The sequence below is a fragment of the Electrona antarctica genome (assembly GCF_951216825.1).
Source record: "Electrona antarctica genome assembly, chromosome: 17".
Taxonomy (NCBI): domain Eukaryota; kingdom Metazoa; phylum Chordata; class Actinopteri; order Myctophiformes; family Myctophidae; genus Electrona; species Electrona antarctica.
In genome coordinates this window covers 5,652,918-5,725,006 of record NC_136798.1, presented here as the reverse complement: position 1 = coordinate 5,725,006, position 72,089 = coordinate 5,652,918, and the positions used below count along the sequence as shown (strand labels likewise).

The following is a 72,089-nucleotide window of genomic DNA, read 5'->3' as shown; positions in this document are numbered from 1 at the left end:
TTATAACATTCATATTTTTTTCATATGTTCATTTTTAAAGAAAACCATGGTATGTGTTTGGCAAAAATGTGTTTTCATTATTACTTATATCGATAAATAAATAGCAAATTGGAAATGCACGCGGCCCACCCATCTGACCACTTATCAGTAGCATGGCACCCCTTTTCCTTTTCCTTGCATGCGTGTTGCCTTATAGACATGTCTTAGGGCAATAATGTGCCTTATGCCACAGAGGTGTTGTGGTGTTGAGTGGAGTGCGACATCTAGTGGCCTAATGTTGTCTATACAGTGATTCCCAACCTGTGGGCCCCCCCCATGATTGACAAAACACAACAAGATCTTAATGATAGTATGAAAAAAGTGTAATTGTTTTTCTTTTAAACCTTGAAAAATGAGTTTTGATTGGGATACAGATACATAGGAACTTAAAATATGCTACGTTAGTTCCATCGATCAACACACACACACAAACACAATCGGTTGATTGGTCATTAAAATAAACATCTGGAAATGCATGTGGCCCATCTGAACACATAACCACGTAAGTGACCAGTTAAGTGGTCAGATGGTTGGGTTGCAATTTGCGAACGCTTTCGAGAGGATTAAGTGGGCCCTGATCCCCAAAAGATTGGGAACAGTTGGTCTGTAGCACTTTAATGAAGTTTACCGGTAGATCTCATCTCGTCTTCTTATCTCCAGTCACAGTTAATTGTCTTCCTGTAGAGATGACTGGTCAGCCCATCGGTGAGATGAGATGCCCCATAGTTTTGTTTTCAAAATAGGGTTTTCTTCATTTGCTGAAAAATCTATATTTTTCATTTTCAGGAAAATGCACATTTTGGAGTTAGGTGGTTTCTTCCTGAGAGCAGAGATTCACCATTTGTGACTAAATTTGACTGAGGGACTGCCATTGGATTTTTTTGAATTTTCGTTTTTTCATGTCATTTGAAAGCAGGGAATCTTAGCTTCAAATTGACATATTGGTTGTTCAGTTTGACCCACCAGTTTTGGAGATATGGCTTATAGAGTAATGTCTTGCAGAAAACAGCGAGTTGAGAAAACAGGCTTGAAAGGTTCACTTCTGTGGACTCTAACATTACACCTAGTTACATGTTTAAGCATTTATTTCATATTTACATGTCAAGTTCAGCTCTGACACTTATTTCAGACATGCTCTATTATGTGAAGAGTCTGCCTGTGCTATTAACTAATTTTTTGAAAAAAAAATAAAAAATGTTTTTCTCCTGGTGAAAAGCTGGGTTTTGCGCGATGGCAGTCTCTCAGTCAAATGTGGTCACATTTGTTGTACAAAGAAGTATATAAGTGATTAAGGACCACTTCACCACTTTTCAACCTATCTTCATATAATAGGTCCTCACTAATAATCATGAAAAAATGGCGCAATTGTTTTCTACTCGGTCTGTGTCTCATAGGAGGGCTGTGGGCAGTTCAGAAACCGTCCTCCAGTGACATCATCGATGAGGAATACAAGCTAATAGAAACTGCAGGCTTTCTAGTCCTGAAAAGTTGCAATGCGAAAATGGAAGCCACCGTTCTCACGATAATGAAAAAGAAAATTTTAAAAATAAATCTGCCTAATGATGATGTCACTGGAGAACGGTTTCTAAACTGCTCACAGCCCTCCTATGAGACACAGACTGAGTAGAAAGAAATCGTGCCATTTTATCATGATTATTAGTGAGGACCTATTATATGAAGATAGGTTGAAAAGTGGTGAAGTGGAAATGTACCGTTCTTTTTTTTTACAAATCAGAAGTTAGTTATACATAAAGACATTACTGACCATCTCATCTTCGTAACATGTCTTCCCCTATAGGTGACAATGTTGATCTGTGCTGGATTCCTGATAGCCTGGATTCCTTATGCCGTGGTGTCTGTGGTGTCTGCGTTCGGGGAGCCTGACACGGTCCCCATCGCCGTGTCAGTTATCCCCAATCTGCTGGCCAAGTCGTCAGCCATGTACAACCCCATCATTTACCAGGTCATCGACCTGAAGAACTCCTGCGCAAAATCCAAATCCAACTGTTTGAAGTCCCGGCAATTTAAAAGGTATCAAGGACTATCATTTTTTTACACGTTTATTCTATTGACTTGTGTAATGTTCCAGGAAGGCAGTGCTTTCCATTTATTATTGCATTATGATATGCAAATCTACTTGCCTAGACTTTAAACTTGCTTGAGTTACTGTAGGTCATCTTTATGTTGCCTTAATTTTTGTCTTGTATTGTACAAGAGAGGGCGAAAGAGAGGGCGAAAGAGAGGGCGAAAGAGAGGGCGAAAGCATGATTGGCGTTATGTTTACAGCATCTCAGAAACCGCTGATATCCTGGGTTTTTCCACATACAGATACTACAATACTTTATACTCTACTCTAGTGAGTCTACCCTAATCTAATTTACTCTACTGTGTACACTACTTCATTCCGTCAGAATGAGTCCATATCCCCTCAGCTGAGCTCAATCTTGACCCAGTGACCTGCACATAATTGAAAGCGTTTATGTGAGCCTACCTCTCCAGGACATGTCACAATGAATGGCTTTGGCTTTCACAGAACAGGGAAACGCTAATGTCTGTAGATGTTCTTAAGGTTACATTTCAAACAAGAGCCTCATTATTTATGACTCAATGGGCTCTCTCTAGTAGACCATTGATCCCCAACCTTTTTATACTGAAGTACCAGCTCAGAAAATATTTGGCTCTCCAAGTACCACCGTAATAACTAATGTTAAAATACAGGAGCCCTTTTTGTTCCATTCCATCCTGCTTCTCTGACAAAACTCAGTCTAATCTCTAATCAGCACAACTGATTATATTTCTAATGTGATTAATCTGTTCTCAAATCTTCTATTAACGGCTAGGTGTGCTGTCATGCTCATTTCAGCACGGCTGGATATCCTATTTCAACCATTTGCTTGGTCAGAAGAACTACCTGTAGTAATATAAATATTTCATTCCACCTTTTTTGGACGACTCCTCTGTGTAGTCGCCAGAGGGGGGCTCAAGTACCACCAGTGGTACACGTACCAGTGGTTGGAAACTTGGGAACCCCTGTAGTAGACCAGGGATTCTCAACCCGTGGGTCGCGACCCCTCGGGTGGTCGCCAAATTATTTTGGGGGGTCCCCAAATTATTTATTTTATTTTTTTCCCCAACTGAATGGATGGAAAATTGAAAATTAAGAGTTTACATGGTACACATAGTACATGCATACACCTTCCTAATGATTATATCTGGTTTCAGTATTTATTTATGGTGTATTGTCTCTATTATTAAGGTTATTGTAGCAGTCAATTTATATTGGGGGTCGGGAGGGGGCGGGGCGGGGCGGGGGTCCCGAGACATTGCCAAAGCATTTCCGGGGGTCCCCGGCCAAAAACGTTGAGAACCCCTGTAGTAGGACCATGGAAAGTCAAGTCAAGTCAGCTATGTTTTTTTTAGAGGGATGTAACGGTCGTAGACACACTCGTGGTTTTCAACATGACGCCCCCCCCCCCCCCCCCCCCCCCCTCAAGTTTGTTGTACGTATCTGTATCACAGACAGAAATGTGTTTATATTTCACCTTTAAAAAATACACATGTGTTTAAACCATTAATACCTGAGATCAGATTCTAAAAATGTCTTCTACATCCTGACAGTTTTCTGAAAAAGTCGTTCTTCGATTTTTCAAAAATAGCAGACCTACAGGCTCGTAGCGCGCCACTCGGTGGCGCGCTATGAGCTTGTAGATCTGCTATTTTTCAATAGCTAAAGCATAACATAATGCTAACACCAAAAGGGGTTCCCTGAGGACCCGATTAATTCTACAAATGTCTTCTAAATTCTTCTAAATGTTTTTCTATATCAGTGATTCTCAAACATTTTCATGTCAAGGAAGGACCCTCAAAATGATATGTATTTGGCCGCCGATCCCCATCTCAAAATATTTTGCTCCAGAGACCCCCAAAAGCAAAGATCTGAGTTAAAAATGTTGGTTTTAAAATGTATAGGCTATATTCAAAGATTTTCAAAAAAAGACTGAGCTTGTATATCTGACTATATTTGAATAGCCAATGTATAAAACAATGCTTTAAGTGGTTAAAATCTAAAATTTCACAGATGCTTTCCTAAGACGTGTGACAAACACAATTTGCATGTTTATTGTTTAGTTGCCTGGATGTGAGTTTCATAAGTAGCGATCACTTAAGTACTGAGTACTGATTTATTGTTCTCCTCTTCAGGTTTTCCACCATTTCCGGGTCATTGCAGTTCAAACGGCCTGTCAACGAAGCACCCATTGAGATCTCATTGGACTCTCTCCTCTTGAGAGAGGACATTATTGTGACCCCATCCCCCGACCCCTTTCTGCCTGCCTGCACCTGACCAATCACACGCTGCCTGTCGACTGCTATGACAACAGCTGCTCACCTTTTGTTAGCATTTGTCACCCAGCGTCGCTGTATGTTCACGTCCACATTGGACATCTCTCTCTGTTCCTCACAGTCTTTTTTCCCTTGAAAAAAACAAACTAAATGTACTTTTATTCTGTACGTTGACATTTGCCATTTCTCTGCCCATCACTTGCAGAGTAAGTAATGTGTTGCTGTTGCATAAGTGTTCACAGGTGCACGCACGCACGCACGCACGCACACACGCACGCACGCACGCACGCACGCACGCACGCACGCACGCACGCACGCACACAACGGTAGAATCTGTTCTCCTATATGGCAGTGAATGCTGGACCCTGAAGCCAGCTCTGCAGAAGGCTCTAGACGGGTGCTACACCAGCATGTTACGTGTAGTGCTCAACATCAGCAAGAGTACACATGTTACCAACGAGAATCTGTATGCAGGAATATTCAGGGTGAGCGACAAAATAGCAGCCAGGAGAATGAGACTCGCAGGACACTGCCAAAGACACCAAGAGCTCCCAGCCAGCAAACTAGAGCTGTGGGAACCAACACACGGGCACCGGTCACGAGGACGTCCCACACTAACATAATGTGGATGTACTCAAGAAAGACGCAGGAGCGCAAAGCACCAACGAGCTGGCCGGATGTATGGAGAACCGGGATGACTGGAAGCGACGATGGAAGGCTCGTCTGAGGACGACCTAGAGAGTTTCACCAGCTTAAGTACACTCAGATGTCAAGTTACAGCACTTTTACATGCTGTTACATGGACTTAACGATGTATTCTTTGTGGTGTTTCACCATCTTTTGTATTACACTAACACTCAGATGTCAATATGTGGGACCAATATTTAAAACCTGTCCGACTGTGTCCAAATCCTGGCAGAGAACAGTAGGCCTATATCTTTTTTTGTGTGTAATTAGAAAAACTGAATAACAAGTCGGTTGTTTGAGGGCAGTAATCTGCCATGCTCAGCCAATAAATACAGCGCTGAGTTTCATGTAGGCAGTAATGGAAAGCAGTACGTAACGTTTGTATATCCAGCAAACAAGTAGAACAATTTATTTAGAGAACCACGAAGATTGGATAGGATGCATAGACCAATAATGAAATGGCAGAGTAAAGCCCTATACTCACAACATTACCTGGGGACCTCAGGTATTTCAGATGTTAAGCCTCATGTGTTTTGTGCAACACATTCCCACAAGACATGTGGGACAAGTCTGACATGATCCCACCCGGATATGAAAAAAATAAATACAATAAAATAATTCGTATTGAGCCTTTTGAAAGATTGAAGAGCATGTAATGTCATCACTGCCATGCATGTCATCCATCTCACCAGCTTTTGAGATTGAACTCTTCTGATGGATTTTCAGCTTGTTATTATATGTAAATAGGTCTCAATGCTGTGTAGTGAGATGAGCCAAATTTGGACCCAAAATGCTGTCAAAGCTTTCATTTATTATTATTTCTGATGCAGCCTCCACAATTCTCGCCGGGGAAAGAGGCAGAAAAAGGCCTGGAGAATGCAAAAACCCAATTTATACTTTGACCTTTACTTGGTAATACTTGTCCTGTGGGGGCAATACAAGCCAGCTTGTTCTTTTTTTGAGTTGGCACTTTCCATTAGGCCCACCTTTTAGTCTGTTGGTGCCATCTGTGTGCCGGCTGCCGTGTGTTAAACTTACGAACCCATCAACTGCAGATAGACATCAACGTTACCGCCCCCTAACAATAGAGGCCACCGAATTGCGATCCATATAAAATTGATCATACTGTACCAATATTTTCGACCTTCCACATGCAAACCTGAGCAATTTGGTGAGAAGTTCTGCCTGCCCTGATGACCAGTTCTGTCAATCCCATCAGGTTTGGCCATGATTATCAAATTCTGGTTCAAAGATGTATATTTTTTTTAATAATTGTACAGGTTGTTGTGTCTTTTCGTACTCTACACTTGTGGTTTGTATAGATTTTTTTAAATGCACTGCACCCTAGTAACACATGCACTCATCAACTATAAAGATCAAAGATCAACTATTGTCACACGACATACGAAAATATGCCACAGTTATGCAACGTGGTATAAATGAGCCTTGAAGCGCAGCACACAATGTATGTTACTCTGCACACTAAAGAATTGTGATGCTTTTGGCTTTGATGTGTCATACTGTAGTTAAAGTCATGAAGTCCCTTGCAGTCCTTTTTTGAGCGGTGCCTCCACTCCATTACACAGCTGTGTGTGTGTGTGTGTGTGTGTGTGTGTGTGTGTGTGTGTGTGTGTGTGTGTGTGTGTGTGTGTGTGTGTGTGTGTGTGTGTGCGTGCGTGCGTGCGTGCGTGCGTGCGTGCGTGCGTGCGTGCGTGCGTGCGTGCGTGCGTGCGTGCGTGCGTGCGTGTCCGAGCACGAAAAGCTGCAACACGGTAACTCTGTCATTTCTCGACCGTTTCGGATGCGGGTGGTGCGCCGGAGACCGAGCCGGCCCCGTGGGCGCGTTCCTGGGGGTCTGGATGTTGCAGGGACCCCCACACGGTACAGTTGCACCACTCACTTCACACAGGTTATAGATTTTGTTTTAGTAAATGTACTTACCACTGCTGCAGATGTTTGTCGAAGGTCCACCAGGCCAGCTGCTATTGGGATAATCACCATCAATCAATTATTGTTGTTTTGTTTTCTAAAATCATACAATTTATACAACTATGGCATGATAAGCTACATTTCAATAGGTAAATGTAGGGTCAATTAATTCATGTTTGATTGCTTTAGAGCAGTGCTTCTCACACCTTGTGAAATGAAACCACATTTTAAAAAAAAATCCAATATCCAATTTGGCTTTCTGAGACAGAGCAATATGCAATGAAAACAATCAGCAAGCTTCTTACACAACGAGCCCTTTGTTCAAACCACTGGTCTCTTACACCAGGGGTTCTCAACGTTTTTGGCCAGGGACCCCCGGAAATGCTGTGACAATGTCTCGGGACCCTGCCCTGCCCCCTCCCGAACCCCAATATAAATTGACTGCTACAATAACCTTAATAATAGAGACAATACACCATAAATACATACTGAAACCAGATATAATAATCATTAGGGAAGGTGTATGCATGTACTATATGTAAACTCTTAATTTCCATTTTCCAGCCATTCAGTTGCAAAAAAAAAGAAAACTTTTTTTTAAAAATAATTTGGGGACCCCCCAAAATAATTTGGCGACCCTCCAAGGGGTCGCGACCCACGGGTTGAGAACCCCAGTCTTACACAGTAAAGAGATTAAGTCAATTGACTGGTTAAATTAACATTGAGGATTTAACTTAATGTGCTAGACTCTGTCCTTTGGGTATTTTGCGTTTATCCAATACAGTGCATCATGTGCTTCTCTTATTATTGCTGTACATTTTTACTAACTTTACTTTTGCTCCATCACATTTTTGTTGCTGATTTGTTGTTGTTTGTAAGTTTGCAAACTTAAAGCACAGCATTCTTTAAAGATGGGGTGCCGTGACCCCCCCCCCCCCTAAACATGATCATCAGGTGTTATAATGAGACTAGGAGGAAGATGTTTAGTGTTAAAATGTTTTTAATGTGGCCCCACCTACCAGTTCATTAAGTACAGCCTACCTGGTTTTCACCTGAAGCCGCGCCCACAGCTAACAAAAGCTGTGGGCTGTTGGCTGTATTTCAGTGTATTTTTGGGCCTTTTGACTCAAAGGCTTTCAGGAAGAAACCAAAATGGGAAGACATATTTGAATATTTTAACCACACTTAGAGTATTAGAGTAATGTTAATTCCATAGACACATACAAAACAGCACACCATCTTTAAGTCTTCGAATGCTGTGCTTTTCCTGTTTCTGTGAGTTGAAAGATGTCAAAGACAAACGTCACGTGTTATCTCAACTGTGTACTCTGATAGCTACTAACTATACTACTAACTTTGCTACTACAAGGAAAACATGCACATGTACATACAGTCTCTTTTTCTACTCTTTGTTTGTTCTTTTTTGCACTCTATATTCTATTCTTTTGTTTGCTGTGTTTTTACTGTGTTTGCTGTTTGATGTTATATTATATATTTGCTGCTGCATTGTCTGAAGGAAGCCAAACAAAAATACGTTTTATATGTACCTGTACACAAGATGTAACAATAAAGCACAACTTTCAACCTTGAATACAGAGGAAAACGGAGGACAAATAAGTAGCAAACATTATATATATATTTTTTAAAGAATACTATAGTTTAACTTGAATCATGAGTGATGCCACTGGCATGTTTATGCACTCGCAGGTACAGTAGCACATGGCCCACATGTACTCTCATATCCAAATTACGTTTTAGTTTTAAAATAAATCCTGCTAACTGTAATAATTATTCTTAATCATTTCTAGCGAGAATATCATACTTGTGTTGAGATTTTATACACACACACACACACACACACACACACACACACACACACACACACACACACACACACACACACACACACAAATTAAAGTTTTGTCCCTGTGATGACAACAAAGTGAATCTCCGGTATAGACAAATCCATGGAGCTTGGCACTGTAGGCAAGGTTTGGGGAATCAATGCTGAGGTGTCAATCCATCCCCTCGGTGGAATATGAGAGAGAGAGAGAGAGAGAGAGAGGAGAGGAGAGGAGAGGAGAGAGAGAGAGAGAGAGAGAGAGAGAGAGAGAGAGAGAGAGAGAGAGAGAGAGAGAGAGAGAGAGAGAGAGAGAGAGAGAGAGAGAGAGAGAGAGAGAGAGAGAGAGAGAGAGAGAGAGAGAGAGAGAGAGAGAGAGAGAGAGAGAGAGAGAGAGAGAGAGAGAGAGAGAGAGAGAGAGAGAGAGAGAGAGAGAGAGAGAGAGAGAGAGAGAGAGAGAGAGAGAGAGATAGATAGATAGATAGATAGATAGATAGATAGATAGATAGATAGATAGATAGATAGATAGATAGATAGATAGATGTGGGGTGGGTGTATGTGCGGAGATTTGTGTCTAAGGAAATATACTGTATTCATAAGATCAACAAATATATATCCGTTGGTATGACTTTTGAATGGGTATAAGAATCACATGAAAGTGGCTCACCTTCTTGGACCCTATATAGTTCCCATATCCAGATGATATCCACCTACTGATAGGTCTGCATGGTGACGTCTGAAATCAGTATGGGGGCTAAAACTTTTCGTAGATAGAAAACAAAACAAAAAAGCTATTGGAGTACCAATACCAAGACTTTCATGTTGGGATGGTGATGATATGATTTGTTTCCAAAGCAGTATGTGCGCATATGGTATGTCAGCTGAGGATTTCTCTGCTGAGGAGATCTCTGATCGTCTGGCTAAATGAGATGGATGCCAGCTAGGATTAATAAAAAACAAACACAATAAATGTTAAGTTAAAGTAATTGCTTTACATCACACTGCGTTGTCTGTCCAGTGTATTCACTGTTACCACAATACAACACACTATCGATCACTGCATGTCATGTTGATGGATGGTTGGACCAGACAGATTCTATCTTCATCAAACATTTGTCATGTAACTGGACAAAATGTCTCGCAAGAAGCACAATCATACAATCAAGATGATAATAAGTAATCTCACACCTTTTGTCCAGCAGTACTGGTAGGGTTAAATTCACATGAAATACTGTACTGTAGGTGTTGACTGTACTATTCCAGTGAGGTAATTGCATTGTTCTATACTCCCACGTGTCACATTTACTGAATAAACCTCCACATGATGCTACTGAGGGATTTTTGTCCAGTTGTTTTGTATTGGGGAAGTAATTCAGCACCCCCTCACCACTGCGAATGTGTTGTGTTCTGTAATGTCTTGGATGAAAGTGCAAATAAAGGTGCAATTATGCACAGTATGATATTTAGATGAAATATGGTATTTATTCTGTTTAGCAGTTCTGCTTTCAATGGTTTCTTATTCTCTTTAAGTCAAACAATTGTGAATTTAAAGCAGGAGTGGCAGTGGCTTAATGTACGTGTCAAAGTGTCCTTGAGAAAGGCACTGCACCCCTAATCACTCCGCATGAGCAGGAAGGAGCCTCCGCTGTGAATTTGTGTAACTCATACATTTTAGGGATGCTCCGATCAGGTTTTTTGGGACCGATACCGATCACCGATTGTTTTTCTCATGATCGGCCGATACCGCAAATTTTTATATTTCCCAAATTATTATGTCAAAACCTACGTCAAAACTGTTCCTGTGTGTGTGGGGGGGATGGGGAGGTAGGCCTGTCACAAAAATGCAAAATGATGACTCTATATCTGATTTATTTATAATATACCATTTATACCACTTAAATGGTGTAAAAGATCAGTTTCTCCAGGTAAATTGCCGATCACAGATCACAGAATGCCGATTACCGATCAGAGTGAATATCGGTCGATTTGGCCGATCACCGATCGCTAGCCGATTATCGGAGCATCTCTAATACATTTGCGGTGAATATGGAGTACAATCAGTACATTGTAAAACGCAGTTGAGTGGGTGAAAAGACTACACAAAGTGGTGTATAAATGCTGTCCATTTACTGTCAGTAGCCAATCCTTACAGCTAACAAGCTATAATGAGACCTGTGACATTTAATCTTTAAAATCTTTAAACTTAATTTTGTTCCCATATTGACCCTTTATCCTGGAACAACAAAAAACTAATGTGCTGTTACTGCTAAAGTGAACCCTAAAGCGGAAGTAACTTATCTCAATTATCTTAGAACAAGTGTTTAGTGTATCATGAATACAGTAAGACGTCTCAGAGCAAGAAACAGCGTAACCCTCTGTGGGGTTGGCAAAAGGGCCTTTGCATGTTGTCTCTGTGTCCCCTAGCCTAGGGTAGGTACCCTCACAAAGAGATAGGATCCGACAGGAAGCACGCACATCTCAAGACATTCTGCAGGTGCTGGTCAAAAATATACTTACAATGAAAAAGGAATGGATGTCCGCACACTGAGTTGTAGCTCCCAGGAAGATTTATTTATATTGTTACAACGTTTCGACCTCTGTGGGTCTTCGTCAGGTATGACGGTACCCTCACAAAAACATGCAGTAATCCTGGTCTATTTACTGCCTCGCCCTGGTCATCCAATTTATTTTCCCCTCCATCAGGCCAAAAAGAAAAAAGGAAAAAAATAAGAACTGGAAGCGGCCTGCTCACTCCTCATGCATTGAAGAAAGCATGAGCTCAGTTCGGGTCTCCAGGTTGGCAGAATGAGAGTATATAGCGCCCAGGATTACAGTTTAGGCAATTGGCACCGGCCACCGGGTGAAAAATGGGTTACAAAATCATGGGATAAAAGAATATATATATTTATACACACACACACACACACACACACATGGCACTTTAGTAAACAGTCATTCAAGTCAGAATACCACTTTCATCGAACCAGGGGAGAGAAGTGATGGAAAAAAAGAGTAGAGTACTCTCCTGGTTGAGTGACATTTGTGACTCACATGAACATTTGTTTATTAAAGACCCCTCAATATTCCATAGCAATGATTACTATCAGAATATTAGATATTTTTACTAAATTAAATAAATGTATACAAATAAAAAGGTGTAAAGATGATTTACCCAAATATGCTGTCCATTTGGATCCCTTTTTGTGAGGCTGTGACGTAAGAAGCAGTGATTCGAGCAAGTCACTCTTGATAGCCCTATACACCACAGCAATAGAGCACCGAAGTCTGACGTCACTTTCAGTAGAGGGCACCAACACACAGGTTTATAGGTTTTTTATTTGTATTGAAATCTCCATAGGGCGATTTTATGTCGCTTCATATAAGAACTGTGTTTGAAAAATAAACCGACCACCCCGGCGTTTCTGTCAGGGGAGTGGCTGTGCGTCGTTAATGATGTCCATTCATATTTGATACAGCCAGTTTCTAGAGAAAATGGCATTAATGTGACCGCAAAAGCCTTGAAACTACATATGAATGCAATGTCGCTGAGCATATACGTCACGCCCAGCTGTCAACATATTGCGTTCCTGAGATTCCTCGTTGACGTAAGCTCAGCTGGTGGTGACTCGACTCGTACTAACCACGATACATTATATATATATCAATAAAATAAAAATAAAAATAAACGTAATTAACGTTCAGTTTCTGTTGTGCGACGGGCTGCGGGCAGAAGCAGCCTACCCGGAAATGTAGTCTCTGGGTTGTTTGGCTCGTTTCTAACGCTTATTTTGTTACTCTTTGGGTATATTTGTACATTTCCACCTTCAGTCGATGCTTCATATCCATATGAGTGAAAAGGCCGGGGTGATCGGTTTATTTTTCAAACACAGTTCTTATATGAAGCGACGTAAAATCGCCCTATGGAGATTTCAATACAAATAAAAAACCTATAAACCTGTGTGTTGGTGCCCTCTACTGAAAGTGACGTCAGGACTTCGGTGCTCTTGGAGCACCTTGATTCCAGTCAGCCACCCACAGTGCATGAGAGTGAAACAGAGACAGGCTTGTGAGGCTACCCACACAGTATCTATAAATAACAGCTGAGGGAAACAAAGTTATGAGGCCTCCTTAGTGAAGTGAGTATAGGCTTACTAGGCTAGCCTAATTTGATTGAGAACCTTAACCTAACATTTAGTGGCCATCTCACCCAAATAATGATCTTTTTATCTTCAACTTTATTCTTCTTCCAACTGCTTTAGAAAATAATAACATTTCCCCTCTTGGATAAATAAAGTTGTGTCGCCTAATAAGCCTATTAACTAAACATGCCACTTCAAACTGACTGGCAGGCATATGTGCAAAATGTTTTATGGATGACTATCTGATTATATTATTTGTTGCATTACTTGTACTCAACTAGACTTTTCTGTGTTGCGAGCTAAATTGGCCAGACTGCATGCTATTCCTGCCATTCTGACTGAAGGAGAAACGAACATTGAATGAATTAATTAATTAATGAAAGAAAGAAAGACCAAATTTGATTGTAGGTGTATTTCATTTTTATGTTTGCCACCATGGGCAGCTCCTGCAGTTAATAGCCTATATTGGCACACAGAAAAACACACCCAGGTATTTCTCAATAAATGGTTTAGTAAAAATACCAATTAAGAAGTGCTTCCATGCCTTGGACCCCTGGGTTCAAATTGTAAATACAGTCGAACCTGAATTTTGGCCAAATTTCAAATTAGGCTAGAAGGCCTAGGTTAAATTCTAGTAATTTAATGCCACACATTAAATTATTATCATCATTATGTGTGACACAGACACACACACACACACACACACACACACACACACACACACACACACACACACACACACACACACACACACACACACACACACACACACACACACACACACACACACACACACACACACCCTAGCCCCCAAAGGCTTAAATGATGAACTCTTATTAAATGTGATGTTGTTATTTTGACGTCTTCTACCTCTGTTTTTTTTTAAGTGGTGCAACCACTCCAAGGAACAGCTTTGTCCCTATGTCCCAACCTATGTGACTATGTCCCTGTCCCCCGTTTAGAGTACCAATAGGGGGTGCTGTTGCACCACTCGCTTCAGACTGGTCTGATTTTGTGAATGGTGCAACCACTCCAAGGAACAGCAATGTCACTATGGGACTATGTGACTATGTTACTATGTTACTATGTGACTATGTTTAGAGTACCAGTAGGGGCAAAAGTGGTGCTGTTGTGCCAGAAACAGAGAGAGAGAGAGATAGTGCTGCACTGTTGCCTGCTAATGAGAGAGAGAGAGAGAGAGAGAGAGAGAGAGAGAGAGAGAGAGAGAGAGGGGGGGGGGGGCAGGGGGAGAGGGGAGTTGCACCACTCAGTTCACACGTGTGTGGTTTTTGAGTGGTGTAAACCACTCCTACAACTGGCTTTGTTAGTTTACGTGTCTGTCCGTACCAAAAAAATGAGCATGGTTGCTATGGTCACCCAGTTCACACGGGTGTGATTTCATTACGTCAGACATTACGTCAGACCACAGCTGATCAGTCTATATAAGACCTTACACCACTCAGTTCACATGGGTGTGATTTTTTTAATATAGGCCTATTTGATATATTTTTGATACTTTGTTTCTATGTTGTTTTATGTCCCGTTGTTACAGTATTTCAAGCTGTCATATGTGTGATGTCCTTTTGGTGTATTTGGAGTACAGACCCTTACACCTGTAATCTACTAGGTCTGATTATTCCTGATTTATTGGATATTATGCCCTTCAGGGACACGCTTGTTTCTTATTTGTATAATTGTCCAATATTTATGTTGCCTCAGTCAGTACACCCTAAAGGTATTCAATTTGTATTGTTTATATTGCCTTTCTCTACTGATTGATATACTTTGTTCTAGCTGTATGTATTCTGCTTGTTATAAAAATGTTCCTTTTATCATGGAAAGAATATACCACCTGTACTCACCTGTGGGCGGTCCCTCACCATGGTAACGGATTGGCGCGGGGCACCTGATTGGCCCTCACCGATCCCAGAGTTGTACTTACTTGACTGTTTGTCAGTCGCTTCTTTATGCCTGATGAATTAAGGTCTGAATGACTGAAACTTTGCTCAATAAAATACTGTAAGTGAAGACAATGTGAGGGATCCCATTTATATTTTCTACTGACGTCCACCAATTAAATCTTTGTTGAAGACTTGCGCTGATAAAAAATCAATTGTTACAATTTGGGGAAATACGTCATACTGGAACATTCAGCAGCATGATCTGATTATGGAATAGGCCGTAATGTCATATTCTATAGTCTGGGATAAATATTCTAATAGCTGCAGGACATGGACACTTTCATATGTCATAGGGCAGCCTGTGCCATAGACGTTACTCCTTGTCACACAGGCTACACAGCTGCTTCCTATTAATTGAGGACCATCAAGCCGGGTTAGTGTTGAATGTTTTATCATTGGTACATCTATGCACTGTTGAACATTGAAGGACTGCAAATATTTTTAATTGATTCATTGTTTGTGGGTCACCTGTGCCTCCTCAGCATTCAGTACTGGCAATCTTGTTAAAGGGGAATACCACTCATTTTCAACATTTTACTGTCATTAAAGGTGGTATAGGCAAGTTTTCACCCAAAATTTAAAATATATATAAATGTATTTTTTGGGCCTTTTCCCCCTCTATCTTTCCCTATATTGTGATGCTGAGGTGTTCTCCTGCAACAGCACACTCTCCCTTTGCCCCCCTCTGGCTGAATGCACTGTTTATATCCACTACAGTTTACTATACGGGACGTCGCGGGGGATTTAAACTTTTAGCCAATTGCAGCGCGAGGCTGTGACGGTGTGTTCAACCCAGCAGTATTATAATGAAAACGCGATGCGATTTCATTGCAATGTATAATATTATCCCCATATCTTAGTTTCATCAACATTGTTCATGTGAAATAGTATGTTTATGATTTAATATGTAAGCCTATTGAAATTATGAGAATCGCTATGTATAGGCATGGTTGGGTGGTGTGAAAACACCAGCAGCCAGCACCCCTAAGAACTCGGAGGATCCTAGAAGTCACAGAACGTCGGACCCCGACCCCCCCATAAAATCTCCTGGTTACATCAATATGATCGTTCATGTGGAGTGGGTTGTATATATACTCTATGGTTGTATGTGCTTATTTTTTGAAATGGTGGAAGTGAGTATTAGTCATGTCGCGGTTTTTCACCGCCGCGGCGACTGCCTGCCCCGGCCGGCTTGAAGCATGCATTCAACCCGTGCTTGCCAACGGTGACAGCCGTCGCGGATCATCATAGCGATTTTTCTTCATTGCAATGAATAACCGTGGACAGAGTAGTTCACATGAACGATGCTGTAGTGGCTGGGGCATTTGAGGGGCAATATATGTTTTATATGCACGATTACAAATAAAAGAGAATTGCATTGAGAGCCAGTGAGTCCTCCTCCCCTACTTCCTCATTTGCGGGACTCGTCGCGCCAGTCGTGTGATATTGCGATTATGCTACAGTTACCCTTAAAACAACATGTCAACTCAATGTCATTGTTGTAACTAAGATATCGATAGAAATTCATAATTGTTTAATGTCATATTTAGCCATACGAGCGCAATATCCATAGCGTCCCTCCCAGCAGCAACAACAATCCCATAGCCTGAAGTGACCTGGCTCGGCCAATAGAATGACAGGGGGAGGGGGGGTGGAGCTATTTATGTTTGTACACAGAATTCTGTGTACAAACACTGAAAACTTGTCTATATCACCTTTAATATACCTTAGAGATGTTGCCTCTTGTCTGTTGCCTAGAACTGGAGGCATGAAAAAAAATCAGTAACATTATGAAGTACATCTCAGTGACATCACAAAGATGTACTTCATGGGACTTTTTTATTATTATTTCCACACAACAACTCTAAGGTATATTTATGACATAGTAAAATGTTAAAAATGAGTGGTATTCCCCTTTAATGGGAAGGTGCCAAGTGTTGTGGTGGAGGAGGGGTGTTTGGTTTCATAGGTTAATATATATTTTGTTTTTGATTGTCTTGTGATTATAATATGTGGGTGCCCAGAAAGGAATATGACTTTGATTGTAAAAGATCATGTCATTGTGTAGAATAAGTCATGTGCCTTGGTTAGCCGTATTTGAGTTAAATGAGTTGCCAATTACTAATTATCATGGTTTGTCCCGCGACTCCCACCTATTATAAAATGGAGGTTCCAGGTTCAGGGCTCAGGCTTTAGAAAGTTGTGCTTGGCCTATGCTATAGGTTAAGTAACAACACCAAGGGAGAGCTGCCAGCAGGGCTTTTAAATGTGAAGTTGTCTTCTCTGCCTCCTAGGCGCACTGTGGAAATATGACTGACTTTTTATTGGTGTTTGTGAAGGTAAATAAAAACCTGCATTCCTGGACTGGTCTGATTTTTAGAGCCTTGGTCATGCCATTACATAGCCTAATTTATTTTTTGTTTTGTTTTTTACATTCAAAGGCACGTATGAACAACGCAAAATAATGGGAGGCCCTGGCCTGGAGTAAACTTCAGCCATGCAGTTAATTGGCCAACAGACATTGGTGTTTGTGCTCAATCACCGCTAAGTTACTGCAATCAAGGTTTTTGTTGAGGGATGTCAACTCGAGGGAACTTGGATACCAGGATGGATGCAAGAAGCAGCCATGCCAACAGGACTGAGAGGTAACACTAATAGCCTATTGGTTGTCTGCATTTAGTGGTTGGTTGCATCTACAGTAGCTGTAAGTGCATCAGAGAGTAAAAGGCATAGCCTATTGCACATTGTTTGGGTGAATAATCACACTGTTTGAACATTTGACTACAGTGATGCGATCAAGGCCTTTACATATCAGTTTGTATTAGCTGGGTGCCCACCGGCCCTTGTCAGCCATGTGTTAGCCCGTCTCCGGACCCCCCGGGTTGAGCTCCTTTGGACCTACCACGTAGGGTCCGGTCTCACCGGCGTCAAGCGACATGGGATGCCATCTGACTTCCCCTGACTTAGCCCTGTGCTGCGGTGTGGGTGTCGCGCTGACATATTCCAAACGAAGCATATGAACGCTATAGGAGACAACGAACCATCTGACCCCCCCCCGCGAACGGCTCAGAAGCCGTTAAGTATTTTTAATGTTTGTACGACCGTTTTGCCAGCTCTGAAATTCTCTCTTCGGTCCCTCCTTGTTGACATCTCGGTTGGCTAGCTGCGCCTACGAGGCGCGTAGGGAGGCGCTGCTAGCCAACCGAGATGCCGAGAGGCGGTACAATGGGATGTCAACAAGAGAGAATTTCAGAGCTGGCAAAACGGTCGTACAAACATTAAAAATACTTAACGGCTTCTGAGCCGTTCGCGGGGGGGGTCAGATGGTTCGTTGTCTCCTATAGCGTTCATATGCTTCGTTTGGAATATGTCAGCGCGACACCCACACCGCAGCACAGGGCTAAGTCAGGGGAAGTCAGATGGCATCCCATGTCGCTTGAATCCGGTGAGAAGGAACCCTACATAAAGTCATCAAAATGTCAGAAACTTTAACGTAGGGTTCCGAAAGGAGCTAGCCATGTGTATGACTATGAATGACTTGTCCCCTAAACACTATTTTATTTTACATCCATTCAGCAAAAGGTTTAACCTGCAGTAGCCTAAAAAACTACTTTTCTACATAATTTCTGTTCTTCTAAAACCACAGCCCAACAAGCTCATCATTTTCTTTCAGTATTGAGGTCTTTTGTTAAAACCCATTTTGGGCGGGAACCCCTTTTGGTGTTAGCATTATGTTATGCTTTAGTTTAGCTATTGAAAAATAGCAGATCTACAAGCTCATCTACGAACTTGTAGGTCTGCTATTTTTGACAAATCGAAGAACCACTGACATAGAAACAGCTTTTTCAGAAAACTGTCAGGATGTAGAAGACATTTTTAGAATCTGATCTCAGGTCAAAATGGGTTAACACTATAGGCCTATGCCCTTGCTACCTTGTTCCCATGGCCACTCTTCATTTTGACAAACTGTGCCATTGTATCTTTAACAATGTAGCTGTAGGTGGTTCAGTGTCTACATTCTTACAACCTATCCCACAGAGCTATTTGTAGTTTATTGGTGATGACACGGGCACAATGTACACAGTTCTAGCTTGGACAGTGTCAACTGTTCTATTAATATATTACAGTATATGTAGCCTTTAACATCTCTATCATATTTTATGATAATATGGTGTGTTGTGATGTATGTTTTGTATTGTATCATACCATACAATCTAACATTTTTGGTCAGTGGTTCTCAAACCTTTTCATGTCAAGGACCCCCAAATTAATATGTATTTGGTCAAGGACCAAAATATTGAGCCAGGGTGCCCCAGACAAGATTTGTGTTGTTAAAATGTGTTCAATATCTTTTGTAAAATAGCAGATCTATAAGCTCTAGTGTTCTACAAATGTGATGCTATATTAGCTAATTTTGCTGGGGACCCCCTGCTGGAACCCCCTCATAAGGAACCCAGTTCAAGAACCACTGATGCAGTCTTCAGAATCAACTTATCATCGTACCAGCATTCATATGATATCCCAGAATTGAGCCCAGGATCTATTTTGAATCCTACAGTGTACTGCCACTTTGTGGTCAGTGATGTGAACAACAAGTACTGTAGCAGTGCTGCCCTGGTAGTGGCAGCAACATGGGGCTGGCAGTCAGAAAGGACAGGGGGGCCTGCCACTTCACGACAGAAGAGGTCGAATGGGTTTGACGCCCTGCAGGTCAATCAGGTATTATCCAACTCAGAGTGTGACATTAATTAAAGGAGCACTTCACCATTTACATCCCTAACCCTTTACATTTGGTTCCTTATAAGCTGTTGAAAATATTATTCAAGCAATCAAACATATTTTAATCATGCTTATTATTCATTTAATCAAACATATTTTAATATTACTGCATATTATTCATGTGATCAAACATATCATAATCTTACTGTATATTATTCATGTAATGATGCTAACATGATGTCTTGATGAGTCTTCATGGTTTATTATGATGGATTAGTACTCACATGTTAATTAATCATGCAGTTTATTATCTTGCTAATTCATGTAAAGTAATATGTAAAACAATTATACAACTTTTTTTTTCTATTCATTGAATTTGTGAAAATGTTGACTTTTCAATGAATTGGAATAAAAACGTAATTTGAAAAAGTTGTCATAATATTCTATTTCTAGATATTCCATGTTGTTAATATTCACTGAAAGCTTACAGTGTCATCTACTGTATGTACTGTAGGTGGTCTGTATTGAATTTGATCATATGGATCAAATCATGTTGTAAATTAGTGAACATAAGTGAACATATAGCGAGTGAAAACAAGCATAAAAATATAATCTAAATTGTCTCTTCATATTATTTTATTGCTTAATTTACAGAGAATACAATCCATTGAGACAGAGCATGTTGTGTGCGTATAGGCACGCGTGCGTGCGAGCGAGCGCGCGCGAGCGTGCGTTTAGATTTGGTATTTTCACAATATGCTAAATGTAATGCCTCAACTCCTATACAATTCAAAGTGCTCGTCAGGGTGGGCGGTCCCCTGCAGTTCAAATATGACTGTATTTTGGGTGGTTGGAGCCCGAAAAGGTTTGGAACCCTGGCTTTACAAATCTGTCAGATATAATTAAAAACAGTACAGTAACTCGGTTTGTCTGTTTTGAAGTCGGGGCGTTCGAGCAGTTCTCGAGATACGTGGAATACAGACGTACGTACATACGTATACAGAGATACATTTTACTTAGTACCCCTCCCCACCCCTCCCCCTCCCCTCTCCCCCTCCCCCACAACACAAGAGAGAGGCAGAATGTCAAATGTACCAACAACCACTACAGCTCTGCAAGTCACAGCATCACGTAGAAAGGTAGACGCCTCTTCCGGCTCTGAGGCGAATGCTCTCAAGTCAGGGCAAGATTTTAATTTAAGCTTTATAAATATCTTTGGAAAATGAAAATGATTAAGTGAAATGATCAAATTAAATAAATGAAAAAAAAACACAACACCCTCACATGTTAGGAGGACGACCAGAACCAAGAACGGGTGTTTTATCAATAAACCTATCATGGTTAAAATGGAGTTTGACGTTACAATGGGTTTGTATAGGAAGGGGGCGTGTCTGATAAAAAATAATATCAAACGATTCTGAATCGAGCAACTTAAAACCTGTGAAACACAAAAGCCTGAGCATGTGTGTGCAGTGAACTATCCCTTTAAATTACGTAAATTAAAAAAAAAAAAGTAATCTAAAAAAATATATATTCAAAGATTTGTGCTATTTTTCAATAGCTAAAGTACAACATAATGCTTTGTTAAAACACCAACAGGGGTTCCCACCCAGACTGGGTTAAGACACAGAGTGGTGGGAGGAAGAGGCTAGAATAATATGATGAAACATTAAACATTATGTTTAAAAAATAAATAATAATAATAATAAAGAGGATGGAGGGTTGGGTCTGTACTGTACAAAGCTTATATACAGTACAAATACCTACTGTACAGATCCTGTACAGTATACAATAACAATAATACTAATAATACTAATAATAATAATAATAATACATGCACAATACACTTTAATGTCTCTGTATTTAGAGGCCTCGAAGCCATTATTATTATTATTATTGTATATTGTGCATGTGAACGGAAGGTTTTCCCTGGAAACACTCAGCAGAATGTCATGTTACTGATATGAGGAACTGACTTCAACCACAACACTACTGTCCCCATAGACTGGTTTCCAGTCAGCCTCACTGACACACTGAGAGAGAGAGAGAGAGTGACTGCTCAGAGAGACATTTACAGAGACAGACAGAGACACAGCCCAGACAGAGAGACAGACAGACAGACGCCAAAATAGACAAAGTTCAGATCAGAATGTCTGGGATCAAATGGATTCAAGTGGTTTTCCTTCTGCTGAGAGTGGACAACTCTCTACAGGACTATGCTAAGATCTACACAAGCTCTGGAGACACCGTCAACCTGTCATGTAACCTGTTACATGACCCTGGCTGTTTGTCAACTACGTGGATTCACTCAAAACAGTCCGGGAGTGTTGCTGTGGCTGAGCGTGGTGTGATTAAAATGAATGAACTACACAAATCTACAGCAGTCAGACTGAGATTGGAGTCTGACTGCTCTCTGACTGTTAAAGATGTCACGGCTGATGATTTTGGTTTATATACCTGTCGAAAAGAAGAAGATCAACGGAGTGACTTGTTTGTACTGGACGTCACCACAATAAACAGTGGGACAGAACAGAAATGTCATCTGCTTGGCTACAATAATAAATGTGAAGGTCTCACTGTGAGCTTGATAAAGGACAGCACTACCCTGGTAGAAAACACTCAGGATACCCCATGTTCTAGCACTCTGACCATCGACAGACACGACCAGACCAAGAAGTTTACATGTCAGGTTAAGACGACCAACGGACAGCTGAAGACGTCCATCGACTTCGTGAAGACACCGAGCCAACCGACCAGGCCTCCAGCTGATGCCTCCACCTCGTCCTCCACCACCTCCTCCACCACCTCCACCTCCACCTCCACCTCCACCTCCACCTCCTCCTCCTCCCTGCAGCCAGCCTGCTCTGATGGTCTCTACGTGGGGGTGACGGTGGTGCGAGTGGTGGGGACGGTGGCCATCTTCCTCATGCAACTCGCCGTGATTCTCGTCGGCAGGCGAACGGCCACCGAGACCCCGACCATCGATCCCAACGCCGTGATATAGACGACTGAAGCAGCCGTTCCCAGGCTTTTTACCGGCGGTCCCCCCAACCTTTTTACCAGCGGTCCCCCCAACCTTTTTACCAGCGGTCGCCCCAACCTTTTTACCAACGGCCCCCCTACCTTTTTACCAGCGGTCCCCCAACCTTTTTACCAGCGGTCCCCCCAACCTTTTTACCAGCGGTCCCCCCAACCTTTTTACCAGCGGTCGCCCCAACCTTTTTACCAGCGGCCCCCCTACCTTTTTACCAACGGCCCCCCTACCTTTTTACCAACGGCCCCCCTACCTTTTTACCAGTGGTCCCCCCCAACCTTTTTACCAGTGGTCCCCCCCAACCTTTTTACCAGTGGTCCCCCCCAACCTTTTTACCAGTGGTCCCCCCCAACCTTTTTACCAGTGGTCCCCCCAACCTTTTTACCAGTGGTCCCCCCCAACCTTTTTACCAGCGGTCCCCCCTACCTTTTTACCAGCGGTCCCCCCAACCTTTTTACCAACGGCCCCCCTACCTTTTTACCAGCGGTCCCCCCCAACCTTTTTACCAACGGCCCCCCTACCTTTTTACCAGCGGTCCCCCCAACCTTTTTACCAACGGCCCCCCTACCTTTTTACCAGCGGTCCCCCCAACCTTTTTACCAGTGGTCCCCCCAACCTTTTTACCAACGGCCCCCCTACCTTTTTACCAACGGCCCCCCTACCTTTTTACCAACGGCCCCCCTACCTTTTTACCAACGGTCCCCCCAACCTTTTTACCAACGGCCCCCCTACCTTTTTACCAACGGCCCCCCTACCTTTTTACCAACGGTCCCCCCAACCTTTTTACCAACGGCCCCCCCTACCTTTTTACCAGCGGCCCCCCTACCTTTTTACCAACGGCCCCCCTACCTTTTTACCAACGGCCCCCCTACCTTTTTACCAACGGCCCCCCTACCTTTTTACCAACGGTCCCCCCTACCTTTTTACCAACGGCCCCCCTACCTTTTTACCAACGGTCCCCCCAACCTTTTTACCAGCGGCCCCCCTACCTTTTTACCAACGGCCCCCCCTACCTTTTTACCAACGGCCCCCCCTACCTTTTTACCAACGGCCCCCCTACCTTTTTACCAACGGCCCCCCTACCTTTTTACCAACGGCCCCCCTACCTTTTTACCAACGGCCCCCCTACCTTTTTACCAACGGGCCCCCTACCTTTTTACCAGCGGCCCCCCCCAACCTTTTTACCAGCGGTCCCCCCAACCTTTTTACCAGCGGTCCCCCCAACCTTTTTACCAGCGGCCGCCCAACATTATTCCCTCTACACTAGCGGTTCCCAACCTTTTTCCCTCCTCGACACCAGCTGCCCTTGACCTTTTGACCCTGGACACCAGCTGCCCTTGACATTTTGACCCTGGACACCAGCTGCCCTTGACATTTTGACCCTGGACACCAGCTGCCCTTGACCTTTTGACATATTATTCATGTAATGATGCTAACATGATGTCTTGATGAGTCTTCATGGTTTATTATGATGGATTAGTACTCACATGTCAATTAATCATGCAGTTTATTATCTTGCTAATTCATGTAAAGTAATATGTAAAACAATTATACAACTTTTTTCTATTCGTTGAATTTGTGAAAATGTTGACTTTTCAATGAATTGGAATAAAAACGTAATTTGAAAAAGTTGTCATAATATTCTATTTCTAGATATTCCATGTTGTTAATATTCACTGAAAGCTTACACAGTGTAATCTACTGTATGTACTGTAGGTGGTCTGTATGTTGATCATATGGATCAAATCATGTTGTAAATTATTACACAGAAGAATATGAATATTATTATTGACTGGTATGCACAGGACCATACAAGTGAACATATAGCGAGTGAAAACAAGCATACAAATATAATTCAATTGTCTTTTCATATTTTATTGCTTTATTTACAGAGAATTACAATCCATTGAGACAGAGCATGTTGTGTGCGTATAGGCACGCGTGCAAGCGTGTGCGTGCGAGCGTGTGCGTGCGAGCGTGTGCTTGCATGCGTGCGTTTAGATTTGGTATTTTCACAATATGCTAAATGTGATGCCTCAACTCCTACAATTCGTCAGGGTGGGCGGGTCCCCTGCAGTTCAAATATGACTGTATTTCAGCTCTGTAGCAGTGGCCGGCAAACTGTGTTCTTCTGGATCGGACCAGTGAAGAAACACGGGGAAGGTTGCCCTGCTATATTAGAGAAGTCGATGGGTGTCTCTTCCAAGAGAGATTTTGCGCTCTCATTAGAAGGCAGGTGTAAGTGCCATCCAACCGTTTCTCTAGTTTCTTTGAAAGTGTCTGCATGTCTCGGAGCCATAGATTAGAATGGGCACACACACACACACACACACACACACACACACACACACACACACACACACACACACACACACACACACACACACACACACACACACACACACACACACACACACACACACACACACACACACACACACACACACACACACACACACACACACACACTTCCCCTATACGAGCCAGAGAACCACTTTTTAAGTGCTATTTTGCACCGTGTGTATTTACTGTGAGTTATAATGTGGTCGACACACATTTCAACATACTGTATACAGCTGACGATCAAATGGAACCACTTCTGTAACTTACTTCTCCCATAACTTCTCTCTTCTTATGTTATCTTTTTTCTTTCATCTGCTTCCTCCTGACTTGGGGGAACAGAGCAGAGTATAGTGTCAAAATATCTACGCAAGACGTTGCAACGTGTTGTGAGCTTGTAGATCTATTTTAATTTCCTCTTAACCCATTTTGGGTTGAAAAATAGCAGATCTACAAGCTCATAGCGCGGCACCGAGTGGGGGGTGACATGCAGTAAAGGCCGTCGGGATCGGGAGTCGAACCCAGCCATGGGCCAGGCCAATGTCCAGGGTGTTTTAGGGTTTGATTGATTGATTGATTCATTTATTAACAGTTTGCAGAATTACAGTACATTTCAAGTACAACTCGATACAAAAACTGTTAACTGTGAGTGGACGACACCATAAAGCATTACACTTGTTTACAATAGGGCCCACCATTTTCAATTCATCAAAACATTTAGAGACGTACGATTATACACAACTATATAGTCAAAAGGAAATCATCATAGGAGGTAAAAAGGGAAAAGGGAAGGCAGAAGAGTCTAGCACACACCAAATTAATTTGAGATACGATAACTTTTACAGTTTAGATGCCAGTAGTTGCTGGAAGTATACAAAATTGACATTTGTAACGTGTATGTGTGTGTGTGCGTGCGTGCGTGCGTGCGTGCGTGCGTGTTTCAGCTCAGTCAACACATGAAGCTCAAACTGCAGTTCACCGCTTCAGTGTCAAACCCCCCTCCTGATGCAAGACCTCTGTCTGTCTGTCTGTCTGTCTGTCTGTCTGTCTGCCTGCCTGCCTGCCTGCCTGCCTGCCTGCCTGCCTGCCTCTCTGTCTGTCTGTCTGTCTAACCTGTCTCTCCCGTCCTCCATAGGTAAGACCAGTCCGTCCAGTCCAGCGGTCAGGGACTTGTTGGACAGACACCAGTCCAGTCTGGGACGCTCGCAGTCCTTCTCCCATCAGCAGCCCAGTCGCTCTCACATCATGAGGTGAGACACACGGACGGACCGACAGAGACGGTGCATTTTTTTATATAGCGCCTCTATCCAAGGCGCTTTACATAGATTGTGCATTACATTCACCCATTCACACACCGATAGCGACGGAAACCATGCAAGGCACCAACCAGCACATCAGGAGCAATAAGGGGTTCAGTATCTTGCGCAAGGACACTTTGACACTAACTCTGGGGGAGCCCGGGTTGGAACTGGCAACCCGGCCACTCTACCCCTGAGCCACCGCCGACATTCTCCGCTAGCATAACCTTCAGCCCAGTGGTATTAGCAACAATGCTGTTTTCAACAAACCAACATAAAGTACAGGGTCTCCAACAGGGTCAAACCAACATAAAGTACAGGGTCTCTGCACATTTCTATAAAGACCTTTGAGGCTTGATTAATACCAAATTGGCAAATATCCTAAGAAAGAGGAATCTATCTACAAGCTGAAAATAGCCGATCTTCAAGCTCACAACGCCTTGCACTGCGAGGCGTTGTCGGGGCGGTCGAGCAGTTCTCGAGACACGTGGGATACAGACGTACGTACAGTACATATACAGAGATACAAATAATCTATCAATTCATGAGTAAAGAACCTGATTTGATCAGGATCAAGTTCTTTATACATGTTTCTCACTAAACAAATCAGTTTCTAGCATTGTTACGGCCCTTTAAACTTGGCTCAACCAAGGGCTAACATAAAAGGACACAAAGTCAGATCAAAAGTTTACAAAGATATTACACATTTATTTAAAATCCTGCATTGCAAAACAGGGACTGATGGACAAGAATACAGTACTTACGACCAGCCCATCTGAAACTTAACTAATAACAGCAACAAAAAGGGAACACAACTGTTCAGTTTGGGTGTTTGGGAGACAATGAGCTGCTGGCCACAAGTCCTCTTATATAGCCTGCAACTAATCAAGAACAGCTGACTAAGGGTGTGGCTCAGGTGATTGACAGGTGAGGCACTTTAGACCAGCAGAGGTCAGCAAAGCCACAGGCACTACAAGAGAACAACCCTTACGAAAGAAAAATATATTGCAATATATTGGACAATATCATGCAATATATTAGGCAATATATTCCCATATATGAGATTTAGTATTTATATTTTACAATATATCGCAATATATGCATATACCATATATGTGTATATATTGATACATATAAAGATATATATTGCAATCAAGACCAAAAAGGGCAATATATTTTTACATATAGTTTGTCTTTATATGCTCCAATATATTGCAATATATGCATGTGCCATATATTGTGCCATGTATGATTATACATTGTACCATATATGGTTATATATTGACTTTATGTGCTCCAATATATTGCAATATATGCATGTCATATATTGTGCCATGTATGATTATATATTGTACCATATATGATTATATATTGTATCATATATATGTTATATATTGTACCATATATGGATATATATATATATACTTTATATGCTCCAATATATTGCAATAAATGCATATGCCATATATTGTGCCATGTATGAATATATATTGTACCATATATGGTTATATATTGTATCATATATATATATATATATATATATATATATATATATAAGTGTTTTTTTCTCAAATAAACAACCATAGCATATACATGGACCATGCATAGCATAGCTATATAGCCTAAAGAAAATACATTGAAGACAAAATAATCTGCATTACACAAACAAGTTTATTGAAACAAACATTAAATGCCATCGACAATGAAAGGATAATTTAAGTCATGTGTCTGAACAAATCGGCTTTCTTGTGACCCTTTTTTTTCCTAACACAAACATTAAATGCCATTGATAATGCAAGGAGAATTTACATCATGTGTCTGAGCAAATTGGCTTTTTTAATGTTAATTTGATATTTATTTTAGTTTTATTGGATGATCTACGATGATACGAGCACCCCTCACTTCACATAGGTGTGATTTTTTTTCATGACAATTGAAATGTTCTTTGCGTTTATATTTTCAATCCTCCACACTGGATCTTGGAGGTATACATGCATAGAGGCTTGCATATTGTGGCAGATCAATTAGCATACATTTTCTTTTGAACAATGTCACATCAAATATCTGTTTCCTGCCCCGAAATTCCCTTTTCAGACCAACTACATTCTCAACATTAATCAGCGTACTATGTGATCTGTCATACGATCTTCCAAAAGCAAAGCATTTTCTGTCACCATGTTGCACTACTACAATGTAATAGTATACAGTGATGATGTGTCCATTCTGCAACAGCACAGTGAAACTGTTCCTTTTCACTACTCTTGTGAACTCCTGAGAGTAATACAGCTCCCCGTTGACTAGAAGTCGTCTGAATATTTTCACGACTGTATCCGTGGTGACTGAAAGTTGCTCTCTCATGACCAGTGTCTCTTCACTAGAAAGTTTTCGAGAATAATGTAAACCAAGGGTAACAAGTTGATCGCCTACTCTTTCAAACTGCTTCAGTCTTTTTCGTCCAGTTAAGTTATTAAATAGCTGGATGCATTCAGGAACAGCATTTCTCAGTGCATCATTCCTCAAAAGAGGCAATACTTGTCTATACGTGAATTGTTTCATTATCTGTAAAGGAACACACTGAGTGCCATGAAACATTTTCAGTATTTCACCATTATACGATTCAAAAATATACCCAGAATGAGCCCACAAAGGTCCCCAATTCCTGACAGATTCAGGCAAATGAAGACATAAATGTACATTAAATGACACATGGGTCTTTCCATACAGTGTTTCAAATTGTTTGACAAAATCTACAACAAGTTTTTCACATTTTGTTACGTCCTCTGTTGTTATAATGTCCTTGCAAAGAATGAACATAAAGGTGACAAGGACTAACCAGTGCTTGTAAAATACCTGGGGCAGAATTCCTTTTAGCACAAATATACTATAAAACAGTAACCAGTTCTGCCATTCACTAGCCTTCCAAAATCTCCTTTGCTGAAAAGATCGGGGCACTCTTGTTATATTGCAAGGAGGCTTAATTAGCAAGAGCTGTTCATCAAGTTCATTCACTCTATTGCCAATGTAATATGGCTTCTCATGATTCTCACTGTCCAGCCACATGCTTGCCATTTGGCGAACCACACCAAGATGTACATTATGCATATGGTCAGGAGGCAGGCCCGATATGATGTCAAAGTGTGGAATCTTTATCAGACATGTGGGCCCTTTAACACCTCTCACTGATTTTTTGGTATGCAACGCCTCTCTTGCATCACTTATGGTTGAAGCGTGGTCCCTCTTTGGGACGTCTTTGTATGGGTATACCCTGACGGTGCCACGACCCTTTTCAACTTGTTCACCGGGATGTAAACAGAGGCTGCAACCATACTGACCATTAAACTGGGTCATGTTTTGAAGTATGGGCCTAGCTACGGAATCACACATCATAAGAGCTGCCACAACTCTACATTGTTCCAAAATGCTGTTTCTTTTAATCTTAAAGCCCACACTTGACAACTTCTGACACTCTAAAGTGAATGGCTTTAAAAATGAATTAACATTTGGCTTTTTATTACCAAACCACAAGCCAAACATTAGAACATTTTCTTTGCGCAAAGCATAAGGAAGCTCGTTTACAATCCCATATAATGGCCAAATACTATAGAGTGATGATTTGAATACAGGCACTCCATCACAGTTAAGTGTTAAGGAGTATCCATGAGTACAGTCAAGAGGGCCTCCAATTTTGTTCAGATTATGGTACATTTTACCATTTCCAATATCTTCATAAATGTCAGAATTACATGTGCCATCTCTTGACTTGAGACAATGTGCAATATCTTCCCTTTGAAGGAGATGTTCCAACTGTGTTTGGATTGGTAAGTATATGAAGAAGTTTCCATTCTTTAGTGAGCTGTTTTTATCCCATGTTGTGTTGCATACAACACATTGTCCTTCACTATCCTGGTCACCGATGTAGTACTCACAGTTTGGACAATATATGTGACATTGTAGGTGACATTCTACTGGCTTAAGCTCTTTTAAGAACAGATACTTTGAGGTTAACTGTGTGTTTTCTGGACAGTGAATATTGATCAAATCTAGGAGATCAGACAGAGCCATGCCTGTGAGGCTGTGTCTCAAAACAAATGAAAGTATAAGTAAAAAACTCTGAGCTTGGGTTAGTCTTGAACCAGTGTAAAGGGGGTCTTCATTTTCCAGAGTAAACTGTTCATGACTGACTTCTCCAAAATGTGATTCCTCATTTACTGACTGATCAGGGCTATCTTCAAATACAATTGAATCTTCTTCTTCACTTCCAATAATGGATCCAAGACTGTCATCAAAGTCATTAGGAATAAAGTTACTGGTATTTGGTGAAGCTTGACTGAAATTAGGTCCATCATTGAAGTGAAGTTCACTCTCTGTGGAACATTCATCCTCAAACAAGAGTGGGGAAGTAGGACATCTGGGAATAGAATCTCCACGGTCATCATACAGGCTCTAGATATGGAGAAGAAAAAAAATCTGATTGGATATCTATCTCACACACACACACACACACACACACACACACACACACACACACACACACACACACACACACACACACACACACACACACACACACACACACACACACACACACACACACACACACACACACACACACACACACACACACACACACACACACACACACACACACACACACACACACCTTCCAAGGTGTAAACTAAGATAACATACAGCCACAGCTAGTACAGTACATGGTCAATGTGATGTCTAATCTTTCTTATGTCTGAGGACCATCAGTGAGGGATCAAACAGGTGAAGAAAATCAGTGAGGATGAAATGGAATTGGGAAGTGTGGTGAAAGAAAGTGAACTAGGTGAGGAGAGGATGTGGAAAACTAACAATAAAAAACACACAGTTAACTTACATAGACTTCAGCTCCTCCTGATACACTTTGTTGTTGTCCACTGAGAGGAGTCCATGGCTCAGTATCATCATCAGTTACCTAAAGAAACAGATTACAAAATAATAACCGGCGACCGCCGACCACATAGATTAGATTGTTTACTAAAGTGCAACATGGCTAGTTCTTAAGATGATTAACATAAAATAGAACGTGAACTGTATTGTACACTATACTTACAACATCAGGAGTGACATGTACATCTTCAGGGCCAATGTCGGAGTCATAGAGAGAGGTATTGGCATTTAGGTTCTGTAAATAAGAATACAACATCTTGATTAACTTACTATAATTATAATTACTATCACCCCAAACACAGATTTTATCACATGTACTGTATCGGCTTTAGATGTTTTTTCCCTTTCTGTTTTGACCAGGTTTTCCAAGCATTCAATAGACACAGGCTGAAGCATTTGAAATGTGTGAGAGCCAAGTGTCTGTTTAAGAGGCTATAAGCCAGATACTTGCTGAAGTTTAAAGTATTGCTAAAGTATACATTGTTCAACTAAACACCACAGTTGAAACTTACACAGTCTTCAGCTCCTCCTGATACACTTTCCTGTCCACTAAGAGGATTCCATGTTTCAGAATCATCGTCATCAGTTACCTAAAGAAACAGATTACAAAATAAAAATCAATAGATCGTTTACAATCTGCATGTTACCAAAATGTAACATGTCTAGTTCCTAAAATATGTCTAAGAAAAAATGTAAATGTAATGTACACCAGGGTTTTTCAAAGGGGTGCCTCAATACTTTAATATTTGGAATTATCAATATAACTTAAGTTTAACCGCTTATAGCCCCTATACCTGATCTCTCTTCAATGTCTCTTCACCTAAAATAGCAGATCTATAAGCTCTCAACACGTTGCGTTGTGAGCTTGTAGATTGGCTGTTTTTGGTAAGTGTAATGCTTAATTGGGTCGTCCACTCACAGTTAACAGTCTTTGTATTGAGTTTGTGCTTGAAATGTACTGTAATTCTGCAAACTGTGAATACATATTTCAATCAAATGCTCCCCCCAGAATAGAGATGCTGGGGTTTAAGACTAAGTGGTTAAACACCATGTCAATCTGTCCTAAAATAGAAACAGAAGTTTTCCTTGTGACATAAACTGTATCTTAGGGGGGAGATTTACCTATTTTACATAAATGTACTGTTAACTAACAATGGAATTCAGGGGTGCCATGGATGAAGAAGCTAGTATTTACAGGGGTGTCCTGAGAAAAAAATGTCTGAGAATCACTGCTGTACAGTATACTCACCATAATGTGGCTGATATTATCATGTACATCTTCAAAGCCATTGTCAGAGTTGTAGTGAGAGGAATCTTCATTCAGGTTCTGTGTAAGAAAATAATACAAAGTATTGATTGACCTTTGTTACATGCACAGTTGTCATCCACCAACAGTCGCCACCAACGACTGTAGCATGTGGGAGACGCTGATCCAACCAGTTAACTTCCTTCCAAACTTGAATAAAGAGATCACTCAAGATCCCCAAATAAGAAGTATCAGCTCAGTTAATAGGGAGATACAGGTGTAGCTTTTGCAGCCGGGAACACAACAATTGCTTTAGCTTGACTACCACTAACATATTGCTGGCTACTAAAGTGTACAAACAGATATATGAACAGCAGTGTTGTTTTCGTCGACTTACCTTTTTTCACTGACGAAACCTAATGGAAACTAAATGAAAACTAAGCTATGATGACTAGACTAAAATGTTGGGAAGGGACTAGTGGACAAGAGATCCAGTATAAGTAATTTTACACTTTGTTTGCATGCTGAAAATAGACAATCTACTGTAGATCAGGAAGTATAAAATCAGCTATTATGACGGCATCAACGCCCACATTGTAGTCGATTAAATCACCTGTAGATTTAGTTGACTAAAATCTTATGATATTTAGTTGACTAAAACTAGACTTTTAACACTAAACATTCCGGGTGTCTAAAATGTGACTAAAACTAAATGAAAGCCATTCAAGAGACTATGACTAAAACTAAAATAGAACTTTGCTGCCAAAAACAACATTGCTGAACAGTGGCAAACCTTTTTTCACCCAAACATACACACAACCTCGGCTATCTGATGTACTCAACTAAACATCAATACCACAGACGAAAAACAGTCTAAGTCCAGATTTCATTCTGACCCCTCCACGAAAAGGCCTCGTTGTCCTGAACCCTAATCTATCATTTATACATTATGGATCAATAGTGTGGACTTAGACTGTTATTCGTCTGTGGCATTTTATTTGCTGCTACACTAACCTACTAATTATAAACATAGAATTTACACTATGTGCTCAAACCAAAATGCTCAACAAAACTTGAGCTGGCTGGGTCGATACCAGCATAAATCAAATATATTAATATTGCTCTATAATGTTAGTGCTACAGGCCAGATTTTTGCAAAAGTTGAAAGCATTGCTAAATAATACATTCTTCAACTAAACACCTCAAAGTTGAAACTTACAGAGTTTTCTGCTTCTGACAAACTTTGTAGTCCACTGAGAGGAACCCAAGGTTCAAAATCATCAGTTACCTAAAAATTTAATAAAATAAAAGACAACAGAGGGGGGGAAAACAAAATAAACAAAAGTTAACACCCATAAAGTCTACAAACCAAAATAGCAGATCAACAAGATCTGCTATTTAAAGTTTTCCAGCAGCTGAAACTTACATTGCCTGTCTCTTCTGTTGTTCCTGATAGCCTTTCTGAAGATGGTTCACTTAGGGGGGTCCAGGCATCAGAACTGGCATGGGCTCTTGGCTAAAAAAACAAAAGAGGGCAGGTTCAACATAATGTCTGCAACAAATTTGACAAATCTGTATATAATCCGATAAAAGAGCATATTGCAAGATCACTCATAATATAGTCATGGGCAAAATGTACTCGTAAGCTACACATATTTCAATATATTGATGAAGATCTCTGTTCTTGGAGATCCATTTGGCAATACAATAGTATAAGTAAGGTGTAGTTTTACGTATGTTTAAGTTCATGACTTACAAGATCCTGGTTTGGCTGATCAATCTCACTCATTTCTTTCCTGGGTGCAAGTGATAGAAAACATGGATTTATTTATTGATTGAATACTTTATTAGCAGGTTGCATAGGAAAAGCACAGTGCAGAACAGTTCAGATACAAGGTCTACTAATAGGATTTAAACCCAAGAAAGCACAATGGCCTTTTTGTACTTGATTCATATTTGCAGGCCACAAATGTGGGGTTCCTGCATGCCTTTTTGGGCGAGGTTATATGTTAGACAATTTCACACCAGAAATGTTGTACACCGCACTAATGGAGAATTACTATACTGTACTTGCTCAGACTGAGTTAGCAGTCTATCTATAAATATACATGTAAATGTCAAAGCACATGCTATCTATCCCCAATGACAGAATGTACATGTTTTACATTATATAATAATATGATTGATTGTAATTCAATTAGCCTAGTCCAGTGGTTCCCAAACTTTTTCATTTCAAGGACCCCCAGTTTGACATGCATTAGTCTACTGACCCCCATTTAATGCCATTTCTATCTCTGGGAGCCCCAATTTATATTGTAAAATCAATGTTAATTTGACTCTGAAAGGGTCCGTTTGGTTCGAAACTATTATTTAGCTGGGGACCCCCTGGAACTCCCTCAAGGACACCTGGGGGTCCCAGGACCCCACTTTGGGAACCACTGGCCTATAGTAGCCTATTAATTTACATAGGCTACTCATTGTTGATAGATAGAGTGATATATACCATGTTCCCTTCATATGAGTTTTACCTGAAGCAAACAGGCACTAGACAGACTATCTGTCTATAATGTTAGTTTAGAGTCTAAACTAACATTATAGACAGATAGTTTGGTTTAGACAGTGTTACAGCTGACAGCTCACGCAGGCAGCTGCATTCAATCAGGCTATTTAGTTACTTTACAATACTACGTAGATAGACAGTGCATTATCATGTGAATCAAGAAAACAAAGACTAACCTTCTTTTCCATAATAGTCTTGTTCTTTTTGGAATATCCGTTTGATCAGAACCCGGGAGAATATATTTCCTTCTTCGGTCCATTTTCGATGTTTTCTCTACTGCTGACTGCTCTAGTGCTCTGTATTGTTTTTGTTTTTGTATCTATTCAGGCTGACTTCCTTGAGACGCTAAGCATTCTGGTCGATGTAGTCCTACTGTATTTAGCAGTAAGCAGTGCTAATTACATTAGGACTACATCGACCAGAATGCTTAGTGCGCGACTTGCGCATGTGCAGAACCCTTCGCCCTTCAAGCCAGCCAATCATCGCACACGGATGTATTTCGCGCATGCACATGAGCGAGAGGTGATGACGTCAGAGTTTGGCGCGAGTTACACATTAAGAGTGAGCAGACACACGGCTGCGGTACACACAAACTTTTAGCAAACAAACATTTTTAAATTGCACTAACACAAGAAAAGTATGACAGAAAGGTTTGCCCTTGTTAGCTGGGCGATGGGACCAGACAAGAACACAACCAGCATCATTCCAACCAGCTGGATACTTGATTTTGACGGTGATACTGACAGGTGAGTTTGAAACTATATGACCAATGACAAAATACTCCCATACTAATTCATTCTGATGAATTGAAAAAGGTGGACCCTGGTGTAAACAAGTGTAATGCTTTATCAGTGTGTCGTCCACAGTAACAGTCTTTGTATTGAGTTGTGCTTTCATGTGAAATGTACCCATTCATCTGTACCAAAATGGTTGCAAAAAATTGCTATTTGTTTCAAAAAAGCTTTATACCCTATAAGATGTATATAATGATGCAATGTGACATGGCTCTGGTTACACAATGCTGTACCCCCTCCAACTGTATGTACTTTCCCCATTTTCAACTGTTTTTTTTTTATTGTACTTTGGCAATGTAAACGTATGTTTTCTCATGCCAATAAAGCTCATTTGAATTGAAATTGACAGGACCTATCTTGTGGAGTGCCGTACACCAGGCCGCAAGAAACCTCCTAATGGATGGCCGGTCGAGAGGGCTGATATTCTTAAATTAGCAGGCAAGTCAGTCTTTACACACACTCGCACACAAAATATACATTTGAAAACTTTAAATGGGACATTCTGCATAATGAGTACTTTTACTTTTGTTACTGTACATTTTTGATGCCAATACCTTTGTACTTTTACTCAAGTATATTTAGAATTCCAGACTTACAGAGTATTTCTACATATTAATACTTTTATTAAAGTTAAAGGAGTACTTTTTCCACCACTGCATATTTGCACAATGGTGTTGATTTTTTATCTATCCTAATCTATATTTAATGCAGAAAAAGAGGCTACGCTCAAAGCTGCTGAACGGGAACTCTACCCAGTTGACGTTCCAAATCCTGGCAAGAGGGTGAGGAAAGCAAAAAACCTGGACTTTGATGGAGAAGATTCCAATAATGGTGACAAAGAGTCTGGCTCTGGAAATCCCAAACTGGTAATTAAACAGCAGAGATTGATAGCATTATATTAGGCATACTTTGTGTATAGGATTATCATTGATTAAATAATAAAAAATAACATCTTTGCCCTACAGAAAAAGGCCAAAGTTGCTGCGCAAAGACAGGCGGAGGAGGAAATCTTGTCTGAGGACAGTCTGCTCAGCCCCGGTTCAGAAGAACTGTCAGTGTCAAGCCAAGAAAACACCAGAGACCTGCAAGGCCAGATCAAGGCCTTACAGAGAGAGAACGCTAAACTAAGAAGCATGGTAGTTAAAGGCAAGTATCTAGTATTAATTATGTAATCAAATATTACTGTATATGGAATGGTTTTAATCCATTTAGACCTGAGTGATTCTAAAACTCACAACACATGTTGTGAGCTTGTAGATCTGCTATTTAAGACATGTAGCTCAGTGAAAATCAGGCCTGCTAAGATACATTTTAGTCAACTTTAATTAACTGTAGATTTAGTAGACTAAAACTGTATGATATTTAGTCAACTAATACTAGACAAACACGATTTCAGATTACTAAAATGAGACTACAATTAAATGTTTTACTCAAAACATGACAAAAATAAATCAATATTTGCTTTCAAAATGGGGTCAGTGTCTGTCCTATCGCTTAATTGTTCCTGTTCTGATGTGTTGTGATGTTTGCTGTCTGTATAATTTTGTAGCATTTTTTTTCTCAGAAATTCCTGCTTTGTTGGTTGATGTGAGGAAGCTCATATCCATCAACAAAGATGTTGATGGAACAGAGCATCTTTCTGCATCAGACGGAAGAAGAAGATCAACCAAAGAGGACATCCCTGATGCTGAGAGTGATGGCCCAGGTGAACTGATCCACACACCAAGCAGACCTTCACAACCTTCACAAGTAAGTATTAATTGTTTTTTCTTTGTTTTTGGCCTTGTTTGCATTCTATTGCTTGTGGTGATTTTCTTTTCTTTTTTTGCTCATTTATTTTGTTTACATAAGGTGAAAATCGGGAAGGCTGGAACAGTCACCATCTCCGCGCATTGTTGGGAGACGGCAAAATCTTCAACCACCGCCAATGGGATGGCACGAGTCCTACTACTGGGGCTTTTCGAGGTGGATGTCCTCCTCATATCAAATTTGAAAGGAGGGGCCAGCAAGGTGGATCCCTTGGCTGAGCGTCGGCAGCCTCTCGACCCAGTTAAAGTTCAGGCTTTACTCGGTAAATAGTTCTCAGAGCTGGTGCTTTCCAAATTTGATTGCATCCCTGCCAGGTGGGGGGATATTTTTGAGGGAACTAGAGTGTGTGTGTGGGGGTGGGGGGGGGGCAGAGGTGAGGGAGATTTGAGGAGGGGGAGAGTAATCATTGTTCTGTTCTACAGATGCTGTTCTAAACCAGTTTCCGACGGCCAAGGAAGGTGATGTGAAAAAGTCCATCAACTGCAGAATCTGCGAGCTTAGGCACCAGGTGAAGCAAAAGAGTGTGACGTTATAAGATAAGTCACTTGTTTAATTTTTATTTTGTTCCGCACCAAGTTTAAATCGGTGAAGTACCAAGATGGACTGTTAACCTAGAAAAGGGACTGTTCTTTTTGCAATTTATTTCTTTGCTTTGAAAGTTTGTTTTAAAAAAAAAAAGGTCTTGGATGTTTTTAAAAAGAAATTGTTCATTGAAAGTGCCAATTGAAGCTACGTATTTTGTTAATATTAATTTACTTCACCACTTTTCAACCTATCTTCATATGATAGGTTCTCACTAATAATCATGATAAAATGGGACAATTTTTTTCTACTCAGTCTGTGTCTCATAGGAGGGCTGTGGGCAGTTTAGAAACCGTCCTCCAGTGACATCATTAGGCAGATGTTTTTACAAAAATGTTTAGATGGCTTCCATTTTCGCATTGCAACTTTTCAGGACTAGAAAGCCTGCAGTTTATATTAGCTTGTATTCCAATCGATGATGTCACGTGACTGGAGGACGGTTTCTGAACTGCCCACAGCCCTCCTATGAGACACAGACAGAGTAGAAAAGAATTATGCAATTTCTTTCATGATTATTAGTGAGGACCTATTATATGAAAAGTGGTGAAGTGGTCCTTTTAATGGATAAGTTCATCCAACATTGGGGTCAGTCTGGAATCTTGAAATCTTGTGACTTGCTTCGTATATACTTACATTATACTACATAATAATTACTACTAGACAATATTGGACAGTTTGGACTGGGTATAATTTTAAATCTCCCGATATCTGTACTACCGGTAATTCGATACCTTGTTCGAAACAAACAAAACATCTAAGACGATGACTGCCCCCAAAAAGAGAAAGAACTTATCCATTATCAATTCAGGATTTTTTTTTGCATCTCACATCTGCAGTTATTTATTTTTTGTGCATTTTGTTTAAAGATATTTTATTTATATTGTATTTATATTTTATTTATAACTGCACTGCTGAACGTTTGAAATGGACATTGGTCATTGACATTGCTTTAATTTATATTTTGTATTTTTCTTAAAAGAAAATAAAGGTGGCTTTTGATAGATTACCCATTAGTCTGTCTTAGTATGAAGTATAAATGTTTGCATTGTATGTGCATGTTCTCATATATGTATACATATATTTTGCATACATTTTAGAATATATGTATATATATATTTCAAATGTTTACATATTATATATTATACCATATATTGCAGGTATATCTATACGTGTATATTTCCATATAAAACTACATATATGTAATATATATTCTACCATATATGTAATGTGTGTTTCCATATAATATTGCATATATTTAAAATATATTCTACCATATATGTCCATATATATAATGTAGTTTTCCATATAATATTGCATATATTTAAAATATATTCTACCATATATATCCATATATAATGTAGGCTTCCATATAATATTGCATATATTTAAAATATATTCTACCATATATATCCATATATATAATGTAGGTTTCCATATAATATTGCATATATTTAAAATATATTCTACCATATATATCCATATATATATAATGTAGGTTTCCATATAATATTTCATATATTTAAAATATATTCTACCATATATTGAACATACATGTGACACTATATCTTTACATATATTTACCAATACATTTGACCATATAAATCGCAATACATTGTTTTATATTTATCAATATAAATTTGCATATATTTTGGGATATATAATGTAGGTTTTCATATAATATTGCATATATTTAACATATATTCTACCATATATTGAACATGCATGTGACACTATATCTTTACATATATTTACCAATACATTTGACCATATAAATCGCAATACATTGTTTTATATGTATCAATATAAATTTGCATATATTTTGGGATATATAAACTCATATATTATATATTCATGTTCAATATATTGCAATATATGTAAAACGGCAATAATTGGTGTATTTTGCAATATATTGCAATATATTACATGCATATATAATATATTGTATAATATATGTGTCATCAATATATTATTCCATGTATTTGCAATATATAATATATTGGAAAATGTATTGGACAAATAATATATTACAATATATTACAATATATTTCAAATAATATATTGGTACATATATTTTCCTTTCGTAAGGGAAAGTAAAGACAGAATTTCACAAAACGGCAATTTTCATTGGCTCATAAAACCTTAATTTTTTCACTTACAAAAACGTACTATACTTTCCCATGTCCGTATAGGTCCAAAGTTCACGGGTAGAAGTTTCCGTGCATTTTGATCAAAGATCCTGGGAGGAGATGCATTTTAATTGATTTTCATATAATTCAAAATGGCGGGTGATCTTGATGTATATTTAATAACGGTTCTGTGTAGTTTGCAGTGGTGTCGGCGTGTCAAGGAAGTCCAAACGGAGAGTTTTCTTTGTCTTAAAGTTGTATCCAAGTTTTATTGAAAGAGATACGAATGCAGCTTTACAAGGCAATTTCGGGGACAATGGCCCTTGGAGTCACCGCACACGCATATTCAAATCAGCTTAGTACGAGTGAGCACACCATAGGAACGAAAACATGTAGGTCCTCATTCACAACGTCGTTTACGCCAGAGTGTAACGGAAGCGTATACAGATACTAAATATCATCGTATTTCTCTGTCCGATCACGCTGCGATTTGCTCCCGTCTTATTCAGGGAAGCTGGTGTAATCACTTCATTTGTGCGGATCGCAGAGTGTAGCCTTTCCGCATTTTTCCCAAGCGATTCGCCTGGTGTCGCCTGGTTAGAACGCCCATCCCACACCATATAAGGCAACAGGAAATATCGAAATACGTCATCATAGCCTGCACCGGGCTTTAAATTATATACAACAGCCGCGATGAGCTTGTAGAGCAGTTAATTTTTACAGGCGGGTCTCTGCACGGACAGATCTTCAAGCAAACAGCGCGAGTTTTGTATATAATTATAAACGAAACTTGCCAACTTGGCACGCATTGCTTCACTCCTTGTTAAATGTCAGAACGTTAATAAGTTAACTGATGTTACAGTTACTTTCACATAATGAGAAAGAAGTTAATTTGTACTGTTCACCACACAACCAAATGCTATATTAAAACGCAATGATAAAAGGCCCTATTGATTAGTCTACTGCGGTGATTGATTCCCTGCCCTGCACTGTCGGATTTGGAAAGCAAATATATGGACATGCATGGACACAGGACATATTTTCTTTCTTTTTTTTCTTGTGGGATTTGGCTATATTTCATCCGATCCAACTACGTTGTATGTTTCCTCAGCTGCAGGTAAGAGTTGGCTATTCTGTGTGGCGTCCGCATGTGATCAATATACATATTATAAATTAATACCACGACGCAAATGGAGGCAGATAGGTGCTTGCAGCAAATGCATTTAGGCCTACGTGAAACTTCTATTTTGTATATAGGGCTAATCCCCCCCCCCCCACACACACACACACACACACACACACGCACCGACAGTCAGACTGACTCAAAGGAGCTCCATAACGAAACAATTTAAAAAGGCCTATACTGCAGACATTACTACACTAAACAACGTTGGATTCGTACAGTGCAGAATGCAGATAAGTGTATGTTCTTATTGTAATTGTGAGTTTGTTTTTTAACATGCAGCGCGAGTCCGCGAGAGCCGATCTACAAGCTCACAGCGCGTTGCACTGCGAGTAGAAAGCTGTCAAGTGAGCAGCGCAATCGCGCATGCTAGAAATATCCTAATAAATAAATAAAAAAGGTGTCGGGCTTGCAGGGGCAGTTTCTGTATGGCACTCTAGGCTAACCTGCCTCTAGAATGCATGCATTTAGGCATACAAGTGATACTTGGCTTTTATATAGGCTATAATTTTTTTATGTGCGACCAATGTTGGGACACATGCCTACATATTTTATCTGAGATTTGGGGACTTTTAATTGATTCAGCATGAAGACTAAAGCCTTCTTAATAAATCTACGCAAGCCGTACACGACCATGAGAGGTGGCGCAGCTTTCAGCGGAATTTCCGACCAACCCACGTCACCGTCAAGTTCACGTTCAAGTTCATGAATTCCCACGTAATGTGGGAATCCACGTAAAAGCCTGTCCGCTCACGCTCCGCTCACGTAACGTCACTTTATGAGCGTAAACGCCGTTGTGAATGAGGACCTTTATGAGCGTAAACGCCGTTGTGAATGAGGACCGTAGTCTATATACTGATGCAAGTTTAAAACTCCCTCCCTCTCCTGAGGGTGGGACTTAGAAGTGTCCTTACTTACTGGCCAATCAGTGAGCCAGGACTGTCATGCAAGGTTTCCTATGAGAACTTGCAACAGATGTAACTATACCAATAAGAATGAATGTACCATATAAAATATACAGAACATTATTTAACACCTGCAATGAAATAGTTAGACTGTATTCTTGACTCTAGATGCATATTTGACAAAGATACGTTGCATTCATGACAGACAGGACAGACAGATAGAGCAGAGCAGAGCTTGACCTAAGATATGCCATGCAGCTGTTATCTTATGGATGCAGCTAGGGTAAGGAGTTCACGCAGACCCCTGTGGGGTTTAATTACCCCCTAACAAAAGCTCTGTTTCTTCAAGCCTAGTTGTAAATAACTAAGCATAATCTCAAAGGATCTTACCGTGAGCCAGTTACCACAGATTGCATTGTATAGAAAAACAGCTGTCTCAACTTACGCTCTCCTCTTGTGTGCAGTCTATGCACCTAGCTGTTTTATAATATATCAACTGATTGATATATACGTGTCCATATCTATAATATATCCATCACAACCCCCCTCAGAGCGCAAATGCGCTCTGACAAAAAGAAACAAAAATCCGTACAAGAGTTAAAACACATAGACCCATAACATAACCCCACAATAAGTCCCCCCTCAGTACCTAAATTGTATCAAATTAGAACAGAACAAACCCCATCTTGTATGACAGGCCTGAAACTGAAAACAGAAATTAAACTCCTTCTTTAACTGAAATCCTATTTAGACTAAATCAAATTCCTATACTGATTAACTGGTTTATGGCCAGTGACGTAATTGACGTAATGAAATCAATAAATCCCTTATGGCCACTGACGTAATTGACGTAATCGATTGATTCCCAATAATCGGGAGCTTATTGTCGCAAAATTTAGCATTTTTTAGCTAATTTTGCTAACGGCCGATGTAATCTTCCTAAAACCGGCCGAAAATCCGCGCGTGCACGGTCGATCGCGCACGCGCGTGATCGCGCATGCATCGCTGCGTAAAATGCGATGTTTTGGGCTTGATTAGAGCTTAATTTGACTTAGTTATGAAAAATATGATGATAGCTTAGCATTCCGGACATCTTTCATTGTGGCACACTAGCAAAGCTACTGCCGGATATTTTGATCCTAACCGGATGTGGTCATCGTTCACTCGCTCCTTTTGGTCAGAATCGGCAAAATGGTGACGTTACCGCCACCATCAGGACTGATTGTCCCAATACTATGGTCTTGCCCCGTCAGAATGAGATATAGTGTGTATATCGCAGATTTTTCTATTGGCATTAAAATGACAAATTAAACATATGAAAAATGCTGGCTGAAGAATCAATCCACTGTTAATTAGGCTTGGCCATAAGAGGGTTTTAAATTCAAATACCTGTAAATGAAAAGTTAACACTTAAAACATGAAAAAATGGATTAGACAACGAAAATAAACATCTCTAACAACAGTACTAGACCAGTACCTTGTTAAATCTACTTGAGCTGTATCAGCACAGAAAACAACAAACACAAACATGAAACCATAACATCTTTCAACATTAATCAAAAACAACGATTCTTTTTTTTCTTTTTCTTTTCTTCCATGTCACAAACTGTTCAATCGGACGTCCAACGCGCGGTAGGAAATATTCCCACAATTATTTTTTCGCCTATAGAATAACAACGCTTGGAAAATCCTCCTTGATTCTCAGAACTCGGCATAGTTTGCATTGACTGATGATGGGACGTAGATCTCTTAGGTTTGGGGCGGGGGCAAAAGTGGACTGTAGTAGGCAGAAGACAACAGAATCTCCTTTGAGCATCACAAGGCTCTGATTCTGAATGACAGCTTATTGCTTTAGCCATGTCAATCATGACAGCAGAAGCATCAAAACGCTCCCTTCTCCATAGCAGCAGGAGAACAACACTCCTTTCTCCAGTGGGAACATAGGAGATCCTTGTAATCTCGGCTGCAGAATAGTGGTCGGGTTGACACCTCTCCGGCTATCTCAGTGGCCGTGAAGGTCACCTGCTGTGTTGATCTGACGATAGAGGCTAGGCGAGAAGCATTCTGTTGTGATGACAGCTGCCTATTGACACACCCCCCTGGATGCTGTCGGGTTGCCACTCCCCCTTTTTGGTGCTGTCAGATGTCAGTTGTTGACACGCCCCTGGAGCGGGAAATCACTCCGGTGTAGATGACCAGAATGGAACCCTCTCCCATGTCCACCTATTAAAGGGTGACATGCAGCCTTCCTCCAAAGAAAGTTAGAAGTCCCTCTCAAATCATGCGGTTAGAATATTAGTCATCCATGCAAAAATCAAGAAAGTGTGTTATAACATATTAGTCCTCGTTTTGACTTTCATTTATATACCTCCAATGGAATTTAATTCCCCTCAAAGCACCAACAACTCAATTGCAAATCATGGCATGTTCCCTTTGTTATTTTGACAACCCTAAAACAATTTAGTGTGACTTTCTCTGACATTAATCCCACTGTTTTGTATTAATCTCTCTTGTTCTGGCATTTTTTTTAGTCACCAGTTTGTCACCTCACCATGAAAGGGAAGGGGACGGGTTTTCTTTTCTTGTACAAGCGGTAAAAATAACACTTGCCCGAATGTTAATGTCCAAAATAAAAAATCAGCAGCTTTCCCAGAAATGTCAAACAAAAATAGACGATCAATGACTGACACACGTTACCTCAGCCGTCATAGTTGGAGTCCACAGATCTCCGCCCGGTAAACTTGAGCCGCAGGAACACTCACTGAGGGTCAGGTGGTGGCACAGGCCAACCACGACAGTTGCGCAACGGCTGGACGGGCGCCATCATCCCACGCCATCCAAATTATGCTCCCTGCGACGGCTGTCCCTGCCAGGAGCCGGGCGGCAACTGTACACAATACCGCACCACATGTGACAAACTACCACATCTGAAGCAACCTTGGTACCGACGCGGCTTGGGACCACGGTGAAAACGCTGACGAGGCTGGAAGTCTCTAGGAAAAACAGAATGGTTGTCGAGCAGTGGAACGTCATGTGGCACCGCCACCCTGAGAGGTGCCTGAACGACTGGTGGACCGTTCTGAGGCAGCGGGGCTGAGTCCACTGCACGGGCCGCTAATTCCTGTTGAAAACATTGTAACTGTATCTTATGCACGATGTAATCCTGATACATGGCAGATGACATAACAGCCAGTCCTATCACAGACTTCAAGTCGGTCTGCACACCCTCAGGCAGTCCTTGTTCAATTTTCTCTCTCAGTGCGTCCTCCGCAGAGCTCACCTGCCATCCTGCAGGGCCCCTGTAGACGGCGCCGGAATAGTCTTGTTGTGTAAGGGCTCCACTATCCTCCTCCACTTCTGCCCGTGGAGACGATACCACACGCCTCTCTGTGCGTCCAGCAGCTCTGTCACCGCACTGTCTGCGCTCCAGGTCCTTCAGCGCATCTGAATGTTCATTGTATAATTGAATCATGCCTGTTCGTTGAGCCTTCAATTCAGACAAGCGCCCCCCCAGGTGTGCAGTAGTGGCGGAATCCATCCTACCCGCCCACATATTGTCCGTCGTCTCAGTAATCTGCCTCCTCAGAACATTGAGACTATCACCAAGAGAATTCAGTGTCATGATAACCCTCCCCCTCTCTTCCTCCTGTGACTGACCACCGCCGTGGTTACTGCCAGAAACAGAAACGTTGCTCATTGCCGGATCGGGGCTAGAAAAATCTAAGTCACGTGCATCAAAAACGCAGGCTCCCCCATCAGGAGAGCGAACGGATGTGGACAGGGTGTCCTGTACTGGTGACCCATCAACGGATGTGGACAGGGTGTTCTGTACTGGTGACCCATCAACAGATGTGGACAGGGTGTCCTGTACTGGTGACCCATCAACATGACATTGGGCATAAGCCTCACACATTTCCTGTCCTCTTTGGAGAAAGAGATCCATCAACCTTCGTTCTGCCTTAACCCTATGCTCCAGGACCAGTCTATAGTCCTGTATTCGTACGTTCAAGGCATTGATGACAACTGGAGAAAATACGCTACCCTGTGGCCATGGGCCAGAAGGGCCCCATAAGTCCCATTTAGAGTCCCATTCAACCAAAATTGAAGTTAATTCAGCCATCAGTCCATTTGGTTGGGAGGAGCATGCGTGTGTATGTGACCCACTCATACTGGAGCGGTATACGGGCACACCTTAAGGTCAGAGAATATTGAATTACAATTATAGTCACTTCTATCGCTACTATAAGCACCCACAATTGTCCAAAAATAACCCCCCTGTGATGCAAAATTACCCCATATATTAGTTGTCAAAACCCTAAAGGAAACACACTGATTCACAATGGTCAACCTGAAAACCAGTTATTAACGCGGTTATCACAGGAAGCATGTACACCGTGAACTGTATAGCTATATACAATTCACACGAATAGATACAAAAATATGTATCTACAGGCGGAAACAAAAGCAACGAAATTTAGGTGTTCAGAGACAGAAACCAAATTAACCTATTATAAAACTCAAATATCCTCCTATAACATAGTGTAGTGAAAAGGGTGTCATTAACCGGAAAATCACAAATGCAGTGACTTCCCAAAAATCCTACTGTGTATTAGTACCCACAATAGCCCCCCTTTAAACTTAAACTAAGTCAACAATAAACAATACAAACCAAAGAAATTGTTAGAACATGTCACACACTGAATGTTTCAAGACAAGGTTACCCTGTGAGTTGAAACTGGCAGAACAACGTCTAGTCATGTAACAGTCATGCACCATCACCCATGCAGGTTAATAGAACTCGAAAACAAAAGATGGGGCAAACTCCCTACACTAAAACTCACGTATATCCAAATGGACTACCAAATGGTTTTACTTTTAAAAAGAAAATCGTGAGAAGGGGTTTAAAAGACTAACTATAATTACGGGCCAAAAATGTGTTACAAAAAACGTGGTAGGCTATATCATGAATAGAGTATTGACCGGCCTCCTAAAAAATGTACACTATAAATTCAAGTATACACACCAAACACCTGGGAATATTCCTACCAGTTGTTCAAAATTAAGACAAAAACTTTGTCAAAGAGAAGGCCGTTCCAATACTCACCCATGTATTGTCCACCACGCATGCAACTGAAAGAAATAAAAACTGAAAATGTTACTACTTAATCACCTGAAAAAGGAAACAATTAACCTACGATCAATCCATCCTAGCAACAGATCAACTTTATAAAAAATGTAAACTGTCGAGTACAGCCACAGAAATGGTATTTATAATTAATAACAGATTTAATAGACATGTGTATCTGTATCCTGCAAACATTTTGAGCTAAAGGGAGTTGTAGTCATATCCCCTGATTCCGAAATCATCAGTAACAGAAGAGAACAACTACAAGGCCCAAAGATAATATAACCTGGTCGCCAAATGACGACTCACTCTGTTGTTACTATTGTATATTTGCACAGGACGTGCCCACGAACGGATTACAGATTGACGTTTGTCAACATAAGGACAAAGAACCCACTATGTTGTGGAAATGACTGGTACATCCTACACATGAAATACATTGCCCCTCAACCCCCCTCACAGTAACCCTCAAATGAAATTTCAACCACATATCACAGTAAGGTGACATGAAAGATCAGCAAAGCCACAGGCACTACAAGAGAACAAAGTAAAGACAGAATTTCACAAAACGGCAATTTTCATTGGCTCATAAAACCTTAATTTTTTCACTTACAAAAACGTACTATACTTTCCCATGTCCGTATAGGTCCAAAGTTCACGGGTAGAAGTTTCCGTGCATTTTGATCAAAGATCCTGGGAGGAGATGCATTTTAATTGATTTTCATATAATTCAAAATGGCGGGTGATCTTGATGTATATTTAATAACGGTTCTGTGTAGTTTGCAGTGGTGTCGGCGTGTCAAGGAAGTCCAAACGGAGAGTTTTCTTTGTCTTAAAGTTGTATCCAAGTTTTATTGAAAGAGATACGAATGCAGCTTTACAAGGCAATTTCGGGGACAATGGCCCTTGGAGTCACCGCACACGCATATTCAAATCAGCTTAGTACGAGTGAGCACACCATAGGAACGAAAACATGTAGGTCCTCATTCACAACGTCGTTTACGCCAGAGTGTAACGGAAGCGTATACAGATACTAAATATCATCGTATTTCTCTGTCCGATCACGCTGCGATTTGCTCCCGTCTTATTCAGGGAAGCTGGTGTAATCACTTCATTTGTGCGGATCGCAGAGTGTAGCCTTTCCGCATTTTTCCCAAGCGATTCGCCTGGTGTCGCCTGGTTAGAACGCCCATCCCACACCATATAAGGCAACAGGAAATATCGAAATACGTCATCATAGCCTGCACCGGGCTTTAAATTATATACAACAGCCGCGATGAGCTTGTAGAGCAGTTAATTTTTACAGGCGGGTCTCTGCACGGACAGATCTTCAAGCAAACAGCGCGAGTTTTGTATATAATTATAAACGAAACTTGCCAACTTGGCACGCATTGCTTCACTCCTTGTTAAATGTCAGAACGTTAATAAGTTAACTGATGTTACAGTTACTTTCACATAATGAGAAAGAAGTTAATTTGTACTGTTCACCACACAACCAAATGCTATATTAAAACGCAATGATAAAAGGCCCTATTGATTAGTCTACTGCGGTGATTGATTCCCTGCCCTGCACTGTCGGATTTGGAAAGCAAATATATGGACATGCATGGACACAGGACATATTTTCTTTCTTTTTTTTCTTGTGGGATTTGGCTATATTTCATCCGATCCAACTACGTTGTATGTTTCCTCAGCTGCAGGTAAGAGTTGGCTATTCTGTGTGGCGTCCGCATGTGATCAATATACATATTATAAATTAATACCACGACGCAAATGGAGGCAGATAGGTGCTTGCAGCAAATGCATTTAGGCCTACGTGAAACTTCTATTTTGTATATAGGGCTAATCCCCCCCCCCCACACACACACACACACACACACACACGCACCGACAGTCAGACTGACTCAAAGGAGCTCCATAACGAAACAATTTAAAAAGGCCTATACTGCAGACATTACTACACTAAACAACGTTGGATTCGTACAGTGCAGAATGCAGATAAGTGTATGTTCTTATTGTAATTGTGAGTTTGTTTTTTAACATGCAGCGCGAGTCCGCGAGAGCCGATCTACAAGCTCACAGCGCGTTGCACTGCGAGTAGAAAGCTGTCAAGTGAGCAGCGCAATCGCGCATGCTAGAAATATCCTAATAAATAAATAAAAAAGGTGTCGGGCTTGCAGGGGCAGTTTCTGTATGGCACTCTAGGCTAACCTGCCTCTAGAATGCATGCATTTAGGCATACAAGTGATACTTGGCTTTTATATAGGCTATAATTTTTTTATGTGCGACCAATGTTGGGACACATGCCTACATATTTTATCTGAGATTTGGGGACTTTTAATTGATTCAGCATGAAGACTAAAGCCTTCTTAATAAATCTACGCAAGCCGTACACGACCATGAGAGGTGGCGCAGCTTTCAGCGGAATTTCCGACCAACCCACGTCACCGTCAAGTTCACGTTCAAGTTCATGAATTCCCACGTAATGTGGGAATCCACGTAAAAGCCTGTCCGCTCACGCTCCGCTCACGTAACGTCACTTTATGAGCGTAAACGCCGTTGTGAATGAGGACCTTTATGAGCGTAAACGCCGTTGTGAATGAGGACCGTAGTCTATATACTGATGCAAGTTTAAAACTCCCTCCCTCTCCTGAGGGTGGGACTTAGAAGTGTCCTTACTTACTGGCCAATCAGTGAGCCAGGACTGTCATGCAAGGTTTCCTATGAGAACTTGCAACAGATGTAACTATACCAATAAGAATGAATGTACCATATAAAATATACAGAACATTATTTAACACCTGCAATGAAATAGTTAGACTGTATTCTTGACTCTAGATGCATATTTGACAAAGATACGTTGCATTCATGACAGACAGGACAGACAGATAGAGCAGAGCAGAGCTTGACCTAAGATATGCCATGCAGCTGTTATCTTATGGATGCAGCTAGGGTAAGGAGTTCACGCAGACCCCTGTGGGGTTTAATTACCCCCTAACAAAAGCTCTGTTTCTTCAAGCCTAGTTGTAAATAACTAAGCATAATCTCAAAGGATCTTACCGTGAGCCAGTTACCACAGATTGCATTGTATAGAAAAACAGCTGTCTCAACTTACGCTCTCCTCTTGTGTGCAGTCTATGCACCTAGCTGTTTTATAATATATCAACTGATTGATATATACGTGTCCATATCTATAATATATCCATCACAACCCCCCTCAGAGCGCAAATGCGCTCTGACAAAAAGAAACAAAAATCCGTACAAGAGTTAAAACACATAGACCCATAACATAACCCCACAATAAGTCCCCCCTCAGTACCTAAATTGTATCAAATTAGAACAGAACAAACCCCATCTTGTATGACAGGCCTGAAACTGAAAACAGAAATTAAACTCCTTCTTTAACTGAAATCCTATTTAGACTAAATCAAATTCCTATACTGATTAACTGGTTTATGGCCAGTGACGTAATTGACGTAATGAAATCAATAAATCCCTTATGGCCACTGACGTAATTGACGTAATCGATTGATTCCCAATAATCGGGAGCTTATTGTCGCAAAATTTAGCATTTTTTAGCTAATTTTGCTAACGGCCGATGTAATCTTCCTAAAACCGGCCGAAAATCCGCGCGTGCACGGTCGATCGCGCACGCGCGTGATCGCGCATGCATCGCTGCGTAAAATGCGATGTTTTGGGCTTGATTAGAGCTTAATTTGACTTAGTTATGAAAAATATGATGATAGCTTAGCATTCCGGACATCTTTCATTGTGGCACACTAGCAAAGCTACTGCCGGATATTTTGATCCTAACCGGATGTGGTCATCGTTCACTCGCTCCTTTTGGTCAGAATCGGCAAAATGGTGACGTTACCGCCACCATCAGGACTGATTGTCCCAATACTATGGTCTTGCCCCGTCAGAATGAGATATAGTGTGTATATCGCAGATTTTTCTATTGGCATTAAAATGACAAATTAAACATATGAAAAATGCTGGCTGAAGAATCAATCCACTGTTAATTAGGCTTGGCCATAAGAGGGTTTTAAATTCAAATACCTGTAAATGAAAAGTTAACACTTAAAACATGAAAAAATGGATTAGACAACGAAAATAAACATCTCTAACAACAGTACTAGACCAGTACCTTGTTAAATCTACTTGAGCTGTATCAGCACAGAAAACAACAAACACAAACATGAAACCATAACATCTTTCAACATTAATCAAAAACAACGATTCTTTTTTTTCTTTTTCTTTTCTTCCATGTCACAAACTGTTCAATCGGACGTCCAACGCGCGGTAGGAAATATTCCCACAATTATTTTTTCGCCTATAGAATAACAACGCTTGGAAAATCCTCCTTGATTCTCAGAACTCGGCATAGTTTGCATTGACTGATGATGGGACGTAGATCTCTTAGGTTTGGGGCGGGGGCAAAAGTGGACTGTAGTAGGCAGAAGACAACAGAATCTCCTTTGAGCATCACAAGGCTCTGATTCTGAATGACAGCTTATTGCTTTAGCCATGTCAATCATGACAGCAGAAGCATCAAAACGCTCCCTTCTCCATAGCAGCAGGAGAACAACACTCCTTTCTCCAGTGGGAACATAGGAGATCCTTGTAATCTCGGCTGCAGAATAGTGGTCGGGTTGACACCTCTCCGGCTATCTCAGTGGCCGTGAAGGTCACCTGCTGTGTTGATCTGACGATAGAGGCTAGGCGAGAAGCATTCTGTTGTGATGACAGCTGCCTATTGACACACCCCCCTGGATGCTGTCGGGTTGCCACTCCCCCTTTTTGGTGCTGTCAGATGTCAGTTGTTGACACGCCCCTGGAGCGGGAAATCACTCCGGTGTAGATGACCAGAATGGAACCCTCTCCCATGTCCACCTATTAAAGGGTGACATGCAGCCTTCCTCCAAAGAAAGTTAGAAGTCCCTCTCAAATCATGCGGTTAGAATATTAGTCATCCATGCAAAAATCAAGAAAGTGTGTTATAACATATTAGTCCTCGTTTTGACTTTCATTTATATACCTCCAATGGAATTTAATTCCCCTCAAAGCACCAACAACTCAATTGCAAATCATGGCATGTTCCCTTTGTTATTTTGACAACCCTAAAACAATTTAGTGTGACTTTCTCTGACATTAATCCCACTGTTTTGTATTAATCTCTCTTGTTCTGGCATTTTTTTTAGTCACCAGTTTGTCACCTCACCATGAAAGGGAAGGGGACGGGTTTTCTTTTCTTGTACAAGCGGTAAAAATAACACTTGCCCGAATGTTAATGTCCAAAATAAAAAATCAGCAGCTTTCCCAGAAATGTCAAACAAAAATAGACGATCAATGACTGACACACGTTACCTCAGCCGTCATAGTTGTAGTCCACAGATCTCCGCCCGGTAAACTTGAGCCGCAGGAACACTCACTGAGGGTCAGGTGGTGGCACAGGCCAACCACGACAGTTGCGCAACGGCTGGACGGGCGCCATCATCCCACGCCATCCAAATTATGCTCCCTGCGACGGCTGTCCCTGCCAGGAGCCGGGCGGCAACTGTACACAATACCGCACCACATGTGACAAACTACCACATCTGAAGCAACCTTGGTACCGACGCGGCTTGGGACCACGGTGAAAACGCTGACGAGGCTGGAAGTCTCTAGGAAAAACAGAATGGTTGTCGAGCAGTGGAATGTCATGTGGCACCGCCACCCTGAGAGGTGCCTGAACGACTGGTGGACCGTTCTGAGGCAGCGGGGCTGAGTCCACTGCACGGGCCGCTAATTCCTGTTGAAAACATTGTAACTGTATCTTATGCACGATGTAATCCTGATACATGGCAGATGACATAACAGCCAGTCCTATCACAGACTTCAAGTCGGTCTGCACACCCTCAGGCAGTCCTTGTTCAATTTTCTCTCTCAGTGCGTCCTCCGCAGAGCTCACCTGCCATCCTGCAGGGCCCCTGTAGACGGCGCCGGAATAGTCTTGTTGTGTAAGGGCTCCACTATCCTCCTCCACTTCTGCCCGTGGAGACGATACCACACGCCTCTCTGTGCGTCCAGCAGCTCTGTCACCGCACTGTCTGCGCTCCAGGTCCTTCAGCGCATCTGAATGTTCATTGTATAATTGAATCATGCCTGTTCGTTGAGCCTTCAATTCAGACAAGCGCCCCCCCAGGTGTGCAGTAGTGGCGGAATCCATCCTACCCGCCCACATATTGTCCGTCGTCTCAGTAATCTGCCTCCTCAGAACATTGAGACTATCACCAAGAGAATTCAGTGTCATGATAACCCTCCCCCTCTCTTCCTCCTGTGACTGACCACCGCCGTGGTTACTGCCAGAAACAGAAACGTTGCTCATTGCCGGATCGGGGCTAGAAAAATCTAAGTCACGTGCATCAAAAACGCAGGCTCCCCCATCAGGAGAGCGAACGGATGTGGACAGGGTGTCCTGTACTGGTGACCCATCAACGGATGTGGACAGGGTGTTCTGTACTGGTGACCCATCAACAGATGTGGACAGGGTGTCCTGTACTGGTGACCCATCAACATGACATTGGGCATAAGCCTCACACATTTCCTGTCCTCTTTGGAGAAAGAGATCCATCAACCTTCGTTCTGCCTTAACCCTATGCTCCAGGACCAGTCTATAGTCCTGTATTCGTACGTTCAAGGCATTGATGACAACTGGAGAAAATACGCTACCCTGTGGCCATGGGCCAGAAGGGCCCCATAAGTCCCATTTAGAGTCCCATTCAACCAAAATTGAAGTTAATTCAGCCATCAGTCCATTTGGTTGGGAGGAGCATGCGTGTGTATGTGACCCACTCATACTGGAGCGGTATACGGGCACACCTTAAGGTCAGAGAATATTGAATTACAATTATAGTCACTTCTATCGCTACTATAAGCACCCACAATTGTCCAAAAATAACCCCCCTGTGATGCAAAATTACCCCATATATTAGTTGTCAAAACCCTAAAGGAAACACACTGATTCACAATGGTCAACCTGAAAACCAGTTATTAACGCGGTTATCACAGGAAGCATGTACACCGTGAACTGTATAGCTATATACAATTCACACGAATAGATACAAAAATATGTATCTACAGGCGGAAACAAAAGCAACGAAATTTAGGTGTTCAGAGACAGAAACCAAATTAACCTATTATAAAACTCAAATATCCTCCTATAACATAGTGTAGTGAAAAGGGTGTCATTAACCGGAAAATCACAAATGCAGTGACTTCCCAAAAATCCTACTGTGTATTAGTACCCACAATAGCCCCCCTTTAAACTTAAACTAAGTCAACAATAAACAATACAAACCAAAGAAATTGTTAGAACATGTCACACACTGAATGTTTCAAGACAAGGTTACCCTGTGAGTTGAAACTGGCAGAACAACGTCTAGTCATGTAACAGTCATGCACCATCACCCATGCAGGTTAATAGAACTCGAAAACAAAAGATGGGGCAAACTCCCTACACTAAAACTCACGTATATCCAAATGGACTACCAAATGGTTTTACTTTTAAAAAGAAAATCGTGAGAAGGGGTTTAAAAGACTAACTATAATTACGGGCCAAAAATGTGTTACAAAAAACGTGGTAGGCTATATCATGAATAGAGTATTGACCGGCCTCCTAAAAAATGTACACTATAAATTCAAGTATACACACCAAACACCTGGGAATATTCCTACCAGTTGTTCAAAATTAAGACAAAAACTTTGTCAAAGAGAAGGCCGTTCCAATACTCACCCATGTATTGTCCACCACGCATGCAACTGAAAGAAATAAAAACTGAAAATGTTACTACTTAATCACCTGAAAAAGGAAACAATTAACCTACGATCAATCCATCCTAGCAACAGATCAACTTTATAAAAAATGTAAACTGTCGAGTACAGCCACAGAAATGGTATTTATAATTAATAACAGATTTAATAGACATGTGTATCTGTATCCTGCAAACATTTTGAGCTAAAGGGAGTTGTAGTCATATCCCCTGATTCCGAAATCATCAGTAACAGAAGAGAACAACTACAAGGCCCAAAGATAATATAACCTGGTCGCCAAATGACGACTCACTCTGTTGTTACTATTGTATATTTGCACAGGACGTGCCCACGAACGGATTACAGATTGACGTTTGTCAACATAAGGACAAAGAACCCACTATGTTGTGGAAATGACTGGTACATCCTACACATGAAATACATTGCCCCTCAACCCCCCTCACAGTAACCCTCAAATGAAATTTCAACCACATATCACAGTAAGGTGACATGAAAGATCTCTCAGAAAGAGATGAAGGAAACATTGTAACAATATGCCATTTAGTGGTCAAAATATATAAAAAATATTTGTCAGCTGGTATGCTGAATGTCATCTTACTACAGAAAGGATGTAATAAACCTAACTATAGTAAAGATCTTTGAACAGGGGTAGCCATCTGTTTACTGTAAATAGCCCCCCAATAAATTTGCTCACAGCTCACAGTGGGTCTTTTTAAAACAAAGGAGAGGAGATAGCCCTAAAGCTCTCTTCACCTGAAACATAGTGTTGATTCAGGGCGATAGCGATCCCCCCTCCTTCTGAAACTAAACAAGTTATTTATTGAGGGTGTAAGGAAGGTCACCCCCTACCCTACAGCACCTTATGTCGAAGCATGTAAAAATTGTCCCCAGTACTCCTATTTAGCTGTATTTGTATTTACTTATTACTCATAGAACGGCCTCTACCAGCAATATCTTACTGGACACAATTTGATTTGTCCCCAATTAAAATTTGTATGAGTACAGTCATCCATTCATTCACTCACACAGGACTCTCACAGAGTTGATTTAAATCACTACCACAGTTCAGTAGTACTATTTTCCAACTCTTCAAACATAACCACTTCACACACACGTATAACTTCACCCATGGGACAAGGTAGAAGGACAAGGAATCAGTCCACTGTACTCTGTCCCATCTTGTGTGTGTGTGTGTGTTGACCCTCCGTTGCCTCAGTCAACACGTCACCACAGGTGGTCTATTCCGAGAGCATTCCTAAGTAATAAAGGTCCCTGTCTATTATATATGTCAGGACGAACTCACAGCTATTGTAAGCTTTAACAGATTGTTATCTTAAGCCATCTTTAGTGACTCCACAGCTAGCCTCTTGTCAATTAATGCAACCAGCCGTTTGAGTCTTAAAGATAATTGATTGATCGAAATATGTATTAACAGTCTGCAGAATTACAGTACTTTTCAAGCACAAACTCAATACAAAGGCTGTTAACTGTGAGTGGACAGTTTACAAGAGGGTCCACCATTGTTCAATTCATCAAAAAATAGACTATACTGCATGGCCTAACTGAACCAAACCTTTTTTTTTATTTTATCGGTGCAGCCATCCCTACTGCGCAGAGCTATGCATGTCTCCTGGCTGGCGTAAATTGTTGCACAGCCCAACACCCATTCAGTACACATTCAAGACCGCACCACTCAACTAAAAAATGGTCTGATCATAATAGTCATTCTAGCAATTATTTTCACCCGGGTTGAATAAAAATAATATGTAGAAAAGAATGACACAAAAATGTAGCCTACCCATCTTTTCGTATTCAAAATACAATTTTTAAACAAACAGAACCAGACCAAGTCTAAATATGTGCCCATACACATGCCGTCCAAGTGAATAAATAACATTATCAAAACCCAACAGAATTCGTTCTCTGGTCCAGCCAGAAAATGAACATCCTAGATGGCCTTCTAGACTGTTTTGTTCCTTCAATGAATACCCAACACAGACAGACAACATCCACAAAAGCACACATAAAGAGTAATCTAAAACCATTTTTAACCCTCGTATTTCGTATACAGACATATTGCAATGCCTTAAATCAATAAAAATTCTAACGACACCTCCCCCCATTTGAGACATGAAACTTCTCCATGTATCATTAACATGCAACCTCAGCCACATATAGGAAAGATAGACAGGATTCTGGAAAGATAGACAGGATTCTGTCCACCATAAGAACAGTGCCAGAGCACCGGGCATCACCACAGGTATACGCCACCCATAAAACATTCAATCACCCATACGGACAGACATACACAGACACCCACAGCCCCAGGCACGCACATACACGCATCAAAAGGCTAGTTTGTCAAGCCAAAGACAGAGGAAACGAGTCAAACGACCCATGGCAGCACCAGAACACATGCGGTCACGTAACCCCAATAACGTTGATTAAATCAGAAATAAAACTGATCCACCCCAAAGGAAACGTCCTAATTTCCCAAGGAAAACGGGAGCGAAAGAGAGGAGTGCACGCACACGCACGCGCACGGAACGGCACAAGGGAGCAGTAGTTGCTGACAGAAAGAACAAAAACCACGCCCCTAGCCAACCCAGAACAAACCCGCTCACACACCGGAAGTATGAGGAGACTGTAAAAAATAAAGAAACGCTCCCGAACGGGAACAAAGACAGTACGGCCGCCGGATAGCCAGCCAGTACTCAAAGAGCCGCAATGCCACTGGGAAAACCAAAATGGCCACGAAGAGATATTAACAACAAGATGAGCACATTCAATATGAGCGTCACCCAAATGATACAAACAGCAAAAATTAATCAGCACGCTGCACGTCCCACTCAGGCCCCACAGGAAGAGCAACCACACACACAATGAAAAGCAAAGCGTAACCTAATCGAATGTAAGACGCACGTTTAGTAATGCAGAAACATTTAAAAAGCGAAAAAAGATCCGATTCCTGGAAACACTTGCTCCTCATATAGGTTACCCACTCCCCCAAAACAATACGCCCAAACGTGGAAAGCAGTACGCTGACGACAAATCATTGGCAAAAGTGTAGCAACAACATAACTTTACCTGTCCACAGAACAAAGGAAATACGACTCTCCCGTCACATCCCGCCCATCTGTGTGTAGCGCTGCTCAAAACAGACTAGCCCTTATACAAGAGAAATACTCATCCAATCCCAGAATAAAGCCACACTCCACACAGACCCACGCGATGTTTCAGCAAAAGCCCCTGTACTTTTCTTAAACAAAGGACCCCATACCCCGTCGAGCAGAGACCCCCACCCCCACTATACGAAGGTGTAAAACATTTAAACGTACACCCGTGTCTTTCCACAAATCACCGCTAGGAGGAAATAGTGCCAGCACAAAGTGATCATAACCAAACAATCACCATAAATGCAAGCACATTTCCCCAGCAGCAATGTAAGCAAAAAAAAACACACGTACACATCAGTGCGCGCACCTTTAGCATCGTATATATATATACGTCACAAAATCTCAGTTTTGCGATACGCTCGCCGGCTCATCTTACTGGTCTGCGTAGTCTGACAACAATCTCAGAAGAACAATATTAATAAATATTAATATTAATAATCCAAAACTTCAGACTCTCTATATCCGATACACCCAGTAACGTGGGGCCACAGTTATCCCACTAAACACTTTCGGCTAGCCCTCAGGAATGCATAAAACCGTCCAAATATTGTGCACTCCATTTAATACGAGAACCGCCACGCAAATAGAACGTGGTCATGAAAAACGCTCGCAAACCGCACGCGCCTTCCGGAACTCCTAGCGGTGTCAGAACAGCACTGCGGCAACTGTGTAGTGTGCACGCATGCTACTATCCACAACCCCACCGGTTCCCCGAAAAACGTGTGCCGTTTGAAATCGCTTTAACCTATGAGGCAATCTACTCAGAATCCACGCTCCCCAAAAGGAGCAAAGGTAATGTTCTATATGGCTACGCCATATCTTCTGCACGTTTGGCCAGGTATATGTTTTTATAATGAACCGCCACATTGACGGCGGAACATTACAAAAACAGAGTTTCAACTTAATTGTCGTAAAAAATTAAATTTAAACCAGGGGTTAGGACGAGGTTTTTGCTCGCCCGGCGTTTACAGTTAAAATAAAACAATGGTAAATGGAATGCGTTGCCTACTGCTCAGCAAGAAAAAGAAAAAATCCCGCGCTCCGAGACACCCCACCACTGGCCTATGCACAGATCCGGCCCTGGATCGAATTTACCAGGCTCCCCTCGTGAAACAGCTGTAATAATAATTTAAACTCACCCAGCTCAAGACGAGGGCTCCTCTGCAACCGAGCTTCGGCACCATCTGATGTATATTTAATAACGGTTCTGTGTAGTTTGCAGTGGTGTCGGCGTGTCAAGGAAGTCCAAACGGAGAGTTTTCTTTGTCTTAAAGTTGTATCCAAGTTTTATTGAAAGAGATACGAATGCAGCTTTACAAGGCAATTTCGGGGACAATGGCCCTTGGAGTCACCGCACACGCATATTCAAATCAGCTTAGTACGAGTGAGCACACCATAGGAACGAAAACATGTAGTCTATATACTGATGCAAGTTTAAAACTCCCTCCCTCTCCTGAGGGTGGGACTTAGAAGTGTCCTTACTTACTGGCCAATCAGTGAGCCAGGACTGTCATGCAAGGTTTCCTATGAGAACTTGCAACAGATGTAACTATACCAATAAGAATGAATGTACCATATAAAATATACAGAACATTATTTAACACCTGCAATGAAATAGTTAGACTGTATTCTTGACTCTAGATGCATATTTGACAAAGATACGTTGCATTCATGACAGACAGGACAGACAGATAGAGCAGAGCAGAGCTTGACCTAAGATATGCCATGCAGCTGTTATCTTATGGATGCAGCTAGGGTAAGGAGTTCACGCAGACCCCTGTGGGGTTTAATTACCCCCTAACAAAAGCTCTGTTTCTTCAAGCCTAGTTGTAAATAACTAAGCATAATCTCAAAGGATCTTACCGTGAGCCAATTACCACAGATTGCATTGTATAGAAAAACAGCTGTCTCAACTTACGCTCTCCTCTTGTGTGCAGTCTATGCACCTAGCTGTTTTATAATATATCAACTGATTGATATATACGTGTCCATATCTATAATATATCCATCAATCTAGAGGTCAGAGGTCCGCGGAACTTGTTCGGCATGAGGAGACGCATTATGTGTGTCGAGGTTTCATTGCCGACGGTCAAACGGTTCATGAGCTATGCGTGGTCAAAGTTTGCATTTTCAATATAGCGCCACCCTTTGGCCAATGGTTGTGGGCTTCGCATCCTCACTGTTTGGCATGGCCCTCTACCATATCAACAAATTTCGCGAAAACCGACTGCACGGTTCAGCCAGAACTGCTATTTTGGCGGAAGAAAATAAATAGCAATTTCAAAAAAGGACCAAGTTCTTTCAGAACTGCTTGGTCCTTTAATAATAATAATGGCTTATAAAGGCCTCTAAATACAGAGACATTAAAGTGTATTGTGCACTGAGGGTTTTCACAGGAAACCCTCGGCAGAATGTCATGCTAAAGATTGAGGAACTGACTTCGACCACAACAATGTCCCCATATACTGGTTTATACACAACACCTAGTGCCTGTATGTTTCCATCCTCACTGACACACTGAGAGAGAGACGGCTCAGAGAGACAGACAGACGCCAAAATAGACAAAGTTGAGATCAGAATGTCTGGGATCAAATGGATTCAAGTGGTTTTCATTCTGCTGAGAGTGGACAACTCTCTACAGGACACTGCTGTGACTGCTGAGATCTACACACGCTCTGGAGACACCGTCAACCTGCCATGTAACCCGATACCTGGAGAGACTGGCTGTTTGACAACTAGGTGGCTTCACTCAAAACTAGGTTCCAATACTGTTACTGTGGCTGAGCGTGGTGTGATTAAATTGATTAAATTGAGTAAACTAGATACAGCAGTCAGACTGAGATTGGAGTCTGACTGCTCTCTGACTGTTAAAGATGTCACGGCTGAAGATTTTGGTTTATATACCTGTCGAAAATATGAAAACGGAAACCTTCGAGATCAATGGATTCAGCTGTTTGTACTGGACGTCACCACAATAAACAGTGGGACAGAACAGAAATGTCATCTGCATGGGTTTGACTACTATAATAGATGTGCACGTCTCACTGTGAGCTGGATAAAGGACAGCACTACCCTGGTAGAAAACACTCAGGATACCGCATGTTCTAGCACTCTGACCATCGACAGACACGACCAGACCAAGAAGTTTACATGTCAGGTTAAGACGACCAACGGAGAGCTGCAGACATCCATCGACTTCCCCTCCTCCTCCTCCTCCTCCACCTCCCCCTCCTCCCTGCAGCCAGCCTGCTCTGATGGTCTCTACGTGGGGGTGACGGTGGTGCGAGTGGTGGGGACGGTGGCCATCTTCCTCATGCTCCTCGCCGTGATTCTCGTCGGCAGGCGAACGGCCACCGAGACCCCGACCATCGATCCCAACGCCGTGATATAGACGACTGAAGCAGCTGTTCCCAGGCTTTACCAGCGGTCCCCCTACAACAGCCGTAACCAACCTTTTTCCCTCTATACCAACGGTTCCAAACCTTTTTTCCTCCTTGACACCAGCTGCGCTTGACCTTTTGACCCTGGACACCAGCTGCCCTTGACCTTTTGACCCTGGACACCAGCTGCCCTTGACCTTTTGACCCTGGACACCAGAGAATCTCAACCGTGTTCTGGATCAAGGCCCACTGACTGGACAATCTGAGAAGCGTCCTCGGCCCACCCATCTTAACCCCCTTAACGCGTTAAGTGTATTTTCAGATCATGTTTATTTTAATGATCTAATTGTGCTCCATGCAGCTAACTTGGAGATCAGTTATTTTTGGCTGTAGTGACAACCTCATGGGAACGAGCATTAGTTACGCTTAACTCCCATTCCCAAATGTTGTCCCAAATATACAATATGCTCTACTTCAAAGTGACAGATTGTAGTAAAATTTATTCATTTCATCTTACATCTACTGTCCATCAGTCTATAGATCTCACACTATCACAATGTTCAGCTATTTGATCCGACAGGCTAATTTTCTATTAGCAGGTATGTAGTCTTAACTTGGTGTGTTTCTGAAATGCTGCAGAAGTTATGCTGAAATGTGTAGCCTGCTGATTACACTGGGGTGAAATCTGTGAAAAGACATACTGTAGCTATTTCCCACAGTGCACGCCACGGCCATGGCATTGGCTTTGCTTGTTCGCTGTAATTATGGTAAAAAAAAAAGTGATCTAGACTATAGACTAATAATAATTAACCTGATTTATTGGCTGCTGTGGAGGAGCATCAGACAATGTGCGTTGTAAATACTGCATCTATAGATTACAACAACCATTATTTCTCCACTTTTCCATTCCTCAACCAGGTTTTGTTGCAAGTCATCCAACGTGGTTCTGTTGGTCAATCTAGCACGTACAGCATGCCCAAGCTGATCCCACAAGAGTTCAAATGGGTTGAGATCTGTAATCACGGCAGGCCATTCCATCCTTGATCCTTACAATCTATACCTTGTTGTAAAGATGACTAATCAACGATTAAAATGATGTAAAATACAATAGCAATTAAAGTGGAGAGATAATGGACCAAAGTAAAGTTTCCGAACTTTTGTTGCTGAGTTTTACAATGAACTGAAATGTACATGCAAGTGTCTTTAAGGACACGACTCCTCCTGGTTGTCCTTTTGCTCTGACCCCCGAGCTGCTTTCTACAAGCTCGCTTGTAGATCACCATTTGATCGTGAGCTCGCCCATCCATGTCCGTTTAAACTCTTTCATATTCAGCAGCACCAGTTCGCTGTTCAGGCCTCTGGTGGAATGTGTTGCATGGAGGTCTAAAGGCCTGCTTTATACTTGATGTTAATAATACTTGATGCACGCTGGTCAGGTCAGGTGTCACTGACCGAAAGTCTGCGTCACCTGTGTGCAACTATAACTAAGGCTTAACCCATTTTGACCTGACGTCAAAATAAAAAAAACGTTCGCTCTGAAAGAATATATACCTAAGATTTTTTGCCGCATTTTTACGATTTTTCAAAAATAGCAGACCTACAAGCTCATAACGCGCCACTCGGTGGCACGCTATGAGCTTGTAGATCTGCTATTTTTCAATAGCTAAAGTATAACATAATGCTTAGTTAAAACACCAAAAGGGGAATAGACTAGGAAAGGAAACTCAAAAGAACAAAGTGGAAGTACCTTCACTAAAAACGCAGGGACAACGCTCCACACGCCCCAAACTCTTCTCCCTTCTGGCTCCAAAACTATGGAATGCACTTCCCATTACAATCAGAACTGCAGCCTCACTCCCAATCCTCCGCCGTAGTCTGAAAACCCACCTCTTCAGGCTCCATCATGGCCATCACTTGCCATAACCCGACGACCTTACAGGCATATGCAAAGGCTCAATTTATGTAACTTAGATAGCACTAGACTTAGATAGCGACTTAGATAGCATTTTATACAGACCTATAGCATTGTATGTAGACAGCACTAGAATAGCATTTTCTGTAGACATAGCACTTGTACAGTTTCATTATATAGATGTTCCACTGTTACGTTCTTAGCTTACGCATGTACATTTCATGATAACTACTTGTTATGTACAGTATGTGATGTATTGCCATGCTATTTTGTTCTTGCTTAATGTGAGTCACTCTGGATTAAGAGCCTCTGCTAAATGCCTAAATTGTAAATTGGTTCCCCTAAGAAGGCTGTTTGAAAGATTGTACATTCAAGAATTAAACGTTCCACAGAAGTGGAATAATTACATTGGAGAAGTTGCTGAGTAATGGGAAACCTCTAGGTGGAGCTAATGCTCTTTAGTTTTTTTTGTCTAAGGCTACACAGACAACCACTACAGTAAGAAACCACAGCCCCTGCACAAGTAATCACATCTTTTAATTTACCTCACGTGTTATAAGCCTGTAGATTGGCTATAGAAAGACATAGACCAACTACAGCTGAGCCAATGGATTGAAAGGTTAAATGTCTGAATTAGCACGAATCCAACATATTCATAGAAAGGATTGTGTAAGCAAAAAACAAAACAAAGTATGACCAGTAAGACGCCTGAGGCCGAGAAGCGACCTAGGTCGCGTGCACTGGCCATATATGGAGCGTGTCTTGAGTGTACAGGGTTTGATGAGGTCAGATCAACATATGGAATGTCAGAACAGGTCAGCTCCATACATGGGGATCTAAGGGTGGCAGCAGGGGCAGTGTCTTGAGTGTACAGGGTTTGATGAGGGCCCAGGTAGGGCCAGGCCTTAATTCTCGGGCCTGTTGAGAACTCTAGTTTTCGCTGGCTGCCGGGGCGCTGCTGCAAGAATAACTTTAGGGGAGGCCCGTCTAGAGTTTAAATTGACAGGTATCAGTCAAAAGGGAGACATCGAAGTGGAAGGATCAACATATGGAATATCAGAACAGGTTCTGGTATATATCCATATACTAATATTGATGACATCAGGGATCTCCATGTATGGGATTAATTGCGACTGCAGTTCGCATTTACTATGACATCAGTGATCTTCATCTCTGATGATGTCACAAGACCTGGGCACAATATATGGGTGCTTTCCCCATGTATGGGGATTTTGAGTGATACACTGACTGACTGACGGGAAATTCACAATTCCATATAGTTAACTGCGACCTTCAGTCGCAATAATAATAACTAGATAAAGTGCCCCTCGGGGCACAGGTCTCCACCAGGGCAGGTCAGGTTGTGGCCTCCTGGTGGCGCTATAATAGGCCAATGTGAAAAGGGTGCCATTTCTTCTTACGCCTTGGATGGCAATTGGATGATTTGAGGCATTTTGTTCCAAAAATGTGTTTTGCAAAAATCCACCTGTTGGTGGCACTATAACAGGCCAATGTGAAAAGAGTGGGATATATTCCTCAGCCTAGTAGGAAAGTCTGTGAAAGATTTCACGTAAATTGCACGCTGCGTTCATGATTTGAGGCTTTTTGTTCAAAACGGGCCAATCCTGCAAACTTTGAAAGCCAATGTTAGCCAATTAGGATTGAATATGAAATATCGGACAGATCCGTCTTGAACAAATTACAATAGAGATAGTGTGTAGCGATTTGCTGGATTTTTGGACAGAATCTGGAGGAGTAATACAAAAAAATGTGTTTTTCAAAAGTCGATCTCCTGATGGCGCTATAACAGGCTGTTCTGGAAAATTTGGGGCAGAGGTTCATCGTTGGCATCCAGGGAGTGTGCCCAAAATTTGGCACCGACCAGGCCTGGAATTTCATCCTTTTAGGGGCAAGGCCACTTGGCCTTTAGTGTGGTCAACTTTTTAAGGGCACAAGGCCAAGTGCCAGGGCATGAAGGCCATCAATTAAAAAATGATTTTCCGATGAACATTGGTTCAGAACAGTGCTTCTTAAATAAATAATCACAGCTTTAAATAACAAAATATAAGTAGCTACTGTTGTAAAATATTGTAAACATGTTTTGGGGACCCAGTCCAGAGATGAAAATCATAATGAAATGGCCTAGGACCCTGTCAGGCTGTCACCCTAGGCTAATTAATATAAATTTAATTTGGGGGTCCTTGAAATTTAAATCATTGGGTTAAACTGAGTTAATTCACATAAAATACAATGACAGCCTACATAACTTTTGAATAAGGGCTTGGTTTAGAAAAGCCTATATTTTGTGCTAAACTAATATATTGAATAACATGGCATTGTAGAGAGGTTAGTGACAGATAAGATAATTTCTCCATTGTGGGGCTGCACCGCTGCAGGACTGAGGACTCTGCAGTAAGTCAACACAAAGTGAAAGTGCAGCTTCAAATCAGTTTTTTGTTCTTACCTGGAGACAGTGTGTGCTGTGCACAGGGGAACAATTGTTTAATTATATCCATGGTGTCTTTCTGTCGCTATCCATAATGCGACGCAAAAGTACATTTATGTTTGTTTTGGTGGGCTAGATAGATTCGGTAGATCTCCTCCTTGTATGGACAGCCACGCTGTTTCGCATTAGACAAAAGGAAATCAGCTGGACCATGTCCGACCAACGTTAATACATGTGACGTAGGACCGCCACACTGTCGCAACTGTAGGAAACATTGTTTTGTTTTGAGTGATAGTTGCAGTTTGACCAGATAGCTAGATTAGCTACACTAGTAGGCAGCGTGTGGGCTAAATGCCCTCTGTTTACTCTGTCAGTGCGTGTATGTGTGGCGCGGAGGAGGAGGCGTGCGGGTGTGTGTGTGTGTGTGTGTGTGTGTGTATGCGCGCGTCATGACGACCAGCGGCAGCGGGGGTAGTTATTAAGGCAAAGTACCGCAAAATAATCAAACCACTTTGCAAATGGCAACACAACTACAACACAAATTTGTTCTGCGCGGGACGTGAGGGGAACATTGGTTACCGTAATGACTGGAAAATTGCGATAAACGGTAAAATGAACTTCTGTGGGCGCCGGTCGGGGCACCACGGCCACTGTGGCCGTATGGGCATATACTTTTTCGAGGGGCACACGGCCAAAGAGAGGGGCAACGACGGCCATGGCCGCCGTGGCCGCCGTGAAATTCCTGCCCTGGCACCGACTGGGTTAACGGTGCCGGAGATTAGCTGGTAACAGACACACACACACACATACACATACACATACACATACACATGCACATACACATACACATACACATACACATACACATACACATACACATATATATATATATATATATATATATATATATATATATATATATATATATATATATATATATATATACACACACACACACACACAAAACATACTCTCTCCCCATGCCTTCGGCCTGGTGGAGACAGTAATAATGTTACTTTACACAACACCTGACGATAGTGGTGTCCATGAAAAAGTAATCTGCAAAACAATTTTATACAATATGAAGTAGGGGTCCATGCTTCATCTATTCTATATATATCCTTGGCCTGAATAAACATTGAATGAAGACCCTTGATATACAGTAGGCTATATCGATAGTGACTGGTTTGTTCCTGGTGACAGTAGCTGTTGTGGGGAGGGATGACTGTTGGCTTGCTTGGCGGTGGTGGTTGTGTTTACGTTGACTCTAGCGGTGGTTGTGTTTACGTTGACTCTAGCGGTGGTTGTGTTTACGTTGACTCTAGCGGTGGTTGTGTTTACGTTGACTCTAGCGGTGGTTGTGTTTACGTTGACTCTAGCGGTGGTTGTGTTTACGTTGACTCTAGCGGTGGTTGTGTTTACGTTGACTCTAGCGGTGGTTGTGTTTACGTTGACTCTAGCTGTGGTTGTGTTTACGTTGACTCTAGCGGTGGTTGTGTTTACGTTGACTCTAGCGGTGGTTGTGTTTACGTTGACTCTAGCGGTGGTTGTGTTTACGTTGACTAGTGGTGGTTGTGTTTACGTTGACTCTAGCGGTGGTTGTGTTTACGTTGACTAGTGGTGGTTGTGTTTACGTTGACTCTAGCGGTGGTTGTGTTTACGTTGACTCTAGCGGTGGTAGTGGTCATGCCGCATGGTGGAAGAGACGCAAGGCTGTGTGAGAGGCAGCAGATAAAATCCAGGACTCACATGAATATTTCATTTCCTGTGAGACTCAATCTGGAGTGTGTGTGTGTGTGTGTGCGCTTTTTGAAACCTATAATGGCATGTTTTGGTTACACTTACAGAGAGAGAGAGAATAAACTCAAAGAATCTTTAGGCCAGAGACATTGCTCATCCTCTGTCTCCCAGTAACACAATCCCCCCCACCCTCTCTTATGCTGTCTTTCTATCTCTCCCTCCTGAAGATTCTTCTCTCTCAACTGCTTTCGTTCCCAGCCTGCCACTTGCTGTGCCAGATGGTGCTATTTTCATTATCTGATCGGGATTTGTAATTAGTGCAGATGAGCTTGTAACTTAATTAATTTTGAATCCGATGTGGGAATGGCTTTTTTTATGGAATGCCTCTGTGGGTTGCATAAGTGTCATTTATTAATTTAATGTAAGGTTTGGAGTGTGGGAATGCACAGATTTATGGCAGAACCACTTAACGCAGGCTACTGTGTTGTAAGGTTTAACAGTTACCCTAGAGGTCAACTGAGATTCTATATCATATTGCAATGCTTGACTAAGTGGAATTTTGATTGTTTTATTGCACATGGTGGCATCCATCATTTTAATATTTGTACAGTGCTGGCTGTAAGAGTGAAAATGCACTACCTATCTTGAGAACGTTGCTCAACAAGTACTGTTAAAACGTATCCATCTGTATGACTGACATTTTTTGAAAATATTATTGATATGATTTACCCTATTAACATGAACTCTAATTACTTCGTTTTTCAAGACGGAGCCAAATCAATGAGCTTATCTCATTTGTCTTGTTGTGGCCCAGGACAAAATGTTAGTACTATAACGTGTCACCTGTAACTGAACTTAAAGAAGACGGGTGCTGCCGACTGTCGTGTCCACCTCAATAAAGAAAGAGTGGATAGGTTTGTAGTTTAACATCAGTACATCTGGGGAGAGATATTTGCAGGATTGATTGAACATAGCCATGTGCCCTACGGCTCATACATCATCAGCTCCAAGATGTGCCAATACAACTAAATGCATCAGACATGCAATGTATCGATGAGGAAAACGATAAACTGTTTGTGGAATTGAATAGGAAGCTGACATGTACAGTATGACTGATTCACACTGTGAGCAACATCAATTTATTAAATTCACAAAGCTCTAAGGAATTTTGAAAATATCTTAATAAATGATCAGAGTCTTTGTTATCAGTTTAACCATGTATAGCAGATCAATAAGGCTCACAATGAGTCTTATCTTTAACTGTTTTTGAAAATGTTTGTACAATTTTGTTCGCCTATTATTATTACATGCCCAAAATAGGGACACCCAGGTTGAAAATTATGAATAGGGGGCCTATTTGTGTGTGTGTGTCGGTTGTTTACAAAGCCCAAAAGCCAGACATGTCATTTTGATTTATATGTTCCGATGTTCAATTCCAAAACCACAATTACGTTGTTAATCTCAATTATTAGTATGACAATTAATCGTTCATGATCGTGATAGCCCTGCCCTCGTCCCATATTTCCTTTTAGATTTACACATCTGGGGAATCGATCGAATCGACAGCCTGATGCAAGTCCGCTTCTCTAAACTTCTGCAATGCGTCTGCTGCCCTATCTCATGGGGAGATGGGGCTTCTGCCCTATCTCATGGGGAGATGGGGCATCTGCTGCCCTATCTCATGGGGAGATGGGGCATCTGCTGCCCTATCTCATGGGGAGATGGGGCATCTGCTGCCCTATCTCATGGGGAGATGGGGCATCTGCTGCCCTATCTCATGGGGAGATGGGGCATCTGCTGCCCTATCTCATGGGGAGATGGGGCGTCTGCTGCCCTATCTCATGGGGAGATGGGGCGTCTGCTGCCCTATCTCATGGGGAGATGGGGCGTCTGCTGCCCTATCTCATGGGGAGATGGGGCATCTTCTGCTGCCCTATCTCATGGGGAGATGGGGCATCTTCTGCTGCCCTATCTCATGGGGAGATGGGGCGTCTGCTGCCCAATCTCATGGGGAGATGGGGCGTCTGCTGCCCAATCTCATGGGGAGATGGGGCGTCTGCTGCCCTATCTCATGGGGAGATGGGGCGTCTGCTGCCCTATCTCATGGGGAGATGGGGCGTCTGCTGCCCTATCTCATGGGGAGATGGGGCATCTTCATTTGTGAAGAAAAGCAGGACAGTCAGTGTTAGACAATAGCATTTTTTTAATGAAAATCATCTTTTTCCGTTGTGTAAAAAAAGGATTTATTATGCATACTATTTATAGCTTCCACGTCGCAGGCAGTAGAAAAAAAGGGTTTTACACTTAAAACATTAAGAGCATTCAAAAGCAACATTCTAATAAAGTTGGACCGAGACATTCCCTTACATTGTCAACTCACTATGGTTGCTATTTTTGGCTGGTCGGATTACTGTTCAGATCCTCGCTAGTCGCGACAAGAATATACACTGCATACAGTTTATAAGCCAGGCTCATCCAACATAATTCTAGGTTTTTGCTCGGGTACATCGGCTTTTTCTACCGAATGCTTAATTGATGCCGTGGCACCGCCATACGACAAAATCTATTATTTATGCTCCGTCTGTCCTATGACGGTGAACACGTGGCAGAAATAGACAATCTACAAGCTCTTGCAGATGGGCTATTTTTGGGATGTGCGGTTGTACAGTATGAATCGGGCCAAAGAGTGCCAAATTGGTGGCTTTTACACTGTTGAGACAACACAACTGACTGCACAACTGTGCTGGGCAAGCTCAAATACTCACCATATCAATAAGTTGATATCAGCTAAACAGGATTCAAAATCATAACATTGACACACATTGACACATCTGCAAATCTATAAGGTTTAAAAAATAATTATAATCCAGAGTAGGCCTATACCAGCTGAGGTGTGTATGTCCCAAGATGTCTTTCTGCACGTAATGGAAGACTGCTTATTAATTTTGCTGCTGCCGAGGCTAGCCGAAACGAGTACTTTTAAAGACATTTTAAAGTGTGCATGAATTTACAGTGCAAATCTTACAGATCTCATTCTAGCCATCACTTCCCAGATTATTGACTTTCAAGACTGAACACACACACACACGCACACGCACACACAGTCACACACACACACACACACACACACACACACACTGCAAGCCGAGACATATAGTAGCCTAATCTTTTATCTGATTCTTACTGTATCTACTTGTCTGTGTTGAAACCCCTCTAGTAGTCACTGGTATGAAGCTGTCTGAAAGTTTGCTGTTTACAGTTCAGGGTGCCTGAATGTTTCAAATTCCATTAAAAGTCCCATAAATTTCCCAGTCCTTGTTTGCTTATCTGTTTGTTATTTTTTATTGTTTTTATAAATGCCGGTAGGCACTGTAGCTAAGCAAAGGTGACTGGTGACTCCTTTATATAATTCAAAACAGCAGATAACCATTCATAATCACATAAAACATATAATCACCTCCGATCTACAGCAAAATAAAATGTGCTGTAGTCGTATCTCTAGCCGCCATGTCTTTCCAGGAGCCCCTCATTAAATCCTTCCCTTGCTGATCATTCCATAGTGTCTGTCAACATCACCCGACACGTGCTTAGTTTATAGTCCGTCATATGACAGTGTCGCACACCGAAAATAGCAGATATACAAGCTCAGAACGAGTTGCATCCGTGTAGCGCTGTGAGCTTTCAGATTGGGTATTTGTGGCGCACGACGAGTCGCAAATATACAGTATGTCAGTAAAGCAACAAGTCTGGGATGAAAGCTAACAATGGTTTCTGCAAAGTCATGCCAGAACTTTAGAAATGTCAACACTTTATGATAAATAAAAATGTAGATGGGAGTTTTAGAGGAGCTGGAGGTTTTTAATATATTCTGGAGGGTGGGAGGTGTATTGCTGTTACATTACATAACTGATTGGTCACCACTGCCAGCATGGTAATACACAGTTGACTTATGCAGCTTCAGGCAGGGACCATGCAGGCTCCATAATGTTAGTGGGAGAATAACTGGAGGAGAGAGAGAGGTGATAGAGGCG

General features: G+C 41.5%; 3 protein-coding genes and 1 long non-coding RNA gene across 4 annotated transcripts in view; 3 read left to right on the top strand and 1 right to left on the bottom strand.

Annotated features, from left to right (window-relative positions):
• opn5 (opsin 5) overlaps positions 1-2,475 on the top strand; it is a gene marked incomplete at its 3' end in the record, with an annotated part of 29,307 nt that extends 26,832 nt beyond the window's left edge. The window contains exons 5-6 of the mRNA XM_079525680.1: positions 1,838-2,070; positions 2,451-2,475. Of these exons, the coding sequence (XP_079381806.1) occupies positions 1,838-2,070; positions 2,451-2,475 (258 nt within the window). The remainder of the gene's footprint in view (positions 1-1,837; positions 2,071-2,450) is intronic.
• Positions 2,476-17,393: 14,918 nt separating this feature from the next.
• Positions 17,394-69,656, top strand: LOC306941430. Its single transcript, XR_013792143.1, has 4 exons — positions 17,394-17,581; positions 19,495-19,655; positions 26,165-26,279; positions 69,591-69,656. It is a non-coding gene; the product is annotated as an uncharacterized lncRNA (long non-coding RNA).
• On the bottom strand, positions 31,063-35,340 carry LOC306940495 (uncharacterized protein; the record flags this gene model as incomplete). The annotated part of the gene is made up of 8 exons (XM_079525593.1): positions 35,245-35,340; positions 34,265-34,304; positions 33,935-34,024; positions 33,728-33,796; positions 32,512-32,589; positions 31,775-31,852; positions 31,426-31,497; positions 31,063-31,068 (listed from the first exon to the last, which is right to left on the bottom strand). The coding sequence occupies exons 1-8, from the start codon at positions 35,325-35,327 to the stop codon at positions 31,063-31,065; spliced, it is 516 nt and encodes a 171-aa protein (XP_079381719.1). The 5' UTR covers positions 35,328-35,340.
• On the top strand, positions 35,600-39,259 carry LOC306940901 (uncharacterized protein). Its single transcript, XM_079526148.1, has 7 exons — positions 35,600-35,814; positions 36,212-36,300; positions 36,574-36,728; positions 36,828-37,008; positions 37,427-37,611; positions 37,714-37,933; positions 38,094-39,259. The coding sequence occupies exons 1-7, from the start codon at positions 35,708-35,710 to the stop codon at positions 38,204-38,206; spliced, it is 1,050 nt and encodes a 349-aa protein (XP_079382274.1). The 5' UTR covers positions 35,600-35,707; the 3' UTR covers positions 38,207-39,259.
• Positions 69,657-72,089: the final 2,433 nt, after the last annotated feature.

Excerpts from the sequence above, each read along its gene's own strand:
- LOC306940901 (XM_079526148.1), top strand. The coding sequence starts at position 35,708 with ATGACAGAAAGGTTTGCCCTTGTTAGCTGGGCGATGGGACCAGACAAG. Across the intron at positions 35,815-36,211 it reads TTTGACGGTGATACTGACAG|GACCTATCTTGTGGAGTGCC; the intron begins GTGAGTTTGAAA and ends TGAAATTGACAG. Across the intron at positions 37,612-37,713 it reads GACCTTCACAACCTTCACAA|GTGAAAATCGGGAAGGCTGG; the intron begins GTAAGTATTAAT and ends TGTTTACATAAG.